General features: G+C 37.3%; 2 protein-coding genes across 5 annotated transcripts; both read left to right on the forward strand.

The window, feature by feature from the left end:
- Positions 1-38,225: 38,225 nt before the first annotated feature.
- On the forward strand, positions 38,226-49,679 carry LOC149815192 (E3 ubiquitin-protein ligase At1g63170-like). Of its 4 annotated transcripts, XM_089989370.1 has the most exons (6): positions 38,263-38,371; positions 39,057-39,089; positions 39,804-40,632; positions 48,020-48,145; positions 48,281-48,581; positions 49,195-49,679. In XM_089989370.1, exons 3-6 carry the CDS (start codon positions 39,974-39,976, stop codon positions 49,432-49,434), a joined length of 1,326 nt encoding a protein of 441 aa, XP_089845496.1. In that variant the 5' UTR covers positions 38,263-38,371; positions 39,057-39,089; positions 39,804-39,973; the 3' UTR covers positions 49,435-49,679. The 4 variants fall into 4 exon arrangements, with proteins under 4 accessions (XP_089845494.1, XP_089845495.1, XP_089845496.1 ...); XM_089989368.1 differs by lacking the exon at positions 39,057-39,089 and having other exon boundaries at positions 38,226-38,371; XM_089989369.1 differs by lacking the exon at positions 39,057-39,089 and having other exon boundaries at positions 38,240-38,371; positions 39,807-40,632.
- Positions 49,680-60,029: 10,350 nt separating this feature from the next.
- LOC149815193 (uncharacterized) lies at positions 60,030-60,533 on the forward strand. Its single transcript, XM_089990236.1, has one exon. It carries the CDS (start codon positions 60,184-60,186, stop codon positions 60,343-60,345), a length of 162 nt encoding a protein of 53 aa, XP_089846362.1. The 5' UTR covers positions 60,030-60,183; the 3' UTR covers positions 60,346-60,533.
- Positions 60,534-72,089: the final 11,556 nt, after the last annotated feature.

The following is a 72,089-nucleotide window of genomic DNA, read 5'->3' on the forward strand; positions in this document are numbered from 1 at the left end:
AACTCGGGGTCTAGATGATTTGACCTAAGGACAAGCAGTCCTGATTGTAGCTTTTCTTGCAGACTTTGGAATTCTATGTCCAGATCAAAGTACTATACAAGGTGTCTCTTGATTGATTGACTGTTTTCTGATAAAAGTACAATTGGTTTGCTCGTTCTATTTAGAACTGATTTTGATTGGCCTTTGACGACAAACCAATGGGTTTGAGAGAGACTTCTATATGTTTGGTAGGTTAAACGAGGTTAGGATAGAGACAGATCTTCACGCAAAAACGAGTCGAACAAGGTAAGACAATATGAGGTTAACAAATCAATTTTTTAGCCCCATCCATACAATGACAAATCAGTAATGGAGTTAAAAAATCTTATTTTCTCAAATAGGATGATTTATTTTGGCCATAACTTTTGATCCTATTGTCAGTTTTGAATAATTTTGTTGCCATAAAATGCTAACACCTTAATTTCAACTCATTTTATAAGCATGAAATCTATAAATATCATGTTAATGGTGAAATTGAATTGATAATAGGACCAGTCATAATTCAGACATGCCATCTAAATGGTTCAATTTTTTTTATTGTAAACGGGGATCCATCCTCATCCCCTTTCCCATATCAAAATAATTTTATTTTTATTTTAAGAGGAATAAGAAGAAAATAAGGAGAGGAAGGGTTTAGGGTTATATATATATATAAAGATTTTATAATATATAAGGGTATATTAATCATTTTATTAACAGGGTTCAGGGATGTGGACGGGGCGGAGTGGGGGCAAGAGTAAGTCCATCCCTGCCTTCATCCCCATACAGGTTTTGATGTCCACCTTCATCCCCGGTTCATTCCCGGTTTTATGTCCCCGATCCAAACTGGACGGGTTTGGATGGATCCCCCTTTTTTCTCCGTTCCACTGCCATCCCTAAATGAAACATTTGAATAGCTGCATTAAATCACAAAGGGTCCAATTATTTGCTCGACATAGATAATTTGAACGATGAACTACTATAGGATCTCATATAATAGCTTCATTAACTCACAAAGGTCCAGCTATTTGGTCTGCATAATTTGAACCATGAACTACTTGAAAAATTGAATAAGACGGCAATTGTTTTTAAGATCTCATACAATACTTTTGATATGCATGAATATCGCAGCATGTTAGATCATTGAACACTAATTACTCCCAATTAATTAAATGAAAATGACGTTGTTCATGATGTTTATTTTATAAGATTAATCGTATTGTTTCTTCTAATGCTTGAATCATTTTACAGAGCAGCTTAAAACGCATCATCCAATATGTTTATGAGCCTACCAGCTAGACATAAATAATAACCCACTACTCTAGATCCTGTTTTACTTTGGATCTTTCTAATCAACAAGGCACAATATCTACTTTTCAGCTGTTCATAAAAGAACAGAGGCCCCAAATGCTTGATAGGAAATACTCTAAAAGTTTTCATTCAGTGATGTGATAAATGTGAAGGTTTCCCATCATTGAATAGAGCCAGATGATAGGCAGGGTGGAAGACGGGAATTGACCAACTAAAGGAAGGAAAAATAATTCTCTCTTTACTAAATTGCAAGCTATAATTGTTCTAAAACTCCTTAATAGCACTGGAAAAATTCTCCACAAAAGATACCCTTATCCTAAATGAAGAAAAACATATCATCACTATAGAAGTTTAGTTTGAATGTTTTCACTGCACAATGAATTATATTTTTCTTTTGTTCCTCTACCTGTAATCTGAGGCTCAAATTCTACATGACAACTATGAATAGATAAAAATTCCCTACTATTGCGAGAAAGTGAAACATCTTCCCTGATTCCCTACTATTACAGAAAACGTTTTCTAGTTGTTCATATGGCCTTAAACCCATTAAAATTTCTCAATTGAGAAAGTATTTTTGGTAAAAAAACAAAACAAAATCCAAGGGCCTATTCCTAACCAACCAACCAAATGTGATGTATATTAAGTAAATAAAACTTTACTTCGATATATACATTATGAAACTAAAACACGTTGTTTGTATGTGGTAGATAAATGGCTCCTATGACGAGGAGAACCATACCAAGCGAGGAGTCCCATACTCAAGGATTTCTGCTGGAAACACTCAACAATTTGGTTACTGCCATTCGAGAAACAAGGCCAGAACCAGTCGCACCTCGAAGCGAAAACCTTGGTGGAATAACCTATGAAAAATTCCTCAAGCTCGATCCACCAGTCTTCGCCGGTAGAGCCGATCCTGAACTGGCAGAAAGTTGGGTCGAAGAGACCGAACGTGCCTTCCTGGTGCTGGGAGTACCAGAAGAAAAGAAGACCAACTTTGGCACGTACAGGCTGAAAGACAACGCACAAAAGTGGTGGGATACCACTAAGATTATCCAGTTCTCGGAAGTTGAAGTCATTCCTTGGACTGACTTCCGGAGAGCTTTCATGGATAATTACTTTCCATTACACTCCAGAAACAAGAAGAAGATGGAGTTTCTGGAATTGGAGCAGGGTGGCATGAATCTGATTGACTATACCACCAAATTTCAAAATCTTGAACGGTACTGCTCCCGGTTATTTGAGACCGACCAAGAAAGGGCCGACAAGTACATCAATGGACTGCGAGAAGGGCTAAGGTCACGGGTTATCACCAGCATGCCCCAAACATTTCAAACGGCTGTGGCAGCAGCTTCAAAAATACAAGTGGATTGGGAGCGATCAAAAGTGATCATAGCAAAAAGGCCCATAGTTGATGGTGGGAACAAGAAGAGAATGTTTCCAAGTGGCCAGGGTTCACGACAACCCTTTCAGAAGAAAAGGTTCCAAGGTGGGAACAACACTCAACAAGTTGTAAGGCTAAGGCAGAACATGGCTCCAAACAACCTGCAGTCCAACCCAAACTGCCCAAAATGCCATGTTAATCACGCAAGAGGACCATGTCCACGTGACACAGGTGGATGCTTCTACTGTGGCAAAGTGGGCCACATTGCAAGACAATGCAGGAAGAAGCTTATTGATGAGCAGAGGAGGAATGTCGGATCTGCCGGACCCTCTCAACAAGTACCACAACGAACACTAGTCCAACGACCCCCACCTAGAGTAGAACAAAGGCCTGCTGCAGGTCGTGTATACGCTGTAACGACTGAACAAGTCGAAACCGGTGACCTCATTGAAGGCACCGTACCTGTTAATGGACATGCAGCTTACGTCTTGTTTGATTGTGGTGCTACTCATACGTTTATCTCCGACGATTTCACCGAACAACTCCACGCCTCGGTGCAACCGATTGATAAAATGATCGAAGTATATAACCTGTTGGGTTCACGCACCAAATGTATCCGGTGTGTGAAAAATTTGGATATTGAGATAGCAGGGCAACACTTGCCTACTGACGCCGTCCTGATCGATATGATACAGTACGATGTCATTCTGGGAATGAATTGGTTGGCTCAGAATAATGCCAAGATTCTGTGCCGCGAGGGCAGAGTGATTCTATCTCGACCCGGATTGCCTAAGATGGAATACCGGTTATCCAAACCTGTTCCACAGAAAAGGCTCATATCAGCACTTAAGGTACAAAAATACCTTAGGAAGGGTTGTGTGGCCTTCTTGTTGAGTCTCTCGGTGGAAAAATCCAACGACCAACCCCTTGAGAGTTTGGAAGTAGTGCGGGAGTTTCCCGATCTGTTTCCTGAGGAATTGCCAGGACTTCCGCCACTTCGTGAGGTTGAATTTGGAATTCAATCCTTACCTGGAACAGCGCCGATATCCAAAGCCCCTTATCGTATGGCACCAGCTGAACTCAGTGAGTTGAAGTGTCAGTTGGAAGAATTGATGAAACAAGGGTTCATCCGACCAAGTATGTCACCATGGGGAGCCCCGGTACTATTTGTAAAGAAGAAAGATGGATCCCTTCGGTTATGCATCGATTATCGGATGCTTAACCAGGCAACCATTAAAAATAAGTACCCGTTGCCTCGGATTGAGGACTTATTCGATCAGCTTAGAACAGCGAGAGTGTTCTCCAAGATCGACCTCAGGTCTGGATACCATCAGCTCAGAGTTAAGGAGGAGGATATACCTAAGACTGCCTTCAGAACGAGATATGGCCATTATGAGTTCGTAGTAATGCCCTTCGGACTTACAAATGCGCCTGCTGTCTTTATGGACCTGATGAACCGAGTGTTCAAACCATACTTAGACACTTTTGTCATCGTCTTCATTGATGACATTCTCGTGTATTCAGAGAATGAGGAACAACACAAGGAGCACTTGAGAATCGTCTTGAAAACCCTTCAAGATAATCAGTTATATGCCAAGTTTTCAAAATGTGAATTCTGGCTAGACAAAGTAATGTTCCTTGGCCATGTGATCTCAAAAGATGGAATCGCAGTAGATCCTGCGAAGGTCGAAGCTGTGATAGACTGGAAGCAGCCAGAAAATATCACTGAGGTCCGCAGCTTCCTTGGACTTGTCGGATATTATCGGAAGTTCATACAAGACTTCTCCCGAATCGCCGTACCGATGACAAAATTGTTGAAAAAGGGAGTCAAGTTCGAATGGACTGACCAGTGTAAGGAGTGCTTTGAGGTTCTCAAACAGAGGCTTACCACTGCCCCTGTCCTTACCTTACCTTCTGGTCAGGGAGGCTTCGTTGCTTATACCGATGCCTCGGGAACAGGTCTGGGTTGTGTATTGATGCAGCATGGCAAAGTAATCGCCTATGCATCACGACAGTTGAGAGTCCATGAAAAAACTATCCAACCCACGACTTGGAGCTTGTCGCGGTAGTGTTCGCGCTTAAAATCTGGAGACACTACCTGTATGGAGAGAAATTCGAGGTCATGTCGGACCATAAAAGCCTAAAATACCTCTTTTCTCAAAAAGAACTCAATATGCGGCAACGGCGATGGCTGGAATTCCTCAAAGACTATGAATTCACGCTTTCCTATCACCCTGGAAAAGCGAATGTTGTAGCAGATGCCCTTAGTCGCAAGACTGTTGGCACTCTGGCCAGCCTCACCGGACAATGGAAGCTGATGGAGGATTTTGTCAGTTGGAAGCCATTCCTGGCTGACCCAGGAAAGATTCGATTGTCATGCCTGACAATCTATATCGAGATCCTCGATCGCATTGTAGCCGAACAGTTCAAGGACCCCCAGTACTTGGAATTAAAAGCTCGTGCCGAAAGAGATGACACTTTCTTCCATTTAAAAGAAGATGGAGGAATATGGATGGAAGAAAGGATTTGGGTCCCAAATAACCCTGAGCTAAGACAGGAAGTACTCCAGGAGGCTCATAACAGCAAATACACCATTCACCCTGGAGGTACGAAAATGTTTCGGGACTTACAGAGAAAGTACTGGTGGAGGGGTATGAAACGGGATGTGGCTACATTTGTCTCAAGGTGTTTAATCTGCCAGCAAGTAAAAATTGAGCATCAACGACCTGGTGGAAAAATGCAACGGATCGAGATTCCAGAATGGAAATGGGAGGGCATTACGATGGATTTCATCGTTGGATTGCCTCGGTCCAAGAGACAACATGACTCAATATGGGTGATCGTAGACAGACTCACCAAGTCTGCTCACTTCCTGCCAATCAACACTCGATACTCAACTGAACGATTGGCGGAGATCTACATTCGGGAAATCGTTAGACTCCATGGAGTGCCGATTTCGATCATATCCGATCGTAACCCAAAATTTACCTCTCACTTTTGGGAACAGCTTCAAAGAGCCCTGGGGACGAAACTCAAGTTCAGTACAGCATTCCATCCCCAAACAGATGGGCAATCAGAACGAACCATACAGACTCTCGAAGATATGCTAAGAGCCTGTATGCTAGAATGGAAAGGTGATTGGGATTCTCACCTAGCGTTGGCTGAATTTGCTTATAATAATAGCCACCACGCTAGCATTGGGATGGCACCGTATGAAGCCTTGTACGGGCGACCCTGTAGATCACCAATCCATTGGGGTGAAGTGGGTGAGCGAACCTTGGACTCGCCCATAGTATTGCAGCATTATACTGAGCAGGTCCACATGATCAGGAAGAAGCTACTGACTGCTCAGAGTCGACAGAAGAGCTACGCTGATCAGCGGCGTAGGGAACTCACTTTTGCGGTTGGAGATAAGGTTTTTATCAAGGTCTCCCCTACCAAGAGTGTGTTTCGTTTCGGAAAGAAGGGGAAGCTCAGCCCCAGATTCGTTGGTCCCTTCGAGGTTTTGAGCCGGATAGGAGAGACCGCCAACAGAGTAGCATTGCCACCGCAGTATACACAGATACACAATGTATTTCATGTGTCAATGCTTAGAAAATATGTTCACGACCCTTCCCACGTCATCCAACATGAAGATATTGACATCCAGGAGGATATGACGGTGGAAGAAAGGCCAGTAGAGATCATGGACCGACGGGAGCAAGTGCTAAGGACAAAGGTCATTCCACTTGTCAAAGTAAGATGGCAACATCACGGAGTCGATGATTGCACTTGGGAGCCCGAATCGGATATGCGGGATAAATATCCTGAACTCTTCACCTTGTACTCTTAGCTGAATTTCGCGGACGAAATTCCTTTAAGGGGGTAATGATGTAAGACCCGCAATTTTTCAGAAAATATCTAAATAAAATTCATGAGGCATTTACCGGTAAAAATGACATTTTTCTCAGAATGCGAAACGAATCAATTCCTGCGAGCCAGTTACACTTAGGATATTCGTCGAATCGCGAATATATGCTCAAACACTCTGGAAGCCATAACTTCCTATCTGAACAAAATCAAAGGATTCCTGCGAGCCAACTTTCTTAGTGGCATCAATACGAAGATAATGGCGTACTCAGAATTTTTCGGAAAAAAATCGCCGAAAACCCAAAATTCTTGCGGGACCCACAGAAATATGGGTGGGACCCACAGAAATATTTCTCAGAAAATATTTTAGAAGATTCTAGAATATTCCAGCACCTTCCAGAGCCTTCCAGCTCCTTCCAGCACCTTCCAGAGCCTTCCAGCACCTTCCATGGAAGAGATTTTCTGAAAAGCCAAGGGGTAAAGAGGGGATTCTGAAACTTGGGGCCCAAGTTTCAGAACCTATAAATAGAGGACCCCCCCTCCTTTAGAAAATCGCCAACCCCTCTCTCTCTCCTCCTTTTCCAAACCTCCCCTACCTAGCCTAGCCCACCTGAGCCCACCTGACCTGGTCTGAGCCTGCCTGACTTAGCCTGAGCCTGCTTGACCTGGTCTGAGCCTGCCTGACCTGGTCCTAACCCACCTGACCTAGGTCTGAACCCAGTTGACTTGACTTGAACCTGGTTTGGTTCAAAGTCAAAGTCCAAGTCCTTTTTCGTCCAAAGTTCAAAGTTGATCCTTTTTCGAAGTCGAGCCTCGTTCGAAGCGTTTGAAGCAATCGGAGTCGTTTCTTCCTCAAATTGAAGTAAGTTCGCTTCATTAAACCATCTCTCTCAAGTATTTGATTGTTTGTATATAGCATATACTTTCTGAAGTAGTATCTTGCTTTAGTTCTTGGTTGAGCCCTCTAGGACACTTCGGTGTTCACGCGCTCGCCTCGTAACTATCGTCGGATATATATGTTCGAATACGCAGTATATGCGTTCTTCAAAATAGTATCTCACCCTAGTTCTTGATTGAGCCCTCTAGGACACTTCGGTGTTCACTCGCTCGCCTCGTAACTATCGTTGGATACAGATCTAGGTGTATATCTGCTGATACTGCCGACACGTCTTATATCGCACAGGCCATGTAATTTACCTTTGCCGTCGCGTCGTATGATGCCAAGGCTCCCTGCTTTCTGTACTTCCAATTACTGCACTTCCGATTATGCATTTACTTACGCCGTCGCGTCGAACGATGCCAAGGCTCCTGCTTTCTGCAATGTATTTACTTACGCCGTCGCGTCGAACGATGCCAAGGCTTCTGCTTTGTTATATATGTAGAATATTTCATTCAGTTACACACCCTGAACAATAGTATATGCATTTCCTTTACGCCGCCGCTGTATAAAGCACAGGCTTCTGCTTATATTACATATATGGCGCGTAAGTGAGCGTTCAAATGAAGATCAACTCCAAAATCGCCCATGCGATTCCCTTACCGCTCCTCGTACAAGATTTTGCTTGACGAATGAAGCCCCTATTGGAAAGGCTTCGCCTTTTGGCAAAATGCTCTTTACGTAAAGACTAAATCAATTACGTATGGTCTGGCTATGGCCCAAGGTTCCTGCAACCTTGATGGATGCAAAGTACGCACAACGGTGCGCATCCATTTCCCGAGTTAAGCGTAGCGATTTCCCACCAAAGAGGGGTGATGCCGCTGAAATGGATAAAAGAAACGCACGCTTTCTCCGTAAAAGAGAGGAAGTGCTGCTAAAATTCCTGAAGGGCTAAGAATAGCTCAGAAAGAACGTAGCAGAAGTGCTACCCAGTTATGGAACGCCTTCTATGATGTAGAAAGGTTCGTCGCACCACTGCCGGTAGAGCAGAGAAGGTGTTGACAGAATGGTTGGCAGAAGAGCTGCCAAAACCAGTTAAGTGGCACAATGATGTCCTTTGTTGGAACGATGTCAGAATGACTCGTCTCCCTGACACCTGCAAGGGCATCATACTTGTAAGAGCCGTTGCGCCAAAGTAGTGGTAGCGCTTTGACAAGGTCCTGAGCTCGTTGCGTAAAAATACGCCGAGTAGCCGATCCGTAGAGATCGAGTCATGTGCATGCTCATTGAGAATTATCAGACAACCAGACTCGTAAGGGCCGCTGAGCCGGAGTGAGTTGTTTCCACCGAAAGAGGTGAAGTGCTCGTCAAGGCCGAAGTGCCGAGAGCAGAGTTAATCATGCATATGAATAAAACCTTTGTTCCACGGTGAAAACCGTGTGGTTGATTGGGGTCGGGTACATACTTCTCAAAGGCTGCCCTATAGGCATGCAATGTTCGTCAAGTAATTGTAAGACCGGCAGGCCCCTTTCAGAATTTCTCACCGAGGAAGACGGTGATGGCGCAGCCTTGAGTGACATATATTTCACCCGAACCTGATAGAGTTCATTGATGGCCTTCGTCACTCAGAGGTATGGAGGTCGTGGTTATCCTTAAATATCTAAGGATTGAACCCAACTACTGCAGTAGCAGAATGCATTCGGATACCTAGTAAGGATCTCTTCCGGTATGCTGTACCGTCCTACTAGGGGGATGGGGTCAACAGGCCTCTGGGGTATCTAAAATACATAGAATAATCAACCCCCAGATCGTCGCGTTGTCGCCCAGATATGAGTCCCCTAAGCCCAGGGGGAGGTGCAATTATCGAAACAAAGCATTAGCTTAGGTACAGCGCTACTTTGAATGTATGAGTGGATGACGTTGTTGAGTCAGTCCTGCATAACCTTTGTGAAGGTGTCATGGTCGGTATACTACTGGACCGATTAGGAAAGAACCCCATTGATATCCGTACGACTAAGTGAAGCTCGGAGAGCTGTCCTTAGATTCGTAGGATACGGATGTGCCAAGCATAAAGGCTTGAGCTAGACATCCATTCGTGACTCTGAGGAAGTCAAGGCTAAGTCGTAGAGACTTAAGAGGTTATTCTAACTCACAGCCCTGAAGAGGCTTATGCGAAGTCATGACGACTTGCGTGGATGTTCAACTCATAGCCCTGATGAGGCTTTTGCGATATACGCTAAGTCATGGAGGCTTGAGCGTCGTATTACGAACTGCGACCCTGAGTGGTCTATGCATTTACTTGAGTTGAATAGATAGGTGTTTGCCTACTTACCAGACCATCAGTGGTTCTGACCCCGTTTAATGGGGATTTCAGGTGTTGAACCTGCGTGGCGATATGCGGAGCAAGGCGGCATCAAGTTCCAGGGTTTCTCTAGACAGAGTTGTACTGCTTCCTTTTTATTGAACCTTCACTGCTTTTCTAAGCAGTAGTGTTGTAATAAGCATGTGCTTTCAATAAAATGGAACACTTTGGTGGTCAATGAGTTGCTTGGCCACATACCTGCAACGTGCTCGGAGTTTTCTAAAACCGACGACTCATTATCGTCTTATTCCGCTGCTAAAAGCTTTTCTAAGTTCCGCTGCAAAGAAAAAAAAAAGAAATCCATGAAAATTTTAACTTAGCTTTGTTTTGAAAATCCAGGGCGTTACAATATGTAAGGGAACTGAGAAGAATCATATGAGTTGGAAGCACCTTGCTGAAGTTTTCAAAAAGAACCAGAACCTTCTTAGAGAAGTATTTGATAATTATCTCCTTTCTACGAGGGAAACAAAATAAGAACTTGGAAGGAATAGGCTTATGCGGATTCCTTTTTCTATTTTTATTATTACACAATATATATATATATATATATATATATATATATATATATGCTTTATACACTTGAGTGTACCAAGATGGCCAAACACTCTAGAATTTTCTGGCCATGTTCCACTATCAAATTGACTTCAACTGTCAGTCACACCAGCCAACTTGGGTAGTGCCACCCTAATGGCTTCCGGCCAATCTAATGCCAGAACAGTGCAAGTCACAGAGTGGCATGTTTTAGGTCAAACTGGGACCAAAATTATCCCAGTTATTATAGTGAAGGATATTTATGACTTTAAACATTCTATCGTCAGTTACCAGCTGTGATAAGGTTGAATGTAAGTATAGGGCACCGCACTCTTTGAGATGATATTGGCTTCACCGATTTTGATATCACAGTGGCTGGAAAACGAAGAGTATATAAGGCTGCCTATACACTCATGTATATAGAATCACCCCGGCTGTGATAAGGCTGGACATCCACTGTTGTCTATGTTTTTTACGTTCTCAATGTAAAAAAATTTACATCGATCTAAGTTTTGTTGGTTATCTCGCTTAGAGGATCAATAAGTTGAAAGCTCGGTTTCATCTTAGGTATAGCTCAAAGAAGGGAGCATAATGTCTGAAACCCTTGAAAGGCCAACAAACCCTCTGATCTTAGAAAACTGGATCTGGGAGATACTCTCAGCTAACCACCTTATTGCTGGCCCAATCTGGATGGTTTCTAACTACCACACTTGGTTAAAGATCCTCATAGCAAGAAAAAAAAAGCACGAGAAAGGTCTAGGATCATTTCACCTGATGTGTAAGGAAGACTTCATGACTGGAGATTCTTAGAGTGTATGCCTTGCCTCCTTACATGCACTCTTTTGGATGTTAAGTTGGTTCAAGGAGGTCAATTTTTATGGTCAGGGTGCCCTCCTTGATTTAGTGTACCAAGTCACCATATTTTTTTTTGTGTATATATTGATTTTTAAGGTCTTTGTAAAGGTGGTAGTTTCAATAAAATGGTTCACGGGCCTATGCTCCAGCAATCTGTTATTGAAAAGAAAAAAAAACATGTTATAATCAAACTATGTTTAGCATAGTGTTTCCTGCAAGCATGTGAAAATGTTGAGAAGGCAAGCAGAATGTAAGCATGCAATTGTTTTTGTGCCAACTTGTCATCTAAGGCCAACTCTCAGTTCTTAAGGGAGTCATGTTGAGCCACTGTTAGAGCAAACATATTTGGTGATTGATTTTGACTTTACAATGTTGGAATGTGTTGATCTTTTGGGTTTATCAAGTGTGTTGAAAAATACAATATCTAGAGGCCAAATATAGCAGGTAAAGAGAACCCCAAATATAGCAGTTGAATTCGTGACATCCTTGAACTTGAATGTCTTAAGCCGACCCACCTAACAATGTGTGCAAAGCTCTTGGCTATGTAATACTTTTTTAACAAATTTTTGCAGTTTCATTTATTGTTGACTATGACCGCGCAATGGGACCCGCGTTGGGGGAACCCAGACCTCCCTTTCTGTAAGGGAAAAAACTATGAATCAGGCTCTACAACTCATCAAGCAAGAACGAGAAGGCGGCCATGTGTTGTAACACAAGCTAAAAACAAAGACGAAACATGCAAATCTATTTACGGGGAGCGGGGGGACATTTTCATCTAACACATATCTATCTTACCGGAGGACATTTTTGTCAAAAGCATATCTACCTTTTTTATATGTTATTTTATTATAAAGTCATCATGGGCAACATTGTCTTATGAATTATCATGGGTCCCAAGATATTCCTCCGTACACACAGGAACACACAATTTGTGTTTCAGGGAGAACACACACCACCCTCCCGAGAGAGAGAGAGTCGGATTTTGGCATGGGAGTGATAGGCGGGAAACAAAAAACCAAAAAGGGCTGCCAGCCTGGCAGCCCCTTACAACCGTTTGATCTAGAATAATCAGACGACTGTTCTTGGTTCTAAATAGTTCTAATATTTGCCCGTTCTCATATTCTAGTGACTCATATATATATATATATATATATATATATATATATATATATATATATATATATATATATATATATATATATATCATTTGCTATCCTTATTGGTAAGGAAGTCTCTAATTAGAACTCATAAAAGAAGGTTGCTTTGACCAAATATGATATCATAAATGCATTCAGCATGGATAAAAGTAGTAGTAAACAACTCTTGAATCGTAGTTTTTGGATATAAAAACATGTTTTTATGAAGTTTGAAATTTTTGATACATTGTAGGCATGTTGATTTTTCAACCCTCATAAAATCTGGTTTATACACTAGAAAATCACGATCCAAAGGTTGGCTTTTACTAAACTTAATATGTACATCACATCTGGAGAGTCAAATGTGTAAAAAAAAACCAAAAAAAATAAAATTATTATATTATTTAACTGAGGGATTCTTTACCCATGAGGATAGCAAACATTACCGCTATATATATATATATATATATATATATATATATATATATATATATATATATATATATATATATATAGCCTGTCGCCAACTTATCATGAGCAAATGGGAGTTTTTGGGTTGTTGTTTTTCAATCTGACCATGCAAATGTGTTTGACATGGTTGATTTGCAAGGAAACCACATTTGGATCATGTTTTTCAATAAAATTAATTTTTTAAGCCTTGAATATTTATAAAAATAACAAAAATTTATGTCTAAGAATTTTGATATGAATGATATAGGTAAAGCCGCTTATGCCATTGGCATAGAGATAGGTCCCAAGGAATACTTGAACTATCTCAAAAGATCTAAATTAAAAGTCTTAAAAAAATTTGGCATGAAAAACTGCTCTCCTACTATGGCACCTATTGTCAAAGGGATAAGATTCATGAAATAAAGTGTTCACAAAATGATCTAGAAAATGAGCAGATGAGAAATTATACATTTGCAATTCAAAGCTTGATGTATAATCAGAAATGCACGTGACCAGACATTTGTTTTATTGAGTAGATACCAAAGCAATCCTGGCTATTGTCATTGGGCTTAAATAAAGGCCATGTGATATCTACAAAGTACTAAGGAGTACTTGCTCACATATAAATGATCTAATCAATTGAAAGTAATTAGATATTCAGACTCAGATTATTCGGGAAGCAAGAAAGATATGAAATCAACATTTGGGTTCATTTTCGTACTTTGTTGATGGCACTATATATTGTAAAAGCATAAAGCAAACTATTGTTACATCCTACGTTATGGAAGCCGAGTTCAGTGCTTGCCATAAGGCTACTACACAAGCTCTTTGGTTGCAAAACTTCATGGTTGGACTTAAAGTGGTTGATTCTATATCTTGACCATTGAAGATTTATTGTGATAATTCTCTAATAGTTTTCTTCTCCAATAATAACAAGTATACTAGAAAGTATTTTTTGGTTAGAGGGAAGGTTCGGGATCATCAAGTGTTAACAAAGCACATAGGTACAAAATACATGATCGCAGACCCAATGAAAAATGGATTGGTGCCTAAAGTATTTGAAGATAGGACTTGTTGGTACCATGTGATCATATGATTGATACATTCGGTTAATGATTTAATTATTATTTTAGTTTGATGATACTGATGATTCTGATGATGTTCTACTTTACATATTAAGGCATGCATGTAAGTTTGATTAGCATATGCAGATTATTTGGACCCATGTGTGCATTTGGTTTCCTACATATAAAGTTAAAAATCACCTAAGATTCTGGTAGGAGCAGTAAGTGAACGTCACTTTGTGTTGGGATGTTGCTAGTTCAAAACCTAATGGTAAAATTATATTAATTGGTGGGGATTTGTCTAAACCTAGCTTGCCTATAAAAAAAAAGTTGATCTTAAGAAACTAATGGTTCTGTGATACATGGAAAGATGTACTTGTTATAAGAGTATTCGCAGCCATGGTCCATACCATTGGGACCTTGTGATCAATAGAAAAGCGAGGCATATTAATATGGGTCAAATGAGAGACTGTTGGGCTTACATCATTGATGTAATGCCACCCATATTATATAGAGCTCAAGAGTTGCTACCTTTGGCATAAGTTGCATCTCTTGGCATCTTGCCAAGAGGTGCTACAACCAAAGGTTTCACCTCTTGGTAAATGGGTGCTAGAGTCCAAGAATTGCAACTCTTAGGGTTCTAGTGATTCTCAATGGTGGTTAAGTGTCTTTTAACATTCACACATTAGCTGTTTTCTACAAAAGGAAGAGACACCTTTGTGAATATAAATAGGAGGGTCCCATACTAGGCAATTCAATTATAAGTGTGAAAACTCATATTTTAAGCAAATAATGAGCTTAGTAGAGATTCTTTCTTAGTGTTCCTGTTGGTGAAGTACGAAGAAACAATAAGTATAGTTGCAGGTTCAGATTAAGAAAAAAAATACATGTAGCAAAGAAAAAACTAAACTGTCCATTCCTTGTCTTCAACGTTGATGCTTTCCTTTAGAAGTAAACTTGCTTGGAGGAGAAACAGTGAAAGACAATGACGATGATGATGATGATGAACAAGGAAGCGGAAGCTCGATATACTCATGAGGAGGATGGTTGAACAATAAGAAAGAACCAGGCACGTTGTGATCAGAGTAAGACAGGTGAAGCTCAGATAGTTGTTTGGCAATCTCATTGAGTTTGGGGTTTTCTTCTTCAACTCCTGGTTTGCCACCAAACAGTCCCCCTGAAACTGAGCTTTGGCCACCCTCGTGGTCCTTCCCTGTTTGGAAACCGAGTTCTTGCAGGAGTGTGTAGCATTGGCGGACTTTATGGCTGCAGCAATATGTATTGTATTAGTAGTACAAAAATCAATTGATGCAAATTGCAGCAATGCCAGTGATGAGAGCTGTTCAAATGTTACACAGGCATGGGAGTTGTCGAAGGACGTGTATGATGAGCTTGTCATTATCAGGACATTAGGATGTAAATTGAGATGGCTTGATTTACGAAAAAATCTATGTAAGTCTCATTTTACGTTCGGGAATTTAGAAAAGCAGAAAAATATGAGAAATTCAAGAAAATAAATAAAAATTAATAAAATAACTGAAAACTTAACAAGAAAGAAACTGAGATTCTTATATCGAATCTCTATGACCTCTTAGATCTCTCATCTTTTTATAGAGGAGAGTTTTATAATTATAATCAAATTAATTAACATATTTAGATAACTTCTTCAAAAGATAAAACTTATCCTAACAATAACAATATGAATCATCCAGAAAGAACAAAGATCCAAAACAAAATCTAAAATCTAAAACAAATTCAAATGGATCCTTTATGGACCCAACTCTTCTGCTCAGCGTCACATTCTTATCAAATAGACTTAAGGTGGCAATCTATCAAGTTGTGCAAGAGAAACATACATGAGTATGGTACACTTTTTTTTTTTAAGAAAATATATTAAACAGAAAAAACCATGGTGGACACATCCAACATGAGCTCCATTGACCCTAATACATGGAGAGCAGATCCAATGATTGTCCAACCAAGTAGTGCCACGTAGAGGCTGCCCCCCTCCATTAAGAGGGTAGCCCACATCTCTAACTCATGGGAATAAGGAAAACCCTAATTCATGCCCTTAGTCGTAAGGCCAATAACAAATGATAATTACTTGGACATAAAAGCGTCTAAGCCCCTTGGATGCCGTTCATTGCCAAGATGGACGGCACTCTCAGAAACCCACCAAACAAAAGGGTGCTTGTACAAATGTAAAACCATCTATTTTGCTACCCTCAATGCCGTTCATTTAGATGCATGACAAATGGCATTGAAAAGGCTTGTGGGACTCATCCTGGTGGTGACCTAACATTAACATATCTTTAGTGGCAACTTTTTGAAATATGTTTAGGATCTGATCAAATCATGCTTAAAAAAACTGAATCTGTATCCACATACGATTGGATAAAATTCAATTTCTCAATTATATTTTTTTTTTTTTTACCAAATCCGACTAAAGTCACTAAACAGGTTGGATTTGTTGGATATCCAACTCAAACCCATACCATTTATCCCTAGTGTTTGTGCCCACCCTAGTTTGGATTCCTAGCACCCCCTAGTCAGGCATGTTCAATTTGCTAAAAATGGCCACCTGGATCATGTTTCTCCAATGACAAATATAATTTTTAGCCTTGAATATTTATAAAATTTTTTGGCTGTTTTTAAAACTTATAATGACCTATATATTTGTTAAAATCAGACAATCCAAGAGCCAATCCCTATAAAGTCAAGCAAGTATATCATGTTTATATATAGTAAGAATAGAAAGTGCCTTATGGTATCCCATGTGGTAAGCGGGGTCCTGTGTCAAGCTGAAGGCTCAGGATCGAATCCCTGGTGCAAGGTGATGAGTATGACTAGGTATGTGTGCTATTCTACAAAGAAAACAAGTAAATTAAGCAATAAAAGATTATATCTAGAGGATCAACAACAACAACAACAACAACTACGCCTTCATCCCAAAACAATTGGGGTCAGCCATATGAACCAAAAAAAGAAATTCATTTTGGGTCTTCCACATGAAACCTTTTCCTCCAATCATTTCTATCCAATGCCATGTCCTCGGTGAGGTTCAAAGCATTCATATCCTTTCCTATCATCTCCATCCAAGTCTTTCTAGGCCTACCCCGACCTCTTTTAACTAATATATTTTCCCATTTCTCCAACCTTCTAACTGGAGCATCATTAGGCCTTCGCCGAATATGTCCAAACCACCGTAAACGATTCTCTCGCATCTTATTTTCAATGGGTGCAACACCTACCTTCTTACGTATCTCCTCGTTCCGAATTATATCTAGAGGATCAGATGTAAAAAAATAACAAAACCCTTGAGAGTAGCAAACTTTATCCCATAAAACATATAGCAAGTATTACTTTATGAAGAAAACAAGTAAATAAAAAATATAAGAGAAATCTCATGATACAAATAGAAAATCATCAATATTGTTGGAGTAGATTGTATACCTTGCTTGGTGGTTGATCTAGTGACCACTGAAAGTTCTGGATTGTCCATCATGATTGTTAATGGGAAAAAAATAGGAATAAAGAAAAGCTTGGACAAAAATGTCCTACAATGTTCCTATTGAAAATGGTAACATTATATGAAAGAAGCTGACGGAGAGTGTCATTTGAAAAGATTGCGATACCTCACTTTGCAAGCTGATGGCTTTTCATCTTTCATTGAGCAGGGATTTCGCTTTGACAGGAGCTTCAACTCTTCAATTTGATTGCTCATTACCTGGGATTCAGACTCTAAAAGTAAGTGAGCTTCAATGGTGTGTAAGCACCACCAATGCTCAAAAGCATGAAAAAAAACAAAAGGAAAGACATCTCAAATTTGTAAATGAGAAAAAAAAAGCTAAAATAAGAAACAAATCTCACCTTTAGCTTAAGTAGCCCTTTCTAGATCGTGGCAAGTGATGGCAATTCGGCATAGTTTCAGCTAAGCTAAGGTTCTAGAGGGTTTAAGACCAGTAAGATGCACCTAAGGCCAGTATCAACACTAGGTTAGGCTATTGGCAGTGTTCCAATTATATGGGCATAGTGCAGCCTAAGCTAAAGTTAAAATCTCACCATGAAAACTCGGGGTCTAGATGATTTGACCTAAGGACAAGCAGTCCTGATTGTAGCTTTTCTTGCAGACTTTGGAATTCTATGTCCAGATCAAAGTACTATACAAGGTGTCTCTTGATTGATTGACTGTTTTCTGATAAAAGTACAATTGGTTTGCTCGTTCTATTTAGAACTGATTTTGATTGGCCTTTGACGACAAACCAATGGGTTTGAGAGAGACTTCTATATGTTTGGTAGGTTAAACGAGGTTAGGATAGAGACAGATCTTCACGCAAAAACGAGTCGAACAAGGTAAGACAATATGAGGTTAACAAATCAATTTTTTAGCCCCATCCATACAATGACAAATCAGTAATGGAGTTAAAAAATCTTATTTTCTCAAATAGGATGATTTATTTTGGCCATAACTTTTGATCCTATTGTCAGTTTTGAATAATTTTGTTGCCATAAAATGCTAACACCTTAATTTCAACTCATTTTATAAGCATGAAATCTATAAATATCATGTTAATGGTGAAATTGAATTGATAATAGGACCAGTCATAATTCAGACATGCCATCTAAATGGTTCAATTTTTTTTATTGTAAACGGGGATCCATCCTCATCCCCTTTCCCATATCAAAATAATTTTATTTTTATTTTAAGAGGAATAAGAAGAAAATAAGGAGAGGAAGGGTTTAGGGTTATATATATATATAAAGATTTTATAATATATAAGGGTATATTAATCATTTTATTAACAGGGTTCAGGGATGTGGACGGGGCGGAGTGGGGGCAAGAGTAAGTCCATCCCTGCCTTCATCCCCATACAGGTTTTGATGTCCACCTTCATCCCCGGTTCATTCCCGGTTTTATGTCCCCGATCCAAACTGGACGGGTTTGGATGGATCCCCCTTTTTTCTCCGTTCCACTGCCATCCCTAAATGAAACATTTGAATAGCTGCATTAAATCACAAAGGGTCCAATTATTTGCTCGACATAGATAATTTGAACGATGAACTACTATAGGATCTCATATAATAGCTTCATTAACTCACAAAGGTCCAGCTATTTGGTCTGCATAATTTGAACCATGAACTACTTGAAAAATTGAATAAGACGGCAATTGTTTTTAAGATCTCATACAATACTTTTGATATGCATGAATATCGCAGCATGTTAGATCATTGAACACTAATTACTCCCAATTAATTAAATGAAAATGACGTTGTTCATGATGTTTATTTTATAAGATTAATCGTATTGTTTCTTCTAATGCTTGAATCATTTTACAGAGCAGCTTAAAACGCATCATCCAATATGTTTATGAGCCTACCAGCTAGACATAAATAATAACCCACTACTCTAGATCCTGTTTTACTTTGGATCTTTCTAATCAACAAGGCACAATATCTACTTTTCAGCTGTTCATAAAAGAACAGAGGCCCCAAATGCTTGATAGGAAATACTCTAAAAGTTTTCATTCAGTGATGTGATAAATGTGAAGGTTTCCCATCATTGAATAGAGCCAGATGATAGGCAGGGTGGAAGACGGGAATTGACCAACTAAAGGAAGGAAAAATAATTCTCTCTTTACTAAATTGCAAGCTATAATTGTTCTAAAACTCCTTAATAGCACTGGAAAAATTCTCCACAAAAGATACCCTTATCCTAAATGAAGAAAAACATATCATCACTATAGAAGTTTAGTTTGAATGTTTTCACTGCACAATGAATTATATTTTTCTTTTGTTCCTCTACCTGTAATCTGAGGCTCAAATTCTACATGACAACTATGAATAGATAAAAATTCCCTACTATTGCGAGAAAGTGAAACATCTTCCCTGATTCCCTACTATTACAGAAAACGTTTTCTAGTTGTTCATATGGCCTTAAACCCATTAAAATTTCTCAATTGAGAAAGTATTTTTGGTAAAAAAACAAAACAAAATCCAAGGGCCTATTCCTAACCAACCAACCATGCCAAACATACTTAATTGCACATATATATCCTTCTCTCGGTGGTTGCTTTTTTATTTAGCTAGTATAGGAGAACAAAGAACAATGAAATTACCCTTTTTTATCATGTTATAGAATTAGAAGACTCTCACCATCTTTTGAAATCCTTATAAATAAGATATGTTTATGATATAGTTTATTGTTTTTCAAGATAAAAACTGGGGAACTATATATTATATTATTTTAAATAGAACTTAAATCCTACTCTCTTGAATATGTGGATGTGTGTGTCTTTTCAATGATAAGAAACTTTCATAAGAATAGGACTCACTAACCCACCTCCATATATAGGGCTGGTAAATGAGCCGAAAGAACTGAAATGCTCATCCATGAACGAGATGAGCTAAACACGAGCTGCTTGTGTAAAAACATGTCACGTAATATATATACTTAATAGTTCATATTTTCTGTATATATTTTCTATGCATGCATCCTTCAATTTGTATATATATTTTATGCATTCTTCTCTTTATATATTATGCTTAAAATATATATTACACAAAATATGTATATATGAGCTCACCCGAGCTGAGCTGAACACCCTGTATTCAGGCTTAACTTGTTTAAGCTAAACAAGCTGGGCTAGCTATATTAACCGATCATGAAAGAGTTCGTGACGAGCTGAACAAAGCCAAGTCACTAGCTACTCGGTTCGTTTATCAGCCTTATCTACATAGTAAACCTTGGCAGCCTGGCCCACAAAAGCATATCCACCAGGCTAATCACCGGTACCATGCCAGTGAAGATAGATAAATAAAATGCCAGTGAAGGTAGATAAATAAAATGCCAGTGAAGGTAGAAATAAATGATTGCAACTGGACCTAACAACAGGAAGCGGGCATGCTTATTTATATCATAAGATCATTGACATGTAATTTGAACTCTAGATATCATAATTAGTTTTTTTCTACTGTTGTTACTTAGCGTATCTCTCTTAGTTTTTTTTTTTGAGAGAGAGAGCGAGAAAGGTAAAATCATTTATATTGAGCTTAGAAGTCGGGGGTTTACATTAGGGAAGGTTGGCCAAAGAGGATTCGGCCAACAAATCATGAAAAAGGCGAGGATAGCCAGAAAATAGAGAGGACGTAACCACTGAAGGTCCCCGGAAAGCGCACTTGATACATGCCATGTGATAAACGATTGTCAATAGCAAGACAGACCCAATTACGTAGCGGGCAACTTCAAAGAGCACCCCAACAACGGCGGTAGTGAAGGCATCAAAATTGAAAAGGATGAGCTGCTCGTATTGTGTTTCGTTTATGCACAACCCTGAGACAAAAGCAAAGGCCTTATGGGATATATATAGACGAATCGACACATCTGAGGGATAGTGGCTTCTCCAAACAGCAAACAATCATCTGCAAACTAAAGTAGAGCGAAGTCGTGACCAAGGAAGCATGCAGGATTAATGAATCCCGAGCACGATGCTTGCCAGAGATGATAGCGGCAAGGCCATGATGCAGAGCAAAGTATTCATTGGCAGAACCATTGATATTGATTGTAGGAGTACCAACCGATAATATCGCCTCGATCGATTGGCACCACCATTTGCCGAAACCCATATTTTGGAAAAACTATAGGTGGAAGAGTTGAAAGAACGACTTTCAGCATAAAAAGAGAGAGAGAGAGAGAGAGAGAGAGAGAGATGTTAATGGATGGCCCCATTGGCCATTACCACACGATCTTGAACTTTCCTCCCTAGGATGAACATGCATTGTGGGGGACTGATGACCTTCTCGATGCAACCCTTTAGTCTATTGGCCAGGACCTTATACATAGCTCCAAGAACAGAAATAAAGTAAAGATCCAAAATATCATTAACAACATTCTTCTCGAGAATAAGAGTGATTTCCATTCTTAGATAAACCGTGTCTACATATATTTAATCACACGTTATATTCGGTCTAAGGTTAAGGTGTTGGGGCCTGCGCAAAAGAAGAACGATGGCATACCTAGAGCGGCCATGTCGAACTGCAAACAACCGGCAAGTGAAACTGAATCGGTGATTTTGGGATGTTCGACTCCTCAATCGATCGCCACCCTCCAATGAGCGCAAGCACCTTCAATGATGGTAAGCAGGATCCAATCCCAGCAATGAAAATCACATATGATTTTCTTGTATTTTTCTGCACAGAGGTCTCTCATCAACAACCCCTTTTATAGCATCAATCTTTATTAGGTAACAGTTACATAACTGTTTCCTTCCAAATTCGTGAGGCTTATCCGATAGGGATACCTTTACGGGCATCCTTAATCTGGGCAACACCCACATTACGTGGGTGACTGCAACATTCTCTCACTTGTCCCAACAATAAACCCTCGATCGAATACCTTATGAGAATCGCTTGATGAATTGATTGGCCTTGAAAATCTATTCTATAGATCATTAGTTAAATCTCTAATCCTTATAAGATTAACAACAAACAACCATAATGAGAATCAAAACTGTATGTAATCACTTTATTCATATGCATATGTCAAAATGAGTTTAACAAGCTCATCCTCAATACATGTTCGGAATACAATCTCGATGCTAGCCCTTTAGTAAGAGGATCAACAATCATCTCTTTAGTACCAATATTAACAATATGCACTAGATGATTCTCTGTCTTTTATTTAATAACAAAATACTTTAATTCCATATGCTTACATGACATAATACTCTTATTGTTATTCAAAAAGGACACCAAAGCTTCATTATCACAGTAGACCTTCAGTGACTTATCAATGAAATCAACCACCTTTAACTGTGATATGAAGTTCTTCAACCATATGGCCTGCAAAGTAGTCTCGTACAATGCTATAAACTCTGTCTTCATGGTGTGAGCAACAGTGGTCATCTGCTTCCCACTCCTCCAAGAGATCGCTCCCCCAGCAAGTAAGAAGACATACCTAGTAGTAGACTTTCTACTATCAAGACATCCTCCTAAGTCTATATCTTAGTAGCCAATGACATTGAAGTGATTAACCTTATGATACGTCAACATATAGTCTTTTGTCCCTTGTAAATACCGCAAAACTTTTTTAGTAGCCTTCCAATAGAATATGCCTGGGTTAGACTAAAATCTACCAAACACCCCTATTGCAAAAGAGATATATGGACCTGAACAAGTCTGCGCGTATTGCAAGCTGCCAACAACTGACACATATGGATAAACACTCATTTATGCTTTATTAATTTCGTTATATAGACAATCCTTTAGGCTCAATTTGTCACCTTTTGATATGGGTGTTGTACGAGGAGAACAATTCTCCATCTCATACCACTTTAATATCTTATTTATGTAGGATCTTTGGGAGAGGCCTACAAAACCTTTTTCTCTGTGTCGACGAATCTCTATGCCAAGTACATAAGCAACCTCACTCATATACTTTATATCAAAATGTGATGCAAGAAACTGTTTTGTCTCTTTAAGTAACTTTATATTGTTGGTTGCCAGCAAAATGTCATTCACATACAACATCAATATAATAAATTTACTCCCACTTTCCTTAAGGTATATACATTGATCAATAATATTTTTTGTAAATACGAAAGTCACAATGACTTGGGAAAATTTAATATACCACTGTCGGGAGGCCTGTTTAAGTCCATATATTGATTTGTTAAGCTTGCAAACCAAACAATCATCTTTAGAGAAACCAAGAGGTTGTTTTATGTATACCTCTTCATTCAGATCCCTGTTGAGGAATATTGTTTTCATATCTATCTGTTGTAGCTCTAAGTCATAATGAGCTACGACGGCCAAAATTATCCTCATTGACTCCTTAGTTGAGATAGGAGAAAATGTCTTATTATAGTCAATGCCCTCCATTTACGTGAACCCTTTGACAACCAATCTTGCCTTATGTCTCTATATGTCACCTTTGGACCTTTTTTGTCTTAAAGACCCATTTACACCCTATAGGTTTTACTCCTTTAGGTAACTCGATAAGATCTCACACTTGATTCTTAGTCATAAAGTCCAACTCTTCTTTCATGGCTTTTATCTAGTGCAAAGATTGTTTGCTTTCAATAGCTTCCATAAAAGTCAATGGGTCATCATCTATCTCTATGAAATCATGAGGCTCTTGAAGGTACACCACATAGTAGGATGTATGGCAGATTTCCTAATTCTTGTGGATCTCCAAACATGTCGTTCTACGAATTTAGATTGAACATGTTTATCATGTTCATGCTCTTCTGCATTATTCATAATAGGTTCATTTTGGATTTGTGCATCAACAACCGGGTGATCAACCACATTATCATTAGGGATACCAATATGGTATCTTTTAGTATTTTTCTTAATAGGTAGTGAAACTGGATCCTGTATTTTTTCAAAACCAAGGTTTTGAAGTGCACTTAATCCTACTGAACCATCTTAAAGGAATTTTGCCTTATCCATTTCAACAATCTGTGGTAAATGAGATGGACAGTAAAACATATATCCTTTTTTTCTTTCTAAATAACCAATGAAATATTCACTGGTTGTTCTTAGATCAAAGGCTTTAATGTGGGGGTTATATAACTTAGCCTATGCAAGACATCCCGATATGTGCATATAAGACAATGATGGTTTCTTACCTATCCACAACTTGTAAAGAGTTTTAGGCACAGATTTTGTAGAAACCTTATTCAAAATATGCATAACAGTCCTTAAGGCTTCACCCCACAACTTCATGAGAAGTGTTAAATAATTCAACATGGCCCTGACCATTTTTTTAAGCGTACAATTTTTTCTTTCAGCTACACCATTCTGGTAGGCACTACCAGGTATGGTATACTGAGACACAATGCCTTCCTCTTTGAGAAATCGCGTTAATGATCCTTCTATTTGCCCCATCTCAGTAAACCTACCATAATATTAGCCACCTCTATCAGACTTGACTATTTTAATAACTTTATCGGTTTGTTTCTCTACTTCTTTCTTAAATTTCTTAAACATCTAAAAAACTTCAGATTTTTCGTAAATCAAGTAGAGATACATATACCATGAATAGTCATCAATAAAGGTGAAAAAATATTTTTTGCATGTGTAACAGGGGGTAAATGGTCCACATACATCCGTATGGATTATTTTTAATATCTCACTACTACGTTTGACACCCTCTTTATATGTGTTTGTTTGCTTAGCCTTTATGCAATCAACATACAAGTCATTATCGGTAAAATCTAGAGATTTCAAGATCCCTTCATTTATGAGTCTCTTTATTCTCTTTTCAGATATATGACCCAAGCTTCAATACCAAAGCATATAGGATTTATCATTTATCATGTTACGTTTAATCTTAACCAATGCGTATTTAGAAGTCAGAGACTCCTAAGTTTGGATCTTCACGTTTAGTTTGTACAAACCATCATGAACTAATGCAGAACCAATTTCAATAGAATTTCTGTAAATGAATAACTTAGAATTTTTAAATTTAAAGCAATATCCAAATTTATCCAATCTTGAAATTGAAATTAAGTTTCTACTATATGATAGAATATAAAAGATATCATGAAGATCCAAATCTACGCATGTATCTAAATTGATCTTGCATGTCCCAACAACCTTCACATGCGAACACATCTTGTTCTCCGAATAGATGCTCTTCTCATGCATTATCGGTTCGCTTTTGTTCATGAACAACTGTAGACAGATGAAAATATGAACAGTAGCACCAGAGTCAATCCACCATCTATTTTCAGGAATTTGTAATAAATTATATTCATGAGAAACAAATGATAAATTACCTTTCTTTTCTAACAATTTTTTATACTTGATGCAATTCGCCTTCCTGTGTCCTTTTTTCTTGCAAAAGAAGCACTTTATGGAAGTAGAATCGGGTTGCTTGCTTTGAGATATCTTATCTTCTGCTGACTTTTTCCTAGCATTTTTCTTAAATACATTATTTTTTGTCCTACCTTGGATCCATGAGAAGCCATATGTGCACTTTGCACCTTCTCTCATTTCAATCTCTCTTTCTCTTCAACACACTTGGACATAAGTTCATTGAATGTCCATTCATCATTATGTGTGTTATAAGAGATTTTGAAAGGTCCATACTTCAAAGATAAGGATGCTAGAATCAAATGCACTATGAATGAATCCAAAATGGTTAGCTTCATGTCATTCAGCTAAGACGCTATGTTCCTTATTTCCAAAATGTGCTGGCGAATATTACTCCTTCCAAAATATTTTATAGTTATGAGTTTCAATATTAGGGTACTGGCCTTAGCCTTATTGAAACTGACAAACTGTGCCTCAATGACATTTAAGAATTTCTTCACTGTCCTGCATTGTGGGATAGCACTGCGAATATTCTTAGTCACTTTAGATTGTAAAAACAACAGGCTAAGTCTATTCGAGTGCTCCCACTTCTCAAAAGCACTCTTTTGTTCAGCAGTGCTTTGATCTGTTAGGACAGTAGGCTCATCCATTCTTAAGGCCAAATCTAGATCCATATACCCTAATATGAAAAGAACAATTTCTTTTGAGTCACTAAAATTAGATCTATCAAAAAAATGAATAGGACTTGAGCTATCTAGAATCACAGAACTAGAAACTTCATGACAAAAGACATGTATTAAAAGAAAACATATATGAGACAAAACTGATGAAAAAGCAATAAATAAAAGGCCCTAAATATGCTTATTTTGGGGTGAGTGTAGGGGGTCATCGGAGTCCTACTTTGGTAAGAGCCCCGACACGCATAATCACTATGCCTACCGACCACAATTGGTAAAACTAAGGCTCATGTGAAGCTAGACCATCAACACATTGTACCTTTGGATACACATGTGCGATGTATCTCAACACATTTGCCTCATTTTACCCTACCTAAATTCCAAATACTATAAAACTACCTTTGGGTCGTTTATCATTTCATGAATCTAAGTACAACAATAATATTAGCTAAAGCTATATGATAGAACAAAAAATTTGACAACATACGTGTATTCAATTACTTTGGTGACATGAATTCACTAAGTCATCTTGTTATCCTTGATGTCAATATTATACATTCATTTATGCATGCATAATTATAAATAAAATGCATGAACAATAACAAAAGTCAAGCTTAAGTGGGTAAAACCTAGGGTCCATAAGCAAGAACCAGTCTGAAAATACCCTAAATCGATCTGAAATAGCCTCGAATCGGTAATCCAAGGGTCTGAACTGGTTCTAAACCTTATGAACTAGTGTCAAGTATGAACAAAAGTTCATAAAACCCTATAACTGTATGCCAAAATTCTTGTATCTTCTTATATTTATGAAAACAGGGTCTTAGCATCTTAGAACTGATGAAAAACTAGAAAGAACCGGTCAAAAATGGTTCTAAATCGGTTTCGAAAAGGGCCAAATCAATCACAAATCCGGTTCATTATCAAATAGTGATAGGATCCTATATTGGTTCATATTAGATCCGAGTCTGACCCGGTATAAGCTGGATCAGGGTCTAATCTGGTCTTTACTGCATCTGGGTTTGACCCAGTACAATCGAATCTGGGTCTGACCCCGTATACACAGGATCCGGGTCTGACTTGGTTTTAACTGGATCCAGGTCTGACTTGGTACAAACCAAATTCGGGTCTGACCCGGTACAACCGTATCTAGGTCTGACCCGGTACATATCGGATTTGGGTCGAACCTGACACGAACCAAACCCGATACAACCAAATCTGGGTCTGATCCGGTACATACCGGATCTGGGTCTAAGCTGATACAACCATAATCCGGGTCGGACCTGGTCTTTCCGGATCAGACCCAGACTCGAAAACATTATGGGTCTAGGTCTGATCCACTCTGAATGGGTTTGGATCGAGCCTATCGTTGGGTCAAAAATATTAGACCCGATTCGGTTCCAGCGTTAAAAACAGAAACTCAATTTTTGTTTACAAATCCTGAGATGCCAAAAGGGTTTCTCTCAGGATTCACGGTGACCCACGTCGCTTGAGTGATGACCCACGTCGCTTGAGCGACGACCCACACCGAAGCCCTGTCGGAGACGCTCCTCCCACCTCACTCGACAGTAGAGGGGAAACTAGAAAAATAAAAAAAGAAAGAGGGCTTAGTCGCCCTGGATGCTGCGTGATGCCGGATGAACCACGACACTGGTGAAGCGGCCAGCGAAGGATGCCTCTTTCCGATGACACACCCATGGCATCCTGCAGACGTCGGCGAGAAAGTCCCACAACCCGATGATAGATGGAACAAAGAATGGGAAAAAGGGGGGTTTTAAAACCCTTGTTGTTGCACGTCGTCGTACGGATGTCGGCGATATGATAAAAACAACCCCCCCCGGACGACAATCCGAGGCAACCCCAGCGCTGGTTGGCCTCCCTGCAACCCAATGACGCAGGTAAACCCCAACTCTATATTTTTTTATATGTCCGGTTGTCGCTGCTTGCAACCAACATCGCCCCACAATGACTCTACTCCACTGATGGCCGAATACCGATGAACCACGTCGCCTTGCGGTGATGGGCTGCCAGAAAACACTATCTCCCCTTGGCGACAATCGCCAAAAAAATGCCAACAGGCTCGCACAACGAAAAAGCGTTGTGTGGGCCCATAACCTAATGTTGGGGCCTGCGCAAAAGAAGAACGATGGCATACCTGGAGCGGCCATGCCGAACTGCAAACAGTCGGTAAGTAAAATTGAATCAGCGACTCTGGGATGTTCGACTCCTCAACCGATCGATGCCCTCCAATGAGCGCATGCACCTTCAGCGATGGTAAGCGGGATCCAATCCTAGCAATGGAAATCACATATGATTTCCCTATATTTTGGGGTCTCTCATCAACAACCCCTTTTATAGCATCAATCTTTATTAGGTAACAGTTACATAATTGTTCCCTTCCAAATTCGTGGAGCTTATCTGATAGGGACACCTTTACGGGAGTCCTTAATGTGGGTAACACCCACATTACATGGGTGACTCCAACTTAAAGCCCATATAAAGTGATCACATACGGTTGGGCCATATGATATCTCATATGGTATGAATATATTATGTATTGAGACCTCATGTGCCATCAATTGTTAATTTTCTATTTTATGATAGGCTAAATTGAAAATAGACTCTAAGGTGGTTATAATTAGGTTATAGTCTCTAATACCATATATAGTGGTTGTTCTCTTTTGCCTCCCTATAAAAAAAATTGTCTCTCTCTCATTAGGTTTAGAGAAGAAGGAAAGGTCACATATAGAGGTTTTGTAAAATCATATCTTTGAAAGATCTATCGAAGCATCAATGGATTCAAGTACGCTTCCGCATCAAGTTTTGTTTTATTCGTTTTAATGATTTAGCATGAACAAGTTTAATGATCAAATAAAGTTTTTCAGTGGATTTAAAATCCAACAATTGGTATTAGAGTACCTTGTTCTTGTTGAATCGTTGAAATATTCAGTTTTGTCATTATATATTTTTTTGTTTTTTAAATCATCGGGATCCCAGCAGATTTGGTTTTCCCTTTCGATCGCCTGCATGAGGGGCCATTAAATAAAAAATTTATTTTTTGCCATGGCCAGTGATGCTATTTGGCATTTCTTGTTGGGATCGATGATCCATCGTGTATGTGTGTGTGTGTGGGGGGGGGGGGGGGTTGCTTCGTTGGTCGGGTCACCAAACAGTCTTTGGCATAGGCACCATCAGGGTGCCTGCACGATTTTTGTAGGGAGGGAAAGGACCGGACAGTTGTTCGGTCACTCACCAGTTTCGGTGAGGGATCAAAAACCCCTCTCCCTCCTCTCTTTTTTTTTGTTCGATGGCTGGGCACGGGCGAAGGAGGGTCAAACGACCCTCCTTGTGTCATTCGACTGCACTCAAATGGGAGGGAGGGCCGTTCGGCCCTCCCCCTTTTGGATCACCGAACGAGAGGGAGGGCCATGAAGCCCTCCCCTTTTCGAACCATCAGACGGGGACGCTGACAGGCTGCCTCCTGATCACCCTTATCGGACGTCGATCGGTGCCCATCGATGATGGTCCGAGCATCTGGTTAACCCAACCACCGCCATGTGAGCAAGGGGCGGCAGCCAGGGCTATGTTCGACCTCCACCCAACGACAACAACCGACTTCGGTCTCTATTCGGGGGGGCGACCTAGTTCGATCCCCATTCAGTTGCGGGGATCGAACCTGGTCGGGTGGGGCCTGGCTGTGCCGGGTCAGGTTTGACTTGACCCATGAGTCGGGCCTGGTCAGATCTGACTCGATGGTCCAGCCTCATCCCCGGTCATGTTCTGTTGGGACCCTACCGGGTCGGGTAAGGTCTGACCCGTGCCGGGTCTGGTCAGACTTGACCCGCCAGATGGGTATGTTTCAACCCGGTGAGCCGAACCCTTTCACATGTGCCTTTAAACTCATAATAAAAAAAAATTAAGGATTTTATTATTGGATTTAGGGTCGTTAAGTATGCATTTTGGGTCACTTTAAAGGGTTGTCTTCGGTTACTTTTTGACCCTATACAGATTAAAGTTATGTTTTCTTTTTGTTTATATGCATGTATTGACATATTTGAACTATGGTATTTTTTTTTTCAGGATAAGGGTCTGATATTTTAAAACGAGTTGATTGAAACAACATGTTACCAAAGTGACTTGTTTGGAATATTGAGATGTTTATATATTTGGGTTTCATGCGAATAGTGATCAGCCCAAAGAAAGATTATTATTTGGCTGAGCCCATATATATATATATATATATATATATATATATATATATATATATATATATATATATATATATATATATATATATATATATTGAGATGTTTATATATTTGTGTTTCATGTGAATAGTGATTGACACAAAGAAAGATTACTATTTGGTCGAGCTTATATATATAATCAGTAATAAATATTAAATGATTGTACGATTTTTCATATGAATAAGGAGTCGATCCAAAGAAAGGCTCGTTGTTTGACAAGATTAATTGTTTATGTTTGATTACAGTGATATGAGTACCACCTATAAGTTGACATTCCTGTCTAAAAACTGAATGTTAATGTTGTGATGTGTATCTTGTGATGAGGATCACCATAATTTAAATATATTTATTTATGTTAATGCATGTGAATATGTATGTTAATTGTAAGCTTGTTTTGTTTTTGATTCAGTTAATACCTTTGCTTTTACGATATCTACAAATATAAATTTGTTCCATGTTTTGAATGTCTCTAATTTTAAAAATTAGAAAGAGAATGTTATGATTGTTCTCGGATGCATGGATCTGGACCATGTACTTTGAGAGGATCAACCACCTGCTCTTACATATAGGAGTTTTATTGAGTATAAAGGAACCATAAGCAGTAAGATTGATCCAATCGCATGAGTCTTATGATCATAAAATGTGCAATTTTAAAAACCTTTAGAGGCACTATGTTTGAAAAAGTTAATGCCAAGAGGTTCCTTGAGGAAATCTAAAAGAGTTTTGCTAAAAATAAAAAAACTGAGACAAACACTCTCCTTTCAAGTCTTGTTTTAATGAGGTATAAAGGTAAAGGGAACATTAGAGAGTACATTATAGAAATGTCCAATCTTGCTTTAAAACTAAAGGTATTAAAGTTAGAGTTGTCTGAAGACTTACTTGTGCACTTAATTTTGATATATCTTCCTACACAATACAGTCAGTTTGAAGTCAGTTATAACTTTTAAAAAGATAAATGAACTCTTAATGAGCTTATTTCTCACAGTGTGCAAGAAGAAGAAGAAATGAAGCAAGAAAAGACAAAAAATACTCACTTGGCAGTAGCCTCTAAGAACAATTTTAAGAAAAAGAAAAGGAATAAGGAAGCTGCAGTGGACCCTCAATCACAAAAGAAATAGAAGAGACATCAGGATCTAAAGTCCAGTTGTTTCTTTTGCAAATGAAAGGGTCACATGAAGAAGGACTGTACCAAATATCATGCTTGGTGTGAAAAGAAAGGTACACTTCTTGCTTTGGTTTGTTCTGAGGTTAATTTAACTTATGTATCCAAACACACTTGCTGGATAGATTCTGGTGCTACCACTCACATAAGTGTGTCTATGCAGGGTTGCCTAAGTTGTCGAACGCCAATTGATGTTGAAATTTTCATCTATATAGGCGATGACAAATCAGTTAAAGTTGAGGCAATCTAGACATTTAGGTTACTATTAAAGTCTGATAGTTATTTAGATTTAAAAGAAATATACATTATACCATCATTTAAACATAATTTGGTTTTTATTTCTGCATTAGACAAATCTGGTTATTTTTGTTTATTTGAAAATAGTCAATTTAAATTATTTTTTTATTCAAATATTATTGAGACCGGTTCTTTATCTGTGGTTGATAACCTATATTTACTTAATATTGTTGCCTCATATAATGAAACCTTACATTCAAGTTCTCGTGATGCAAAACAAAAATTAATAAATGAGAATTCTGCTTTATTATGACAGAAACGCTTAGGTCATATTTTTAAATAAAGAATTAAAAGGCTTGTGATGAGTGAAATTCTTAATTCTATTGATTTTACCGCCTTTCAGGTTTGTGTTGAGTGTATAAAAGGAAAATGAACAAACATAAAGAAAATTAGGTATCGAAAGAAGAACAAACGTCTTAGAACTAATTTATAGAAATATTTGTGGGTCATTTCCCATGGCTTCTTGGAATAGTCAACAATATTTTATTATGTTCATAGACGACTATTCCTGTTATAGGTACCTATGTTTAATTCATAAAAAGTCTCAGTCCCTAGATGTATTCAAATCATTTAAGGCTAAAGTTGAAACCTAACTTGGCAAAATTATTAAGGGCATCAGATCTGACCGTGGTGGTGAATACTATGGTAGATATGATGGATCAGGTGAACAACATCTAGGGCCCTTTGCTAAATTCTTAGAGGAATGTGTTATTGTCCCATAGTACACCATGTAAGACACTTTTAACATGAATGATGTTGCTGAGAGACGAAACAAGATCTTAAAGGATATGGTAAGGAGTATGATTTCTTATTCTACTTTACCAGAGTCCTTCTAGGGAGAGGCATTAAAGACTGCAGCTTATGTATTAAATATGATACCAACTAAAGCAGTAACCAAGACCCCATATAAAATATGGACAAACAAAAAACCTAGTATGAAGCATTTTCATATTTGAGGATATCCAGTTGATGCTAGGCCATATAGGGCACATAAAAAGAACTAGATTCAAGAATGATTAACTGCTATTTTGTTGAGTATTCTAAAAAATTTAGGAGTTATAAATTTTATGATCCTGTGAATAAGTCCTTTTTTGAGACCGAAAATACTTGTTTCTTTGAGGATGCTAAGTTGGGGGGGGGGTGATAAAATCAAAGACATTGCTTTTGAAGAAGAGTTTGTTTCTCTTCATACAATTGCTGTTGACAATGATCAAATTTCTATTTTTGACATTGTTGCAACAAATCCATAACAAGGCAATATTCTAGATCTCTCTATTCAAAATTAAGTTTTTCTTTCTATAATACAAACTCAACAGCCTCAAGAAACACCTCAAGTAATACTTTAAGTAATTCAATAACAAGTGCCATTAAGAAAATCCACTAGAGAGAGGAGAAGAAAAATTCCAGATGATTATATTGTTTTTCCCTAAGAACATGAGGGTGATAAAGTAAAAGATATTACTTTTGAAGAAGAGTTTATTTCTCTTCATACAATTGTTGTTGACAATGATCAAATTTCTATTTCTGACATTGTTGCAACAAATCCATAATAAGGCAATATTCTAGATCTCCCTATTCAAAATTAAATTTTTCTTTCTATAATACAAACTCAACAGCCTCAAGAAACACCTCAAGTAATACTTTAAGTAATTCAATAACAAGTGCCATTAAGAAAATCAACTAGAGAGAGGAGAAGAAAAATTCCAGATGATTATACTGTTTTTCTCTAAGAACATGAGGGTGATACTGACTTAAGGGAAGATGATCCAATCAGCTTTCATCAAACTATAGAGAGTTCTAATTCTCAAAAGTAGATAGATGCCATACATGAGGAGATTAAATCCATGAAAGATAATGATGTGTGGGATCTTATTCCATTATCTAAAGGTGTAAAACCCATTGGTTGCAAATGAATATTTAAAACCAAGAGGGATTCAATGAGTAATGTGGAAAGATATAAGGCCCATCTTATTGCAAAAGGGTTTACTCAAATGGTAGGTATTGATTATAAAGAGACTTTCTCTCTAGTTTCAACGAAAGACTCTTTCAGAATTATGATGACACTTATGACTCATTTTGATTTGGAGTTGCATTAAATGGATACAAAGACTACATTCCTTAATGTTGACATTGATGAGACAATATATATGGTGCAACCAGAATATTTTGTCTCAAGCGATGCAAAAAAAATAGTTTGCAAATTAAAGAAATCCATCTATAAACTTAAGCAGACTTCCCATCAATGGTATCATAAATTTCATCAAGTTGTCCTCTCATTTGGTTTTGAGATTAATGTTGTTGATGAATGCATGCACCATAAGTTCAGTGGGGGTAAATATGTTTTTCTGATTTTATATGTTGATGACATATTACTTGTCAGTAATGATATAGGTATATTGCACGAAATCAAAAGTCTGACAAAGAAATTTAAAATAAAAGATCTTGGTGATACATCTTTTGTATTAGAGATCCAGATACATCGAGATCATTCTTGAGGTATTCTTGGATTATCACAAAAGAGCTATACCAAAATGATTTTAGATAGATTTGGCATGAAAAATTGTAAACCAAGTGATACCCCTGTTTCTAAGGGAGACAAGTTTAGTCTCACTCAGTGCCCAAAACACTAGTTTGAAGTTAAGAATATGAAAAAAATTCTCTATGCATCTGTTGTAGGGAGTCTTATGTTTGCTTAAGTGTGTACACGTCTGGATATACCATACATTGTTCGGATATTAGACAAATATCTTAATAACCTAGGAATGAATCATTGGAAAGCAACCAAACGAGTTATGCGATACTTGCAAAAAATAATAGGGTACATGCTCATATATAGAAAGTCAGATCAGTTAGAGATCATTGGGTATTTTGATTCTGACTTTGCCGGATGCCAAGACAGTCACAGATTCACGTCAGGTTATATTTTTCTATTGGTCAAGAGAACTATTTCTTAGAAGAGTGTCAAGCAAATACTCATTGTATCTTCCACTATGACAACAATGTTTGTAGCATGTTATGAGGCATCCAATCATAGAATATGGTTACGCAATTTTTTCACTGGATTGCAGATTATAGATAATGTTGAAAGATCACTAAAGTTCTTTTGTAACAATAATTCGACAGTATTATATTCTAACAACAACAGGAACTCGTCAAAGTCAAAGCATATTAACATCAAGTTCCTTGTTGTTAAAGAAAGAGTGCAAAATGATTAGATATCTATATAACATATTGGCATAAACTCCATAATAAAGGATCCGCTTACCAAAGGTTTGCCACCCAAGGTCTTTCACGAATATACTGCTCGAATGGGTGTTTAATCATTTAATGATATGCTGATTTAGTGAGAGTTTATATTTGGACGTTCTATAATATAATAAAGTTTCATTTTACTACTTCAATATAAAGTTCAGGTTCAAGTTTCATTCTATACTTATTTGTTGTGATCTCACTAAAGAATAAGGCAAGCCTAGTTGAAAATAGGCACGTTTGGATCACATTACATGTAATTTTCATGCTTCACATTCATACTTGATATATGCCATTTGATTATGTCAATATACATGATCATTGATGTGTTTAATTACAATGTTTGTAATGAAGACTGCTTTGGTTTTATGTTGACATGATCAATGAAGCAGATTGTTAGAGATGTCATTTGATAAGACAATGTTTTTGAGCCCATAAAGTTATAATGCGTGATTATAAGGTGACACATGTGGCCCAAGTGAGAGATTGTTAGATAAATAATATGAGCCTACATATGTTTAATCACACATTATATGTTGTCTAAGTTTAAGGCCTATATAAAGTGATCACACACTATTGGACCATATGATATCTCATATGATATGGTTATATTATGTAGAGACTTCATGTGCTCTCAATTATCAATTTTTTATTTTATGATGGGATAAATTAGAAATAGACTCGATTACAATTAGGTTATGATCTTCAAAACCATATATAACGGTTGTTCTTTTTTGCCTCTCTATCAAAAAAGAAAATTATCCTTCTCTCATTAGGCTTAGAAAAGAAGACAATGCTACATGTAAAGGTTTTGAAAGATCATACCCATAAAAGATCTATCAGAGCATCAATGGATTCAGCTACACTTTCATACCAAGTTTTGTTTCTTTTCATTTTAATGATTTAACATGAACAAGTTTAACGATCAAATAAAGTTTTTCAGTGAATTTAAAATCCAACATTCCGATCTACTGAAGGCTTTAAGGAGGGAGCTATTGACATAAAATTCTATAAAGAAGTGCAGATCTGTGCAGGTGGTCGACCAGAACCATTTCCACCCAGTTCAACCCCTTCCGTTTGAAGGCGCACAGGTGGAAGAAATGCAGTCATCACCAAAGCGAAGCCATCAAACTCTTGATCGTTGCTTCCACTTCAACTCCTCTCTGATCCTCCATTCCTTAATTCAGGCGACAAGGCTGGATGCTCTGTCACTGCTGTCCGGATCGATGGCCACTGACTGTGACTATCGGCTTGCAGCTCCGCCTCCCACCGCCTGATTTGAGAGCGCACTTAGATGCATGGTTACGTGCAAACCAGTCCTTTATAGCTTGCCTTAAGCTGATGAATTTCTGTTGGATAAGGAATGCGACCAAGACGAATAGGAGAAGAAGCCTCTAGACGCAGCTGAGACAATAGGAGAAGAAGCCGGGGGGATGGAACAAGCTAGTGGTTACTATTTACCCGTTCCATAAACCATTTTGAAGCTAAACAGTCCCATGTAAGCCATCTTTATATCCAAAACCATCTAAATCCCATGTCTAATTAAATCTACACAGTCTATAGAGCTTTCAAATGTTTGGATCTGGGTCAGATATCCATCTGATTGATTGCCATTTATCTTAGATTAATCAAGCTCCTTCCTAGTCCAATTCACTAAAAAACCAGAATTCCAATATTAAATTCCAATATATATATATATATATATATATATATATATATATATATATATATATATATATATATATATATATATATGCATCCGAGCAAGAGTCAGCATAAGAACGGGACATATAACAAGCAGGTGAGTAACCAAAAAAAAGTTCAGGCCCTACCAATAAACAGGTTGGCCCTTTTCGGGACCTACTTGTTTGCATATTGGACTGGGCCCAATTAGAGTCCATCTAGTTAATCGAGCCCAACCTATAAAAAGCAGCCCGAGCCCAGCTCATCTCGGGCAGAGTACTGCGCCTAATGTCCAAAACTAATTACATGCTTTAATTTACAGTCTGAGCACCTTACTGTGAAATCTAGGACTGTCCATGGGTCCAGTTTGTATTGGATACCAGACCCGATAAGAACTACATGAACCAGACCCAGACCATACCCGATAAAATAATATTTTTTATTATTTTTACATTAAAAATTTGTGGGTCTTAATCAGAACTTGGGTCGGGCCCAGGTCTAGTATAAACTTTTAGAAACTATACCCGGGTCCATGTATTAATCAAACTTTCGGGTGCAAACCTGGGTCTTAATAGAGTCTTCTTATTTGTCACCATACCCGTACCTTATAGGGTTTGGTCCGGGTCGGGTCTGAGTAAACCCAACCTGTTGACACCCCTAACCAGAGTTGAGTAGGTTTGGACTCAGGTTCGACCAAGAGGTGCCGGTATCACATCTAGACTTGGATCTAACTAGATCTACTATGCAAAAAAACTGTAACTTGGTCCAATAAGAATTACATGAATCAGACCTGATCCATGCTTAGCAAGGTTAAGCCTTTATGTTGTTTACATTGAAAAATTGCAGATCTTAATCTAAACTTGGGTCAGATCCAAGTTTGGTATCATAAACCATATGAAACAGACCGACCAGACCTGATGGGTCTTACCAGGATCTTAGGTTCTTCTTAAGAAACCTATTCAGCTAGTGAATTGATTTTAACGATATTGCTTTTGTTACCAAATCCTGACCTTACTGGCTCACTGCATCTAGTACAGGTCGATATTGGGTCATACCCAATCTGTTCACACTCGTACTATATATATATATATATATATATATATATATATATACCGCAGCACTGAAGTGGGGAAAAAAAATTATACATGTCATATCCAATTTAGAGGAGGACCAAAGAGTCTTTTTCTTCCTGAAAATTGAAAAAAGAAAAAAAAAAGGGAGAAAAAGACAAATCTCTCTCTCTCTCTCTCTCTCTAGAGGACGCTAAGGGAAAAGGAAGCCGCATGCTGAAGGATTGAGAGACAACAAACAAGGGGTTTTCGGAAAAGAAAAAGAATCTTATTTTTATTAGCATTATTATTTTTTATTTTCCAATTTTATCTGATGAAGGCCGTCTGAGATCCTTCAGGTACCTCTTTCTCTCATTCCCTCTAGTTTTTTTTTTTCATTTTTTTGAGAATTAATTTGCTGTTTTTTTAATTCTCATTTCTCGTCGACTTCGTTGTCGTTCGATTGCTCTCCAAAACGACCTGATTCTCATCGCCTTTCATGGGTTTTCGGCGCTTCTTTGCCCCGATTTTGGTTTTCATTCTTTCTCTGTTTTTAATGAATCTTGGATTGCCGATCGGTGATTATTTAATGTTTTCTCTATTTTTTTCTCTCATTATCTTTTTTTAGGTGCTGAATTTGGCTGGTCGGCGAATTAGGGTTTTCTTTTTTGTGATGGAAGTGAAGTAATCTCCTTTTGCTTTCATGGTCGATTATTCTTTTCGAGTTTTGTTTTCCCCTAAATTTCCTGGAAATTTGGGATCGTGGAGGTTTTTTAGCTGGCGATTTCATTTTTTTGTTTCGATTTTTTTCTTATTTTGTGAGATTTTTGTTCGTGTCTGTTGATGGATTCTGCGGTCGCTTTGAGCAGGTTAAATGGTTAGTGATTTGGGTTTCCTTTATTTTTTTTTCGGGTTTCTGTGGGAGATTTTAGGTGTCTTTGATGAGGGATTCTTTCTTTTTTAACCGCTTATGTGGTATTGATGGATAAGTCTTTCTGTGTAGCGTTGGGGTAGCGAATTTGATGAGTTTTTGGTTGGATGTAGGTTTTTGAGCTAGTTACCCTCATCATCTTGTTGGTACCTCTCTCTCTCTCTAGCTATTTTATTTTTCTTGGGTCGGAAGTATGATGCTTGTGTTGAATCTCATGTTGGAATTGAGGATTTGGTGGGTTTTATAGCCTGTTTACTATTAAGATCTTGATGGTCTCAATGGATGCCTGAACTTCTCCATCTAAAATGGGATTAACTGGGACATTGCATTGTAAATCATAATGCGGATTTCCTGCTGATCCCATTTTCTGTGAGAAGCAGTTGCACCCAAACAAACCCCATAAATCGTTTTTGTCATTGGAGATTCCCTGTGGGTTGTGTATTTTGCACCTGTCATGTCACTTGCATAACCATCCTTTCCATGCCAGTTTGGTATCGTATAACCGGGACTGAAAATCTGTTTAGTATGAAGATCTTGGATGTAACTTGTTTCTATCTTGAAATTCAGAGGGTATTGTTTCAATCTGTGTAAATACCGTACTTGTCATGTAACTCTCATAACCAATTTTTCATGCCTATATAGTTTATATAATCTCAAAAATGAAGATTTTCACCAATTATGTAAACAATTGCACCTGTTATGGGACTTTAATAATGGTTTTGCATGGTCATTTTGGTAGCATGGGATGTCGTATAAATGTATGATAGTTCTGAAAATATTTCATTTTCATTTCTCTATTTTTAGTGCCACTTTGTAGCATGTACTACTTACAGTATGTTTTTCTTCTTTTTTGGTTTCAGAAGATAGTATTTATCACCAACCAGTTTACCTTGAAGTGGTAAATCAATTCAGATCATCTTCTCTGTGATTGAGAGTAGCGAGTTGTATATCAGAAGCAGCAGAGGGCTTGGATAATTGATACCATATTCCTTTTCTATGCGTCATCCTTTAATACCGTGTTGGCACTTCCATGGACGATCCCTTTTCCGAAACAGATTGTGAAGACCAGAGTGATAGGTATCCTTTGTTAATGGAGAGGCCAGTAGATTCATCAGAACATGAGCATGTTTTAAATATAACACAGGGCAGTGCAACTCCATCAAGTTCTCATGATGATCTGAGCAGCTTAGACTCATTACAGGATAGGACACCGACTCATAATACACATGCCCAAAACCATCCATCTCCTTCCTCTGCTTTGTCTTCAAGAAACGGTTCATTCATGAGAAGAGGTGATAATTATGGTCGTCGGCACAGGAGTCCCCTCAACTCAGGATTGTGGATTTCAATTGAGCTTGTAATTGCAGTTAGCCAAATAATTGCATCAATAATTGTTTTAACACTTTCGAGACATGAGAAACCAAAGGCTCCACTTTTTGTCTGGGTTGTGGGTTATGCTTCTGGTTGTCTTGCTACCGTCCCACTTCTTTATTGGCGGTACATCACGCGCAACCGTATTCCAGAGCAAGAATCAGCTCGGACTCATGCAGGTTCTGATCGAGACAACCCTTCTCTAGAATCAACTTCTTACACTGTGATATCAACTCCTCGAGCTCCTGAAGAGGAAGAAGGTCATGGAACCACATCAAACTCATGGATTGATCAAAACACAACCTTGCGAAGCACAAGGTAAAATAAGTAATCTGTGCTTATGCATATGTAGCTGTGTGTCTTGTAACAATTTAGGAACAACTATCTTCCCTTCGTTCTTTTTTCCCTTCAAATTTTTCTGCATAGATTGTACGATCCTGACTTCAGTTAGCTTCTCATTGTTGGGTTATTTGTGCTGGAAATTTGTAAACTTGGTAGTCCCTTGGTCTATTGATAATCAGTGCTTGTGCAGCTGTTAATGTTAGACCTTAATCATTTGGAGAAACTAATCCTAACTGATGATAAATATACATGACAATTATATGCAATCATTTATTGCCTAAATGCCTGGATACTCGCCAACTATGTCACATGGATGCTCCATTTTGGCCCCCATATCATGTCCCCTTACACTGAGCTAGTATAACAACCGTGGACTCTTCAATGAATGTCTACGTCTCATCATGCAATGGTTGAGCAAGGTATGGTCTTTGGGTTACTCATTGGCAAAGTCTATGGATACCATCCATTCTCTGATCTAAAATTTAAAGGTCTAACAGCATTTAAGGATGATATAGCATTAAACACATTAAAATCCATCAACTCATTTGCAAAACAAAGTGTCCGTATCCCTGTGTCTGCAGCTGTATCAATGTGACATAGCTAGCCAACAAATATTTTAAATTTTTTGGAAGCTAAAAAAGTTGTTCGAAACGCGAGGGCTAAGGTATATAAGGAGGTTTATGACAAGTTGGATACCAAAGAAGGCGAGAAGGATATTTATAGGCTTGCAAAGATGAGAGATAGGAAATCGAAGGATTTGGGTATGGTTAGATGTATCAAAGATGAAACGCAAAGGGTTTTAGTCAAAGATGAGGAGATTAAGGAGAGATGGAAAGATTATTTTGATAAGCTATTTAATGATAGTCATGCTCAAGATCTTGGAGACTTCTCCATTCCTTTTCATGAGATAAATCGTGACTTCATGCGCAAGATTCAAAAGAAAGAAATTGCAGAGGCTTTAAAGAAAATGAAATCAAGAAGGGCAGTTGGCCCAGATGGTATACCTATCGAGGCTTGGAAATGCTTGGGAGAGAAAGGTTTAGAATGGTTGACAAATCTTTTTAACTTGATTTGGCGAACAAATAAGATGCCTAATGAGTGGAGGAAGAGTACTTTGGTGCCTTTATATAAGAATAAGGGTGATATACAAGATTGCACAAACTATCGTGGTATAAAACTCATGAGTCATACTATGAAACTTTGGGAGAGGGTGATTGAGTCTAGGTTGAGGAAGGTTGTCATGGTATCGGAGAATCAATTTGGTTTTATGCCTGGAAGATCAACTATGGAAGCTATACATCTTCTTAGACAACTTATTGAAAGATATAGAGAGAGGAACAAAGATTTGCATATGGTTTTTATTGATTTAGAGAAGGCATACGATAGAGTACCTAGGGACGTTCTCTGGTGGACAATGATGAAGAAAGGTGTTTCTCTCAAGTACATTAGTATAATTAAAGATATGTATGAAGGAGTAGTAACCAATGTCCGCACTTGTGGAGGGGTGACAACCAATTTTCCGATAACGGTTGGGTTACATCAAGGATCTGCTTTAAGCCCTTTCCTATTTGCGATAGTGATGGATGAGCTTACGAGATCAATTCAAGAAAATGTACCGTGGTGTATGTTGTTTGCTGATGATATTGTTTTGATTGATGAGTCTAGAGTTGGGGTTAATGCTAAGTTAGAATTATGGAGACAGACATTGGAAGCTAGAGGTTTTAAGTTGAGTAAGAGTAAGACTGAATATATGGAATGTCGGTTTAGTAAGCAACGAAGTAGTGATGGGAGTGTAGTGAAGCTTGGTGAGCAAGATATACCGGTGAATGATTATTTCAAATATTTGGGATCCATCATTCAAAAGTATGGAGAAATTGATGGAGATGTAAATCATAGGATAAAGGTTGGGTGGATGAAATGGAAAAGTGCTACTGGAGTGCTGTGCGATCGTAGAATGCCATTGCGGTTGAAGGGAAAGTTTTATAGGACGACTATTAGACCCGCTTTACTATATGGTACGGAATGTTGGGCTGCCAAGAGACATCATATTCAAAAAATGAGTGTAGCTGAGATGCGGATGCTTAGATGGATGTGTGGAAATACAATAAAAGATAAGATTCGGAACGAAGAGATACGTAAGAAGGTAGGTGTTGCACCCATTGAAAATAAGATGCGAGAGAATCGTTTACGGTGGTTTGGACATATTCGGCGAAGGCCTAATGATGCTCCAGTTAGAAGGTTGGAGAAATGGGAAAATATATTAGTTAAAAGAGGTCGGGGTAGGCCTAGGAAGACTTGGATGGAGATGATAGGAAAGGATATGAATGCTTTGAACCTCACCGAGGACATGGCGTTGGATAGAAATGATTGGAGGAAAAGGATTCATGTGGAAGACCCAAAATGAATTTCTTTTTTGGTTCATATCGCTGACCCCAATTGTTTTGGGATGAAGGCGTAGTTGTTGTTGTTGTTGTTGTTGTTGTGGTATAGATTTTATTGACAACTGAAATCTCAGATCATATTTTGTGGCCTTTGCCAACTTTTAACTGCCAAGCTCTGTGTTTTGCATACTCGAGGGCAAAGAGATGATTAGCTTTTTATAGGTTTGATGCCAACGTTGTATGGAAGAAAACAATTTTTTTTCAAAATATCATATGGAGAAGTTTACTGTGCAGAGAAGAGGGCACTATCCTTTGGATTTTGTTTACCCTGAGCGGTTTATAGACCTGTTTGAGACAAGTGATATTCCATAAGGTATGATTTTTGTGTGCTTCATTGTGAACTGTCATGTCCCTTTAAAATGCAAGGGTGCCATTTGGTGAATAACCATGTCATGCATGAGAGATCATTAGAAGACTGATTCACTTGTCTATTGACGTGGTCTTTTCTTCCTTGACTGAGTAATGATAGAGTTATGTGGCAATGACCATTTATTTATGATGCAGAATTTGATACAAGATTTACAAGTATAAATGTTTATAGAGTTGATGCCATTCAAGTTGTGAAATCCATCTCCGTAAAGAAATGATATTGCAAAAGCTAAAATTGTATTATTCATATGGGACTTCCTTATCATACTAATTGAAACAAATTACTCTGTCATACCATAAATTTCCTTTACTGGGAGATTGACTAACCTGCTTCATAAATGTGTTGCACATATTTGTTAAGTCTTCTGTCAAATCACCATATTCCATTGTTTTTTGGTGAATTAAGGATGGAGTGGTTTATAGTTACCTTATTCTGTGTCAAATTTGCACACAATTGTCAAATGCTTTCTACCTTTAAATACTTAGAGCCTTTCCAATTGTATTGAGTGTGGTTGTTTCTTTGCTCAGGTATTTCTTTTAACCTTCCATTAAAGGCTTTACGATTTGAATTATTCAAGTGATGTATGGTACTACTATTTTTTACTGACTACTCCACGGCCAAAGCTCACTATGTCATAATTGAGCCAAAAAGCTTCAACTTATGATACCTTTATCCACCTCAAATAGGTGGGCAAAATCCCTTACCAATATACTGCAACAAAAAAAATGAAAAGTTTTCTTTTAACTATCTTGTGATGGAATGTTCATTTTCTAATATGAGACTGGTCAAATTATGATTACCATCAAGTGAGAATCTGGTCTAGTGATGATTGCTGCTGATTTAGCTATAGAAACCCAAATATTGTATTTTCGCTATTTAAAAATGTTAAACTAATCTCAATCAATAAAGCTTTGCATATACTGCAAAACAATGAGAGTGTTGGATGGGCCAGTATATGGGATATGGATTGTGTTCATATAAATCCTAAGTTGGGAAAAGCAACAGGCTCAGTGGACCCTACGCTGGATAAAGCAAGAGTGGATCAATAAATATGTATTGCATATGGTTTAGAAGTACATAATACAGTGCATTACTTTAGGCTATTGAGAGGTGGGAGGAGAGCTTTGATATCTTTAGGACTTGGAAGCTAGATCGTCTTTGTCATAGAATTATGTCAAGATTAGAAAAAAAAAAGTTCTCAATTTGGGATCTTTTCCAATTTTTCTGTGCAAGGTTATCATAAAGAACAATTACTGGTAAGATCAGGGGGCTGATGTATGCTCAGTTTGAAAAAATTTACAAGTTTCCAGAACTAGAAGTTGTAGAAGACTGATGGTCAGCAAATAAAATATGCTGCAGGAAGCTGTTCAAATCTGAGTTAGGTGCATCAGAGAATATAGCATTTTTGAACTCGATATGGGGACCTGCTATGTTAGGAAATCCTTACTAGTAAAGGCACAAGAGCTGAGCTTTCAAGTAATCTAGAGTGAAATGCATGTCTGAGCATTTAAGTTGTCAAGGCCCTTGCTTGTTTCTAGTTATTGGCATCTTGAACTAGGAGGCCCTATACTCCATGTGCCTCTTATGCAAGGGGTTCTTTCTTCAGCTTATCTTGAAAAGCCTTTATTAAGGATAACCATTATTATTATCCTTTTGTGTGAATTGGATTTTGTAATATTGGCATACATTTTTTCCCTTGTAAATGCCAGGGAAAATCAAACTTGTAGGAAATATGAATTTCATGCGAAATTAACCTATGAGTCACCTTTTTTAACATTTGTTACTACAGGCGAGTCACCTGCCTGATAATTTGTTGTTGGCGGAAGGTCTCATTTCTTTATGGTTGAGACTGGAAGAAGATATCAATTGTGTGGATATAGTATTGATAGATTGGAATCATCCAACAGAAGACACGTGGCCTTGATGTCAAGGGATGTGAATTCCTTATCTATAGAAGCAGACTCGTGCATGACGAAAGCCATCAAAAGTTGTGAATAGGACTGGTGGAAGCATGTTAATTAAAGTTACTGCTTACTCTCATACCTATTTGTGCCTCATGGCAGTTGGGCCATTTTGATCAGATTGACAATTTGATTTTGTTGTGCCTTTCAATTGGCACAACTCTAGTGCGTGATAAATGTGATTTGTAAGTTTTATTATGATAAAAATACATTAGCTAAAAATGATTGACACAAATAAATATCTTTTTATACCACTTGGATTCGAAGAAGAAAACAATAGAGACAATTGACCCAAGCATCTTTTTCATTTTCCACATGTCCACAGGGAAGAGAGCTGATAAATGAAAGATGTGTCTTCTATTTAAAGTAAAAAAATAATAAAAGTAACTTAGACACTATTTGGGTAGGGGTCGTGAGCAACAATTTTTCTATTCAATGGAAAAGGACAAACAAATGTAAAATTCCTTCAAGTCACAAATATCAATATCGGCGAGGTATAATATTGGGATATTATAGGTTTTCCAATAAATCTTAGAAAAATCTCGGGATTTAAAAAAGAAAACGAAAAAATAGGAAACAATAGAAAAAATAAGAATATATATATATATATATATATATATATATATATATATATATATATCATAGTCACAAATATCAGTATCCTTCTTTTCTTCCTTCCCTTCCTCTTTCTTTCCCTCCTTGTTTTTCTTCCTTCCCTTCTCTTCCTTCCCCTTTCGCATGGCAGCCACCGAGTCACTTCCTCCTTTCCTCTTTATTCTTTCCTTCCTTCCTTTCCTTCCTCTTTATTCTTTCCTTCCTTCCTTTCCTTCCTCTTTCTCTTCCTTCTTTCTTTCCATGTTGATGCAGCCTGTCGAAAACTCAACAATATCTGGGGTCAAGGTCAAAAGACACCCTTATGTTTCTTAAATGTTTTAAAAGGTAAACCTAAACCAAATATTATACATTTTATACCAAAACTGACCTATTAAAAAACCAGTAAGGACATATGCATCCCCTTTTTTTCAAAAATCCCCAAATTACCCCTACACTAATAGTTTTAACCAATATCGTAAGTATCGTACCGATATAGTACGATACGTATCGTAACTATGGGAAAAATCGATACGATACACACTTGTATCGCGTATCACAATACGACTGTGTATCGTACAATACGATATAAGGTGTATCATACAATACACCTTCGGCACACTTTAAAAAGGGCTGAATCACATTTTTTATTTTTTGGGTTTTAAAGACCTCTTGAGGGCTGACTTTCTCATTTGTGTAGAGGCCATTAGAGGGGTATCCACACCCCCTAGGAGTCATCCGTGCTCCAGGGAGAGGGATTTTGCGGTTTGATCAAGATTGCATTTTCATCTTTTTTCCACTCAAAGAAGTGGGTTATGGTAAAAAATCTCTTATTGAGTTTTTTTTAGGGAAGATGACATTAGATGATCCAGTATGACAATAGGGCACTAAAGCAGTCAGTGAAAACCGATTGAAAATCGAGTTTAATTATTACCATTATATTGTTTCGGGTGGTATCTCTCGGTTGAAGCATCCTTTAACTGTGACACATCTCAATGTTGCTATTTTTCACGTGTTATGATTTTTTTTATTTATTTTTATTTTTTGAATATTTTTATTAAAAAAATATGGTTTTTTATGATACAATACGATATGCTATGATACATAGCTTTTTTTGGGCCCGACCAATACGGGTAACGATACGATACTTACAACCTTGGTTTTAACTTTTGAAAAAGCAATTGTTGCGATAATATCGTGATAATATCGCGCTATTATCACGATGTATATAAATTGCCAATATTTTGAAAATATCGTGATATAATATTTCCCATTTTACAGCTTTAATATTGCGATATTTTCAAATTATCAGTGATATCTGTGATTATGCTTAAAACATCTATTTTAGTGCCATTTCATTTTGAAAAAAAGTTAAGAAGGCAGTAATTATTTTGTCATGAGCCCTTACTTCTGCTTTGAATATTACATGATAGGCTGTTGATTTCTTTTCTGTAAGCATGTAATCTAGAGTTTACTCATTAAAGTTAGAAGGTATATCAATTGCTTGTAGAGCTGGTTTAGTGAATTGTCTGATGAAAAGGCAATATTTTTTTGTCATGATTACCACTACTGATGCATTATATATTGTACGATAGGTTGTTTTGTTACAGATTGCTCTTCTGTAAGCATGTCATCTCAGGTTTTATCAATGGGGTTGGGAGGAATATCACCAATCATGAATATTTGAATTTGGTTATAGAGCTAGTTTAATCAATCATCTGCTCCTGGGTTAACAATTAATGTCTTGGATGTATAGCATGATTGTACTTTTTCACAGATTCATTCTCCACCTGCCTATATAGAGCAGATAATCCCATGAATTTCCTCCTTTTTTGTCTTTCTAGTGAAAAGAGAATCACAAATTTAAAATATTGCACTTGGATTCTGCTTTTGATAACAAATGTACTCTTCAGATTGTTTTATGGACTTCTTTCTAATGACCGCATTTGCCATTATTTCTGTTTGTTCAAGTACTTACAGGAAATATGATGCATTGACAGGGTTGGTGTTCTAGTTGACCACTTTAAAATGGCATTGGATTGCTTTTTTGCTGTTTGGTTTGTTGTTGGCAACGTGTGGATCTTTGGTGGACATTCCTCTTCTTCTGAAGCTCCAAACTTGTACAGGTATGGATGTTTGTGGCTGGGTTCATCTTTCTTAGTAATTTCCTCTCTCTCTCTCTCTCTCTCTCTCTCTCTCTCTCTCTCTCTCTCTCTCTCTCTCCTAACATGGGTGCATGGTTTTGTGTTTCATGTTCTCAGGTTATGTATAGTATTTTTGACCTTCAGCTGCATTGGATATGCCATGCCATTTATTCTCTGTGCAACCATCTGTTGCTGCTTGCCTTGTATCATCTCTATTCTTGGTTTCCGGGAGGATCAATCTCATAACAGAGGAGCTACACCAGAAGCTATTAGCGCTCTTCCAAATTACAAATTCAAGGCGAGGGGACAACAAGAAAGAAATGAAGATATGGGTGAAATTGACCCTGATGGTTTAGCCGATGGTGGTATAATAGCAGTTGGTACGGAAAGGGAGAGACTGGTTTCAGCAGAGGATGCTGTAAGTTTTTATTGTTCCGGAATCTGCACTGGATTTTAGCATTCTTCAATTAGTGCACTTGTTAGCTTGGTCAGACTTTAGAAATTTGAATGAAACAAGTCATACTTACAATTCTCCTGACAATACTATGGGAAAGCTTGTGTCATGCCTTTCCAGAGTCCAAGTTACGAGTTACTCTGGACTTAATACTTGGTTTATGCCTTCGATGATTTCTGATGGACTCACCAAGTCCATTTACACTGCCATTTACATTTGTTGCCATCTACTAGGACTTGAGACCAAATCCACAGTGACTATACAACTGCAGCCCAGTCCCCAGTTTCTTGTACGATTGGTAAACTCACGAGTCATGAGTTGGAGTTGACTGGATTAGTCTGTGAATCACTGGCCTCTAGTGAGTCAGGCAGATCATTATTTTTGCCACATAAACTAGGCGATGACATAGCTGGATGGCACGGTCATCCCATCATATCTGAGCTGTCCTGGATTCGAATCCTTTAGGGGCTATCCTTAGCTTGCCTATCAGTTTCAAACTTCTTTCAATCATTCAAGTCTAATGAAAGGGGCCCTAATTAATTCACAGGTGACCTCAAAGGTTTGTTGTTTTGTGCAGGTCTGCTGTATTTGCTTGGCAAAGTATGTTGACGATGACGAGTTGCGAGAGCTACCATGTACACATTTCTTTCATGCAGAATGTGTTGACAAGTGGCTGAAGATCAATGCGCTGTGTCCGCTCTGCAAGCATGAAGTTGGTGACAATTCCAGATCTGCATCTGAACCAAACATTGGGGCACATCATGGGGAGCGCAGAGTTGGAACTGAGGTTACTGGGACTGGATTTGCAATGGTCTAGGACGTTCTATTTTGGTCTTATGAAACTGGCAAAAAACCCACATTGTCATGGTGGCTGGGGCTCCTGATCTTATTCTGCTTCTGCTTGTGGAGCTCAGCATAGTTTATCATTGTGGTCATGACGGTGTGGGGACACATCCATGAGCATGTCCTAATCTTTGTACGTCCCAAAGTTAAGCGAGCAATAAACAGATGGGCTGTTTAACCGTTTTCCTTTTTCTTGTATAATATTATCTTGTTTGTCAAGTTTGTGTTGAGTTGCTTCTCTCTCATGGCACAGGGCTGAACCTGATTTTTGGGGTGTGGATGGCTTGCTTGGAGAGGGCTACTACTCCCATTTGGTAGAGAACTTTTACCTCAACCTTATCACGATTCCTACTATCCAATAATCACCGTTACTTTAACCCCACAAAAGGAGTTCACTAGCTAAGTGGTATATTGGATTCTTTGATGAGACTCATATAACCAAACTTTTGATCCAGTACTCTAATAAATACTTAGATCCAACGTAGTGACCTTACACAATTTGAAGGGTTATATCAATATTTAAGTATGATGTTTTTTATATATTATTGGCTATTTTTTCATATAGGAATGACATCATGAGGTTGTACATACACTAGTTAAACTTTTTCTTCATGATATATCTTTGTCATGAAGATATTAAAAAAATAAGTTATTTTTTCATCATAATCCTTTCATGCACTCATTTCACATCACTATATGGGTTTTACATCATGTCAAAAAAATTAATCATAACCCTTAATGTGTGAAAAATATATGCAAAATATATTTTCATTTTCGCTTTCATTGTATTCTTAACTATGCAGTATATAGCTTCGAAGTAAATAAATATATATCACAATAATAAATTATTTTGCACATATATCATAATGAGAGTATCACTTTCTTAGATAGTCATGAGTTCATATTACTCTTTCATGACCATAATATAGGATATCATCTTGTCCTAATAAACTTGCACAAAATTCTCATGCACATTATTGAAGTACTATGAATTTTTAGCATCTTATAAATTTTACTACAAGGAAAATGCGTATTGGCGACGGATTCTATACGTCGCTAGTCTGTCGCTAATCCGTCTCTATACATCTTTGCAACGGATTTTGCGATGGACTAGCGATGTATAGAATCCGTCGTATAATCCTAGTCGCTAAATTGCGACAGAATTTATCTGTCGCCAATCCGTCACTATGTTGTGACGGCTTAGCGATGGATGATGTACGTCGTAAATTCATCGTTAAATGGAGACCGATTTGGTTATGCGATGGAATTTAATCTGTCGCTATTTTTGTTGCTACTATTTATCGGCGGATAAGTATCCATCGCTAATTTCCATCGAAATGTGGTGACGGACATTAGCGACAGTTTAAATTTTGTCGTAAACTAACGCCTTCAAATTGACGATGGAGTAGCGACGGATAATATTCGTCGCTACTCTGTTGCTAATTTGTAATAAAAAAATTAAATTTTTTTTTGAAATATTTTGAAATTCGAGAAAAATTTCTCGTACAATTCATATATTCTGCTTATAAAAAATAGTACATATAAAAAATACATGCAAATTATACACAAATGCTAAGTTAAGCAAACTTTGACAACTAAATACAGTCCTTGCGAAGTTATAATTAGTTACAAGCTTGTCAAACAAATTAAACAAAAAAATCTATTCCTCGCTAAGATTTTGGGCATCATCCTCTTCATTTTCTCGATCTGCCCCTCCCTCCATGCCTTCATCAGCTCCTCTACGCTGATCATCTCCAGCATCCTACAAAAGAGAACCAAAATGTTAGTATTTATAAACAAAACATAATGAAATAAATTATATGCAATCCACCTAATCTAATGCAACAAAGTAAATGGCTGAATGAATGATACATAGACTAGTAGTAAACTGAAAGACATTAACAAAATTATAAGAAAAATTTTATAGTAATTCAATCATGCATACCTGACGGGCACCTGGGCTCATGTTGAATGCAAATGAAGTTCCCCTCTTCTGAAAAAAGTTGCACAACTCATTACGAACAATGTTGGGAATGCCTTCATTTAAAAAGTGGTGCATTTTGTCCTGAAGACGCTGACAGACACCATCCCAAGACATAGCATGGTCAATAGGACGTTGGGAGTTGATGCTGGCGGGAGAACTCTGTGAGCCTGGGTTGCAGGTGGCAACGACTGGTGTGGTGTTCATGTTACTCCCAAACCCGAACACACGACCCTTTTTGGGTTCACTTGTAGCAGTCACCCATGCTGCAGGATCAAAAGCCGGATGTTGAGTGGAGTCATCGTCATATCATTGTATCATTTGTTGCTCGTATGACTCCTACAAAGTAATAATTAGAATATGAATTAATAATTAATAATTACAATGTTTATGATAATATAATTCAAAGTAACTTGTATATTACAATATTTATTAATACAATAAATGCATACCGCTGTCGCTCTCGCCTTCTCTGATACAAAATCTTTCGTGCTCTTACATTTATGTGTTTCAACAAACACATCCTTGTAAGGGATAATGCCTTTTTTTTCTACTTTCTGTAATGTTACATGATCAAAAAAATCGATTAATAAATATGCAGAAATACTTATAAATTTAACAAAATATATATACATATTGATGAGTTACCATTTTCTTCTGGTGGCTCTCAAAAGTCCTAGATCCACCTGTGTGTAGCTGCGTATTGGGCATCACTGCTCGGTTTTGTGCAGCCTTTGCTGAGCAGTTTTGAAATTCATTGCTCGCCCACTTGTCGCACATGCCCTCACAATAATCTCTCCTGACAGTAGGAGGCCCATGGCCCTTCCACTGCAGTGGATCATCTATCCCACAAACTATTTTTTTTGTTGCAGTCTTCATATTGTGCAGCATGTCGGCAAAACGATTGGCAGTCACCTTCTCCCACACTACCCTCGTGTCTTTCTCCTCGTTTGCAGTCGCGAAGCGATGGGAAGCCTATAAATACATTTAGAAAATTAGCACACATAAATATAAAAGACTTCTTGTTATGATAAATGATTGCATACCATGAATGAGAAAATTAATCTATCCAACACCTCTCTCAGGTACTCTTTTCATTGTGCTACCGGTTCTAAAAGATGATACAGTAATGACTTTGTAATTTCTCGTATTACTTCTTGTTGCTCAAACCTCGCAATGCACATGAAAGATATACATTAACAATCGACTGTCAATATACACTTTTTATAAGTTAAATATTGAACAAGTGACAATAAAATACTTATGGTCGACCATCGATATACATTATTTAAATTACTTGTCGTGGGTCACACTGAGAAGACCCTGCATCTGGCGTAGGTGGGTCATGTGTAAACGAAACATCAATTACAGAACAATGAGTTAGAAATTCACACAATGTACATTTCAACTAATCAAGTATATAACTATTTAAATGATATACCTATCGAAGGAGCCCGTGAAGATAAAGGCTCAGACTAGCTACCACTGGGTGCTCGACGAGTGTGTCATCCACGAACCATATTCTAACAAATAAAAATGTACTAGAAATACATTCAAATCAATACAATACATTTCAATACATTCAAATCATTCTAATCATTCAGATCAAATTAAAAAAAACTTCATGCAAAACATTCAAACATTGCAATACATTTCAATATATTCAAATCAATACAATACATTTCAATACATTCAAATCATTCAAATCATTCAGATCATTCAGATCAAATTGAAAAAAACTTTATGTAAGACATTCAAACATTGCAATACATTTCAATAAATTCAAATCAATACAATATATTTCAATACATTTTAATAATTCAGATCATTGAGATCAAATTGAAAAAAAAACTTCATGCAAGACATTCAAACATTGCAATACATTTCAATATATTCAAATCAATACAATACATTTCAATACATTCTAATCATTCAGATCAAATTAAAAAAAACTTCATGCAAGACATTCAAACATTGCAATACATTTCAATATATTCAAATCAATACAATACATTTCAATACATTCAAATTATTCTAATCATTCAGATCAAATTGAAAAAAAAAATCATGCAAGACATTCAAACATTGCAATACATTTCAATATAATACATTTCAATACATTATAATCATTCAGATCAAATTGAAAAAAACTTCATCCAAGACATTCAAATATTGTAATACATTCAAATAATTCTAATACGTTACATGTGCATTCAATTCATAACTCTATACCTATCGAACATACATAATCAATTTGAAAAATATTTGAGACATGCAATATATTCAAACATTGCAATACATTTCAATATATTCAAATCAATATAATAGATTGCAATACATTCAAATCATTCTAATCATTCAGCTCATTCAGGTATGTATTACAAGATGTATTTCACTAGCTCATGAATGATTCATCATCACTTGTCTGACTTTCATACTCTTCTTCTTCTTCTTCTTCCTCCTCCTCTTCGTCATCGTCTTTTTCTTCTTCATTTAGCGCCCATCCACTTCGTATATCATTTGGATCACATTCTTCCATGCATGTGTCATCAGACAATGGAGATATGACATGCATACCATGTGTGATATCGTGACCATAAAAGAAGTCATACATATAATCTGATTGATAGTAATCACCCTCTTCAGCAATCTTGTCTTCCTGTAACTGATCATACTTGGGGTATAGTTTAGACTTCACCTTACAAACTGCTCACCATTCATTTCTATCTGACTTCCTTGTACTCGGATATGAAGTATAGTAAACTTGTTGAGCTCGCGAGGCTAATATGAATGGTTTATATGTTTCAAACCTTGATTTATGATTCACCTCCACAGTGCCTGAGACTTTGTCGACTCTTGTTCCTGTGGGATCAAACAATTGACACTTGAATAAAGTTAAGCTATTATTTGTGGCTAAGTAAGTCAACTCTATTATTTCTTCTATAACACCGTAGTAGTCATGTTCATTTTCATCATAGCTGCTACCCTTGACGCACATGCCACTATTCATTGTTGACTTGTTGACACTGTAGTCTTTTGTATGAAATCAATAACCATTTACGATGTACCCGTTGTAACATTGCACAACTTTAGACGAACCATTTTGTAAATCACATATTCCTTGATCTTTAACATTACCATGGCATACCTACAAATATCAAATCCACATATGGATTATCGTGCACCACATCCACCCGTGCGTCAAAATTATTCCAAAATTCTTCACCATGAAGCGTTCAATTTTGATAACCACTAACAAAACCCTTCCTGTATAGGTGATGTCTAACGCCATGAGGTTCTACAAATCAATAGTTCTTACACATTGTGCAGGGGCATCTGATCCGACCGGTGGGATCCACTATACTGACACTTGCCGTTGCGAATTCAATAAAACTGTCAACACCATCCATATATTCATGCGACACCTCATTATCAACTATCCTACGATACATCAATTCACGATTTGCAGTCATTTTGTCCTATAATATTACAGATATTATCATCACCAGTTAAAAGAAAATCTTAATAATACATAGATTTTCGTGTGCAATACACTATCACATCATATTTATACACATCAAGAGGATATTTAGAAATTTGAAATCACATTATATATAAGGATATATTCATTTGAACAAAAAATTCATGATACAATTCCACATGGAAGGCATAGTCAAATGAAAAATAACTTCGTGCAAGCATGGATACAGAAACATCAAACATTGTAATACATTCAAATCATTCATATCAAAACATATATCAAACATGTACCTGCAGCAAACACACTCCAATATCCCACTAACTACTACCATGCTGAGCATGAAATTCGTACTCCAAAAATAAAAACACTTCTACTCATACATTAAAATAATGCTCAGCATAATCTCCAAACTCCATCAAAACAGTCCTAGATATCTACAACTATGTGAGTGTGTGAACAGAAAAGTGTTGCATCTAATAAATTAAATGACGTGATGCGCTTGCATCACTTACTCACCACATGTATTTACCCGATTTTGCATTGCATTTTTAGCCACATGCAATGCATAGCATTAAGCATTGTGTGTCTTTGGCTCAACAATGTACCTGCGAAACACAAATATACAATACAATACAATACAGGGAGGCGGGCTGGGGGTTTACCTGCGAGGTCACCAGAGATAGGATAAAAGCCTTAGGGATGTCAGGAACATGAGCGAAAAAGAGGAGGAAAGGAGATGTCTGGATGAGGGTGTCAGCCTAGGTCGGGTGCACAACGAAAGGGGCTCGACAAGGCTGTTGGAGAGGGGGGGGGGGGGGGGGGGGGGAGCAAGAGGAGGCGGGAAGGAGGGCGGCGAGAAGGGCTGGGGGACAAGAGGAGGGGGGAATGGGGGGCGAGAGTAGGCGGGTCAGTGGTCGACAGGCGGCGAGAAGGGGGGCCAAGGGAAGGCGGACTGGGGGGCGAGAGGAGGCGGGAAGGGGGACAACGGGTTCGGGGTTAACAAGCGATGGGAAGGGGGGCGACGACCGGCAAGCCGTGGGGCAACAGAAGGCCGACCGGGGGGGGAGGGGCAGTGCAGGGGTCGATAGCGGCGGGAAGGGGGCGACAGCCGGCGGGCCGTGGGGCAATAGGAGGGCGATAGGAGGAGAACTGGGGGGGGGGGGGGGTGGATGGGAGGCGGGCCCGGGAGACACGGCGGAGAAGAAACAAAAAAGAGAAAGAGAGGGGAAAAAATTAAGGATTTACGGGGAAATTCACGACGGATTCATGATGGCCAAATTTCGTCGCTAAGCCGTCACTATTTGGCGATGACTCAGTGACGAAATAAGTCTGTCGTTGATCCACCGCTAAGCTGTAACAGATATAGCGACGAAATAAAATCCATCGCTAATCCGTTGTAACGTTGCGATAGATTATCAATAGAATATTTTTCGTCGCTAAAATCGGAAATAAACAATATTTTAGCAACGAATATCATTCTCTCGCTAATCCGATGGCACTTTGCGACGGTTTTTTTCCGTCGTAAATGTTCGTCGCTAAATAGAATTTTTCTTGTAGTGTTTATAAAAATTGATTTATGAAACATGATTAATGTTCTCACTTTTCAAGATTTCACCATAAACTACACTCCCACTATTCATGAACATTATCACATGCAACATGCTAAAACACTTATCAGATTAGCCACAACCTAATCATTTTGGATCAATATATTCAGATGCAAATAATCATAAATATTATTACAAATATTTGCATGACCATGTTGCATTTCATGTATAAAGCATCTAAAGCATGAAAATAAAACATTCATTTATGCATTCAAACAAGCATCCATGATAAATATCTATATACATATGCAAGTTATAACTCAGCTCTTACTTTTCTATGCATTACAATATCACATTTTCCTCACATCTTGTGTAATAAAATATTTTATTACATGTTTAGTAGAGGTAGCCAACCTCTACTATCCATGACTATTTTCTCACATGGCAAGTGGAAGTAGTCAGCCTCCACTAACAACATGAGTTTTAGGTAAAGTCATCATGGCCACCAACCCTCCCAACATCTCTATCTTAGGAGGAATGCATAGTTTTTTTATAATCATCCATGTGTTAACTATCTAACAATTAGTTCAATTTTAACTATTCATATTGCTCACCAACAATAGGTTGTTTGTCATACTGCTAATTAATTCAACTCTAAAAATTGATTCATTGTTAAACTTTTTATCAACCCATTGAAGCATGATATTCATATCAACTTCTATATTGATAATAAATTTAAAACATATTTATGCTTAAAATCAATATTAGTGGACTCTTATCTGGATTCAGATTAAAAATCCAATCACATTGCATGCAATTTACTTTCATAAGTTTCAAATATATCAAATCAAGCTTATTTAATCAATTCTTAAAGTACGATAAATGCTCTCACTTTTCATGTGCATTATGAAAAGTATAAGCATGTCCTTTATTAAACATGCAATCAAAGTCATTTAGTCTTACTTTCTCAAAGTGAATCACAACCTGATCATATCAACTTTGGATCTATGTATCTAGATTTAATATGTGTGTTTTGTTATCCAAAATCATAAACAAAAGCAATGCATTCAAAGCATGTCAAAAAATATTTAATCATATTTTCATCCAAATTAATCATCCAGGAAGCATACAATCATAATACTACTCTCACATTTCATGTATATAATGAGAAACTTGAAAATATTTCTTTCCAGACATATATATTTCAGAGTCATGATCTAATTTTACACGGTGAATCACTACATCAACATATCAACCTTAGATCTATAAATCCAAAAACATAATTGCATGCTATACAATATTTAAAATATGCAAAAATTATGTAATCATGTTTTCAAATAACTAGCTCATTTTAAAAGCATTTCAAGTGAAAAGAATGTTGCTTGCACTTTTATAATAAGTGATTTGATTCAAGAGAGCATTTTAGAATTTTAATCATATGATGCACTTTTAAGCATAAAACCAAAGCCTTTTTATTCTATTTTTTTATTCATAATGTGTTCAATAAATAACATTAGGAGCTCAATACACATTTATGCCATTTAATTTTTAAAGCCTTGATATTTAGTCCAATTTGAACTTATACACCATGGATCATTTCACAATATGCATATGGATGAGATAATCAAGATTCATAGAAGAAAAAATCTAGATAATCATGTTTAGTCTTAAACAACATGAAAATGAATCATCCAAGTCCAAGCATAATATAAATCTTAAATCAATCAAACATATTTTATTTCAATGTATCTCATCAAGTTATTGAAACAAACTTAGATCATGTCTTTATTTTTTATTGACTTCATCAACATCTACTTATTTAATCACCATGCTGATAAATAAGACAATTTCAAGAGCTATTTGTCATAGGACTATACATATAACATGTTATCAAGTATCATGCTTTGGTCAAAAAATTATGCCACTTCACAAATTCATAATGGCAAAAGATATGCACAATGAAACATAATCAACCTTGTGCAACACATGTATCGTTAAACATTCATATAGCATGATAAACATGTCTTGTGACAATATTATGTGTATTATCAAACCTATCACAAAAACTTTTAGATAAAAATCAAACAATGTATTACACATACATCAATATGTATGCAATTTGAAGTAAATACCAAATTATGGTCATTATGTATCTAATTACATTCATAAATCTATATTTAGATTCATTGTATTCAGGATAAAAATTCAACCTAACAATAATTAAATTTATAATAAGTCATAATTAATCACCAACTTATGGGGCACATTACTGACATTCTCTCACTTGCCCATAAAGTTGTATAAACATGCTCTCACTTTTTTGCAAAATTAAATAATAAAAAAACCTGTGCAATCATGCTTTTTATGGGCACTATACTGAAATCCTCTCACTTAAAGCAAGTTTCATTATTCAATTTAAATAAATCTAAAATATATGCACTATTTTTTTGCCCATTCTATAAGCAAAAATGGATCCATCATTCAAGATCCATATAATAAAAATAATATTCATTTTTTTAATGCTAGATAAGATAAAACAATAGTATTCATGCTAAGACACATGATTTTGGAGTGTGGATGGCTTGCTTCAAGAGGGCTATGCATTCCTCTACATCTCCCATTTGGTAGAGACCTTAGGCGTTTATCATTTCACCTACCATCTGCCCAAAAAACCAACCTATCACGATTTCCACTATCCAATAACCATCACTTTAACTGCACAGAAGAGATCCACTAAGTGGTTCATTGGATTCTTTGGTGAGACTCATATGATGATACCATACTTAGGATTCAATACCAGGATCCAACACTTACTCTCCTCTTGCTTGAAAAGGTGGTGTGTTAACATGGTGGGCCCTCGAGCCCCTCGTTCATTCAGACTCACCAAACCTTTTGTTGTTGTATTATGTCTTGATTATCAAATTTATATTGGGTTGAGCTCTCTCTCTCTCTCTCATGCAGAAGGTGGTGTGAAAGTCTTACATGGTGGCCCCTCGTTCATTTTAAATGACGTAGAGCTCTAACCTAACATTTAAATATATAAATATATAAATGGGTGAATTTGACTTTAAACCCTTTATAATTTGTATTAACTTAAATTAGCAGCATTGGCTGATTGACATGAATAAAATATCTCAAAAAATCCGTAGTATAGGTCGTTATTTTTGAGGTTGAAAAGTTACTTTCATATTTTTAAATTTTATTTTTGAGGTTGAAAAGTTACTTTTATATTTTTAAACTTTATGAAAGCTATTGTTACATTGAAAATTGTGTTTTTGTCTTTTATATGTTAGTAAAAACCTTTATAATCACATCGATGAGAAGTGAAAGTTTGAATTTTTAGCATTATGACTGTAAAGTTGACTTTGAATGCATAAGAAAAAGGAAAAGCTTGTACACATCTGGCCCTGGTTATCGACTGAGATGTGCGGTGGAGATTGAATATAACTGTACCATATATATGCCCCTAAAAACCCAGCTCAACAAGATGAAACATTATATCACACAGAATCACGGTGTCTTGATTGTTGAATTTATGCAACCAAGAAGAAGTGAAGGGCAATGGAAAATGGGATTTGCCAAGAGCCAACCTTTGATGTCATATTATTAGCGCTATCATTGACTAACAGCTTGGAAGATTCATTGACGCAGTTGCCTTTGTTTGGATCATTAGGGTTCCTTCCTCCCCGGAATTCCTAGGTGTGCTGTTCCGAGATGGAGAACAACATGTTGGGGTTCCTGATCGGTACCTTGGGGGCCATCATTACATTGTCCGCTTACTCCCAGACCTTCATCACCACCACCCAGTGCATGTCCCTGGGCCTTGCAGTTCTCATGTTGGGTCTTGCTGTAAAAGAAGGTTTTATATCTATTTAGCTGTTTTCATTTTTATTATTGTCTGTTTTGTTCGTTTTGCGCCTTTATGTACAACTAGTGACAATGGAAGGATAACAGTGCTTATAATTTGAGGCTTCTCCCTTGATAGCTGGTCCTCATGTTTTTTCTGTTTGTCTTCCTTGATGGAAGGTATTTTCTGTGCTGCTTTTATGGAACACTAATTTCTTTTGATGCATATTGTGGGGTTTTTTTACCCATTTGGTTATAGTACTCCTCTGCATGGTAGCGCTCTATAGGCTCCTTTTTCCCGTTTTTGGTTTTGTTGCTTAGATAGAAATGGCTCCTTTCCTACACACTTCTCTTTTGATTTCTTTTGAATCGAATGATTCAGGTGGCTGTGACAATTGATATATGTTGGTGGCGTGTGAAAAGGGTGCTCTCATCAAAGCCCACCAGTGTTTGCTAGACTGCTTACATGATAAACATCCTAATTGATTTGTGTGTAAAGTAATTCTCCTATTCCGATCTGGATTTTGGTTTAATTCCAATGGGCACCTTCCAAGGCAAATAGTATTGTACCCTTTGCAAATTTTGAATTGCTTAATTAATTAGGGAATTGGAATAGCTAGTCATGAATGTCACCTTTGAACTGGCCTTGCTTGACAAACTGTGGGGGCCGTTCCCATACCCAAGGTCAGATCGCTCGAGATCCAACACCCCAGCAAATTGGGAACCTTAGATGAAGGATCTGAGGCAGGTGGGTTGAGTGATCCAGTAACCAGGTGTCTGAGAAAGGAGAGGTTCTCATGTCTCATCTTTCAAAGAACAAGGTTCTAAGAACCGGGGTATTCAAACACACCCTAACCTAAAAGATCTAAAAGAGACGTACAACAAGAATCAAATAAGACCCCGACTGTTCCTTACAAAATGCAAGATGGAAATTAATGTGTTCGGTAAGGAATTACCAACATCTAATAGGTATGAAATCCTTCCCTTTTAAAAAAATAGGTATTGAATCTCTCACCGCTCTCACACATTTAGGCTATGTTTGGGAGCCTTGCAATGGGATGGAAACACAGTTTCAGTGTTGCCAAAATATTGTTTTGCCAATGGGTGATGTCCAGAGATGGAGTTGCCAAAAACATCCTCTCGTGAAAGGGAGATGGTTGTGTATGTTCGCCCCCGATGATTCACTGAATCCCACGTCTGTGTTCGGGGCTTTGAATGAGCACCACGTATACAAGCACATGGGGCTCGTATTCCCGTATATGTTGACATAACTTTGCATCGGACTCTGGTGTTGTTGCAAAGACTTAAGTACCCTTTATTGCTATTCTTCTCATAAAGTGATGGTTTGAGAAAATGACAAAAATGCCTTTCATTTAAAAAAGAAAAAACAAATAGTTCAAAAAAAGGACAAACATGTCTTCCATCCAGAAAGTCGAGGATGATGTTGACTCTTCAAAGTCTTCTTCTTTTTCTGTTCAAAAAAAGGACAAACATGTTTTCTTCTTCTTTCTCCGTAAAACACTGTAAAACCCTTTCTCTCTCTAGAGAAGAAATCAAGGGAAACAAAGAGTTCTTCCTGGAGAAGGCCATGAACATCAACCCTCTCACTCTCTCTCCCTTCTCTCTCTACTTCTGTGCACATCCAACAGACGATCCTACATTGCTGCATCGTCATCTTCTTCTTCTTCCTTCTTCGTAAAACACTGTAAAACCCTCTCTCTCTGTAGAGAAGAAATCAAGAGAGGTAAAGGGTTCCTCCTGGAGAAGGCCATGAACACCAACCCTCTCACTCTCTCTCCCTTCTCTCTCTACTTGTGTGCCTGATTTAGAGTTTTTGCCCTTACAGGAGCGAGATCCGCGCCGGGGGGGAGCCCCCGGACCCCCCTCCTGTAAGGGCAAAAACTCTAAATCAGGCACACAAGTAGAGAGAGAAGGGAGAGAGAGTGAGAGGGTTGGTGTTCATGGCCTTCTTCAGAAGGAACCCTTTACCTCTCTTGATTTCTTCTCTACAGAGAGAGAGGGTTTTACAGTGTTTTACGAAGAAGGAAGAAGAAGAAGATGACGATGCAGCAATGTAGGATCGTCTGTTGGATGTGCACAGAAGTAGAGAGAGAAGGGAGAGAGAGTGAGAGGGTTGATGTTCATGGCCTTCTCCAGGAAGAACTCTTTGTTTCCCTTGATTTCTTCTCTAGAGAGAGAAAGGGTTTTACAGTGTTTTACGGAGAAAGAAGAAGAAAACATGTTTGTCCTTTTTTTGAACAGAAAAAGAAGAAGTCTTTGAAGAGTCAACATCATCCTCGACTTTCTAGATGGAGGACATGTTTGTCCTTTTTTTGAACTATTTGTTTTTTCTTTTTTAAATGAAAGGCATTTTTGTCATTTTCTCAAACCATCACTTTATGAGAAGAATAGCAATAAAGGGTACTTAAGTCTTTGCAACAACACCAGAGTCCGATGCAAAGTTATGTCAACATACACGGGAATACGAGCCCCATGTGCTTGTATACGTGGTGCTCATTCAAAGCCCCGAACACAGACGTGGGATTCAGTGAATCATCGGGGGGGGGAACATATAACCTGCTTTGCGTGAAAGGTGTTGAAATGTGGTGTTTAAGCAATGGCACTGCTCCCAAACAGGAAGAGAGTCTGAGATCATGGAGGAAACCACAACACAACCTTCCATTCAACGCTCCCAAACATAACCTTAGAGCGATGGAGTTTACCATTGTATATAACGCCATCTCCTTACATATTTTAAAGGGATTTACATTCAACCATTTCCCTCAATGATCCCTCTTAAGTTTTAACAAGATTACATCTCAAAACTGTAAAAAAAATACCAGAAGGGGAGAAAAACCCATTTAGCACGTATCAATATGGTACCTACCCATCTCTCTCTCTCTCTCTCTCTCTCTCTCTATATATATATATATATATATATATATATATATATATATATATATATATATATATATATTCGGAGGTTATACCTCCCGACTCCCTCATTCTGCCTCCCTCTCCTCTCCTCTCCTCACCCCTCGACGAATGTGGCTTCCAGCTACAGCAGTTCCCGACGATGAGAGCTCTCCAGCGACGACACTCCCAGGTGGTACATACTCTCTCTGTTGTACTAGTGTAGTTGACTGTATTTGTGAACAGATTTTGATCGATTTAGGTTTTATAAAATTAGGGCTTTTGTATAATTAGTTTATGTCTTTGGTTATAAGGTTTATTTTATGTGAATTGCATGCTTATTGGTTGAATATCACTGGTCATCCCAATGTGGCCGGATTTTGACTAGTTTTAGGGTTTCAAATTATTAAGGCTTTTGCATAATTCGTTTGTCTTTGATTTTAGGGTTTATTTGATGTGAATGACATGCTTATTGGTTGAATGTTACGGTGGTCAGATTTTGATTGATTTTATTGTTTTAAAATTAGGGTTTTTGCATTATTTATATTTTCCCTCCGTGCAGATCAAACGGGAGACATAAGAAACACATCATCCTTGTCATGTTGAAACAAACACTCTATAAAGGACAATGTGTTTTTTCTTAGACAAGAACACGTCTGTGTTGGGCAAGGACACCATCTTCTGTCCAAGCTTGGTCAAGCAATCAAACACACCCTTAGCGAACATGTATCAACCAAATGCACATCAATCTCATTGTACTTGCTTCAAGTGCAAAACACAATATGGGTGGCAGGATACATTGCACCCACCTTATCACACCACCACACAAAAAAAAGAAAAAACACTAAGTTTAACGTGGTTTGGTGAACAAACACCTGTGAATACTCTCACTCACAACAAGCCACACGTGTGAGAGGTTCCCATTATTTATAAGGAGATTACATTGAATGTAGAAGTCGATCTCTACAAATGAGGGCTCCTACCTTATCATTAAGGTGGTAACAAGGATATCCTATTTGTTTTGATCGAAGAGGTTCTATCTGGACTCTTCTTTGATGGTGTCCCATTCGGTGAGGACTCCTAATACCTCTTGGCTGACGTCTCATTTGGTAAGGCATTGGAGCTATCAGGATCAGGTGAGTTCTTCCTATCACTTCTAACTATCCTATCAATAGTGGTTGGTGTCTCATTTGGTGAGGCATTGGAGCTATCCGGATCAGGTGAGTTATTCTTGTCACTTCTAACTACCTTACCACTAGGAGAGGCCAGGTGCTCTAGATGGAGACACCACATTTAATGCTTTAATAGGATTTGGATCTAGGTCTGGATCCATAACTTTAACCCCCACCCCTCTCCCCCACAAACTCAACGAGCCCGGATAAACGTTGAGTTTGGATCGATGAGCATAAAATGTCTTAGTGGGTAAGGGCTTGGTAAGGATATCTGCAATCTGGTTACTGGAGGGAATATGCTGGACAATCAATTGTTTTTTGTGAATTTGATCTCAAACAAAGTGCACATCAATTTATACATGCTTATTTCATTGATGAAAAGCAAGATGAGCGACCATGAACGTAGCACTGCCATTATCACGTCATAAAATTAGAACTGTTTGGAGAGAAATACCTAGTTTTTGGAGTAGGAATTGGATCCAAATAAGTTCAGCCGTTGTATTGGCAACTACACGATATTTTGCCTCGGTGCTGGATCTTGCAATAGTGGGTTGCTTTTTAGAACTCCATGAAAGTAAATTCCGTTCAAGGTAGACGGCATAACCTCCAATGGATTTGCGGTCATCAGGGCACCCGACCCAGTCTGCATCAGAAAAAACAAATGGGAAAAAATTGATGGTGGAATGTATGAGAAGTTGGAACTGGATCATGTTTTTGACATATCTTAAAATTTGTTTAACAGCTATCCAGTGATCTACAATAGGGCAGGTCATGAATTGACAGACTTTGTTTACTGCATAGGCAAAATCTGGCCTAGATAAGGTCAAATATTGCAGTGCTCCAACAATGCTCTAGTATAACGTTGGATTATAAAAAGCAGATCCAAACCCAGTAGAAAGAGTCTGAGATGGTGACTGAGGACTTTGGATGGGTTTCGCCCTAGCTATATTTGCACGATTTAGAAGATCAACAACATACTTTCTTTGAGAGAGTCTGAAGTAGGAATTGCCTCTACTCCCAAGAAGAAATGAAGAGGTCCTAAGTCTTTGACAACAAAAGATTGTCAGAGCTTAAAGACCAAGGTGTTAATAAAGGGAATGGAATTGCTTGTCACCAAAATATCATCCACATACACCAAGAGAAAAACATTAATGTTGTCTTTCTTAAATATGAATAAGGATATGTTTATGTGAAAATTTACAAACCCCATGGTTAAAAGGGCATTACTTAACCATTGGTACTAGGTTCTGGGAGCTTGTTTTAAGCCATAAATAGCTCTTTCAATTTTACACACATGATTGGGATACTGAGAATCCCTAAAATAGTTCTATATAGGTATTTTGAATATCCCCATGTAAAAAGGCATTTTGAATATCTAATTGCTTGATCGGCCGCTGATGACATATAGCAATAGTGAGAACAGTTCACATTGTTGTGGGCTTGACCACAAGGCTGAATGTCTCAAAGTAATCAACCCCTTTCTCTTGATCATATCTTTTGGTAACTAAATGGGTTATCATTCATGACCATTTGATTTTTTTTTGGTTCATCATAGATGAAATGAAAACAAGAAAGACAAGACGTTCTTTTGAAAAACATGAAAATGAGAGATAGTGACTTAACGGATGACTAGTTCATTGTCGCTTAGATGACGTTGCGTGAGAGCATAAAGTGCATCATATGAACATTGATAATCCTCAAGGTAGGCTGGTTTGGCCTAAGTTTGGGTTGAATGTCTAAGTTGTCGTAAATCTGGAAAATTGGCTAGACTTTGTTCAGGATGTGGGTGGTCAGTGAACTCAGTTTGGATTGATTCAAAGGCTCCAGTTTGCTCAGTGGAAATTGAGCTAGTATCAATGTTTTGTAGAATGGTTGGTTGGATATGAATTTGTGGCTCATGGCTTTCTATAACTGGTTTAGGCAAAACTTGATTTTGAGGAGGGTTATTCAGTGATGATTGAAAAGGGAATATATCCTCGTGAAACACCACATCACGTCTCACAAATTTTTTTTTCATTTTCAAGATCAAATAATTTGTATCCTTTTTTTCCAAAAGGATATCCAACAAAAAAATGCATTTGCAAGATCGGGATTCAAACTTGTGCTTGTGATGGATGTTACGAGCATAAAACAAGCATCCAAAAACATGTAAACGCTTGTAATTAGGCACTAAATCATAAAGCATTTCATGAGGGCTCTTATTTACCATAATTTTGGAAGGTATCCCATTTATCAAATAGGTCACGGTGAGAATGCATTCTCTCCAAAATTTGAGAGGTAAGTTTGCTTGAAATCGTAGGGTTCTCATAATTTCAAGTAAATGCTTATGTTTTCATTCAATAACACCATTTTGTTGTGGTGTAGCCACACAACTATGTTGATAGAGGATAATATTTTCTTGTAAATAAAATTGAGCTTCATGTGAGAAAAATTCAGCTCCATTATCGGATCTTATAATTTTGATGGTTTTTTTAAATTGATTTTTTATCATGATAATGAATCTTTTTAAAAAACTTATAGCTTGAGATTTGAACATCAGTAAATAAACCCATGTGGAATGAGAAAAATCATCCATTATCGTTAAAAAATAATGAGCCCCACATATAGATGGTATGGGATATCCACCCAAATATCTATATGAATCAAATCAAAAGGATGGAAGGTGGTCTTTTCATTACGAGTTTGGTGTGCACGAGGACAAATATGACAATGACAATCATTAAACTAAATGAAATTAAAAAGTTGAGAAATTATCTTTAATCTACGAGAAAGAACATGACCCAAATGCCAATGCCAAAGGTCGATCGGGAGAACATGGATGGTGGTCATGGCAGCAGGTATGGTCGTCGCAACTGCAATAAGGATGATGGTTACGACAACCACTTTATTTTCATCTATGCTATTGGAACTCATCTCAAGGAAGTATAGGTTTGCATGCACTTTACTCACTCCAATCATCATCCTCGATCGAAGGTCCTGAATTTTACAATGAGAAGGAAAAAAAATGACATTATTTTTAAGGATTTTATAAGGTTATTTACGAAAATCAAGTTGAACTTAAATGAAAGAACAATTAAGACATGATCAAGCTTGATTTTTGAAGCCACATATACGGATCTAGTGTGAGTTATGAGAGAGAACGACCTGTTTGGAAGTTTGACAGGTTTGAGAAACTCACACTATTTTGAGTTGTCCAATAAAGAATGTGAAGAACACATATGTTCGGTGGCTCCAGTATCTAATATCCAAAATTTTGAGGGAATCAATTTTGGAGAGAGATGAGAGTTACTTGACATGTTGGCCATTGGTTGGATTTTACCTGCGGAGATCAACGATATCTGGTTGATCTTTTTGCAATAGTATTTTTAAAACATATTTTTCACTAACAGATTTGAAAAATCGTCAACCAAAAATATAAAAATTGACTTTCCATGAATGTGGCGAGTACGGGTCGAATCCTCAGGGAGTGGGAAAACATTCAAATTAAATCTAAAAATTTTAATTTATTAATATCATAAATGTCTACACTGAATTAACAACTACAATTAAGTTACAAAATAAAAATTAAGCAAAACAAATCCTAAAATAAGTTGATCAAGCTTCTTCAGATTGCAGAGGCATTTCTGTCATTTCACCAGTTCAAACTTTCTCATGCTTGACAACACTTGTTGACCTATAGCAATCTTATCAACCTAAACAAAATAAAACAAAAGTTAGTAAAGCAAGACTACGACAATTAATTCAACAATTACACTAAAACTAATTCTAAAAACACTCAGAAAATTAAATTGTAACTAAAATAAAAATAAACAAAATTATAAATGCTAATTAAGCTAACTAATTCATAATAAATCTAACTAAGCTAATTACTGTACTTACACTAACTACTACGCAGAAAATACGAAAAATAATAGAAACTAACTAAATTAATAAAAATTTTGTTTTGCCCTCAATGAAATGCAAGAATCACATTCTAATAGGTTTTCAAAAAGAGAGAGTTTGAAAGCCCAAACAAAGTCCGAATCAGATTGTTTTTATTTTGTTCTCTTCCTGACACATGCAGAAATCTGACAGATTTTACGAATCTCAAAAATTCATCTGGGAGCTTTGGATATAAGCATTTCAAAATTAGTAAAAATTTGAAAACAAGCCTATCCCGAAATTAGATTTTCCAGAAAACTAGTTTTTGCAAAACATTTTAAAATCAAACCAAATCAACTCAGAATGAGCTGATTTTTGGTTTACAGTTAGTCAACACCCCAATAAAGAGAACAAAAGTGGGTTTTCTAAAAAACTTCAAAAAAATCCACATAAAATAATGATTGTGATTGACTTCCAATTCCGGTTCAAAACTTTAATTTGTTTACATCGATATAATGGAATGTATGCATAATTAACTTTATGAAGCTGCTAAAAATGGACATAACAAGCAAAACACCCAGCTAAAGTTCAGTAAACAACCTCACTAATGTTAATATTAAATACTTAATCCTAGCCTAACAAGCAAGCACTCCATTAATTAAATTAAATGAAAGAAAAAAAAACTAAGGTTAATATTATCTACTAATACATGCATATTAATGTTAACTAAGATGAATGCACCCTATTGTTAGATATGCTTATGTTGACACTTACTTATTACTAAAAAGAAACAAAATATGCAAGACATAAAAGAACACATGTATTTACCTAACTAAACTAACCTAATTGCTATGCCATGCTAACTCATGAATGCATGCCCTACTCCGCACACCCAATTCAACTATTTCCTAAAAAGGTCAATATAATATGCAATGAATCATACTAGGCTAAATGCTACATAAAAGGGCATTAATGTATGTCGGCTACCTTGAATTTAAGTGGTCCCCTTTACATTCTTACCTAAAGAGAAGACCTTGCTGCAAAGCCTAAAATTCCAGCCCAAGGGGGGACCCACAAGTTTTAGAAGAAGCTCCTTAATTAAGAAAATACTATCACTCCTTGAATTAACGTTAATTGCGTATTAGGTAAGAGCTTTAGGATTTAAATGTTGTTGCCTAATATGTAATCTTCTCTAGGCTGGTCCTTAAGAAAAGGTCCAGCCTTTCTCCAAAAAAACCTCACAAAAATGGAAACCCAACCAAAATCCTAAATGCCTAACACTTTGATCTCCTAAAATGCCCTTCAATGAAGCCCAAAATCTTAACTTATCATAATCTAATTTATAAGCTAACTAGGCTACTTAATGCCTTGACAAACATGGAAAAAAAATAATAATAGCCCTGCATACAGAGTGACTAGCTAATCTCTAAAAATCAACTCCTATGTTAATTACTACATGAAGTCCTTTCTAAAAAAATGTATTGACCGAATGACACTAATTGCCTTAATGACCAAATTAATAAATGACCAACCTAATTACACTTACTAAAAATTATCTGAAAGATTGCTGGATCAGCCATGGCTGACTTCTTCCTTGAAGGCGAAGACAACTTCCAACAAATAAAAGAAAAATGATAACACGAGGAAAACAATTTTCAATAAAACATATTGAAAGAAACTAAAGCCAATTTTTTATCTAAACTATACACTATCTAAACCAAACAGCAGCTTGACAAATCACAATTTAAACCTGCTGTAATAAAATAAAAACATGAAATAAATTCTGAATGCACCTATGCTGAACGTTAAAAATCAGCTAGACAAAAACCTATCCGATTTTCAAGAATCAGCCAAGAACAACCAAGTAACATAAATCAACTTTCTAAACAATATTAGACTCAATTTTGCACACAATAAAATCATGAATTGTAGACACTTACGTATTGTAAACACTCAACCAAAATAAAAATAAATTCAGGTATGATATACTCTACAAGGGTTGACTTGATTTACACTAGAAGAATGGGATGAGAAGGAGAATGTACCTCAGAGGGTCGTCAGACAAATGGAGGGGAAAGAAGAGCAGTTAGTGCTTTAGAATCTCCACCCACACGTCCACCATGGTCTGCATTTTTTGTAGTAGCTGCACCCAAGCAAGAAGTCAATTTGAAGAAGATGTCAGAAGGTAGAATAGAGAAGAAGCCGAGGGAGGTAGAGGTTCGGCCGACCCTTAGTGGTGTAGACGGCACACCAACTAAATGAAGCTTCATCGTTGATCTGCAATCTCTACAAAAACACCACAAACACACAACAACACACAACAAAAAGAAGGGAAAAATGGAAGAAGAAGTAAAGGAAGAAGAGAACTCGTGAAAGAGAAAGAAAGAGATAGAGAGAGGAGAGGAAGAAAGGGGAAGAGAGAGACTAGGCATTTTTTCCAAAGCAAAAAAGTCCAGCTCTAATTTTTGAACACTATTTATACTACCTAAGTTTTACTTAATTCTGAAAACTACCTAAACTAAAACTAAAGCTAATTAAGCGCTAAAAATCTATGTTAATTGCATCTAACTACCTAAATGAGATAGAAAAAGGGGGTTTTTGGAAAATATTTATTAAAAATGCATTGAATCACGTGGGTTTGGGGATAAATATGATTTGGATCCAGTTCAAGATCTAAATTTGAAATCTTGGGTCAGAACTGGACCCACTTTGCCTCAAAAACCGATCTAAAACCCTAAAAATGTGACATTTTCCTTGTTTTAACTCTGATTCAAGTGAAATTCGAACCAAGACCTCTTTATACCTAATTACATCAATACATGGGTTCTAAACTTTCAAAATATGTAAAAATGCATGAATAATGAATAAATATGATGTGCATTTTATGTCGATAGTTATGCATAGGTGGATTAGAGCTTCAATAGGGATCCATCAACGAATCTCATTTTGTTCTTCGCTGATAGGGCAACCATCATGGCACGACTCCATGCTGGGTAATTGTTATCATTGAGTGAACTTGTCACCAGGATTTGCCCTGGGTTGTACAAATGATGAAGGTAATATGGGTTGTCAATTGCCTCCTTCGTCATTTGAGAAACAAGCTGCACAGAGGTCCCTTCAATGCTCTGATACCATGTGAAAAGGAAACCTCAATATGAGAATGAAAAAATGTTATTGTTTTATTACTATGAAAGGCTACAATATATATTATATTCATTAGTGTATCCCATGATTTGAGGGATTCAAAAGAATTCAAATATATAAAATGTTACAAGACGTTACACGAGAGGCCGGTCAATATGATTTCACCAGATCTTATCTCCATGAGTTTAGGAAACTCCATGATATCCTCATTTTACATGATATCCTCTTTCACCTTCAAATCTTACCATTTCAATTATATTTTCAAATTTATGCCAGCTTAGCAAATTGCCATCTCATTGATAAAGATGGAAACAATTTTAAATTGTGCTTGTTGTTTCCAGATTTCATAAGACTTCTTTCAATCACTTGGGTCAGAGAAAGGACAAATTCATCAATAATATGGGTAACAGGAGAGACTTTCATGTTTCTAGATGATAAATTTTGTGTCAAAGCCTAATTCTCCCTTTGTCCCATGAGAGGGGAAGTTGCGACAACTTTCAATCAAAACCATAGAGAGAAACTATAAACCAAGAAGCAGAGAGAGATATAGGAAGATGTTTCCATCGTTAATGGCGGGAGAGACAGATAGAGATGAGAACGTAGATGAACTTTGTTAATGACAGGAGAAAACTAGAGGCAAGGTCTTCTGTGAGAGAGAGAAGAGAGAATGAGAGTCAAGATGAG

This window comes from Nuphar pumila, chromosome 15 (genome assembly GCF_984573655.1).
Source record: "Nuphar pumila chromosome 15, dmNupPumi1.hap1.1, whole genome shotgun sequence".
Taxonomy (NCBI): domain Eukaryota; kingdom Viridiplantae; phylum Streptophyta; class Magnoliopsida; order Nymphaeales; family Nymphaeaceae; genus Nuphar; species Nuphar pumila.

What these genes read in the sequence shown, in the direction of transcription:
- LOC149815193 (XM_089990236.1), top strand. Translation starts at nt 60,184, where the DNA reads ATGGAGAACAACATGTTGGGGTTCCTGATCGGTACCTTGGGGGCCATC.
- LOC149815192 (XM_089989368.1), top strand. Translation starts at nt 39,974, where the DNA reads ATGGACGATCCCTTTTCCGAAACAGATTGTGAAGACCAGAGTGATAGG. An exon ending in ACAACCTTGCGAAGCACAAG is followed by an intron (nt 40,633 to 48,019) that starts GTAAAATAAGTA and finishes ATGCATTGACAG; the next exon opens with GGTTGGTGTTCTAGTTGACC. An exon ending in GAAGCTCCAAACTTGTACAG is followed by an intron (nt 48,146 to 48,280) that starts GTATGGATGTTT and finishes TCATGTTCTCAG; the next exon opens with GTTATGTATAGTATTTTTGA.